At 38.6% G+C, this 67,729-nt stretch overlaps 1 protein-coding gene across 3 annotated transcripts; it reads right to left on the bottom strand.

Moving 5' to 3' along the window:
* Nucleotides 1-22,780: 22,780 nt before the first annotated feature.
* On the bottom strand, nucleotides 22,781-58,669 carry LOC147417856 (uncharacterized). Of its 3 annotated transcripts, XM_086507411.1 has the most exons (5): nucleotides 58,278-58,669; nucleotides 57,646-58,006; nucleotides 57,370-57,531; nucleotides 56,177-56,306; nucleotides 22,781-23,933 (listed from the first exon to the last, which is right to left on the bottom strand). In XM_086507411.1, the coding sequence occupies exons 3-5, from the start codon at nucleotides 57,467-57,469 to the stop codon at nucleotides 22,943-22,945; spliced, it is 1,221 nt and encodes a 406-aa protein (XP_086363537.1). In that variant the 5' UTR covers nucleotides 57,470-57,531; nucleotides 57,646-58,006; nucleotides 58,278-58,669; the 3' UTR covers nucleotides 22,781-22,942. The 3 variants fall into 3 exon arrangements, with proteins under 3 accessions (XP_086363537.1, XP_086363538.1, XP_086363536.1); XM_086507412.1 differs by lacking the exon at nucleotides 57,646-58,006 and having other exon boundaries at nucleotides 57,370-57,488; XM_086507410.1 differs by lacking the exon at nucleotides 57,646-58,006.
* Between the last annotated feature and the right edge of the window lie 9,060 nt (nucleotides 58,670-67,729).

Here is a 67,729-nt window from a genome sequence, read left to right on the forward strand (position 1 = left end):
TTAAGTATTATAAAGGGAGTTTACTAGTGTGATGAGCCTGGGGAGGGTAACAGTGTTATATGACCCCCCAAAGTTACAAAATTTAAATGCTGAAAATGAACAAGCAAAAAATCAAAGTGCCACAATGTAAAATTTTGAGCTGGAAGAGAAATCTCAGCTTGATTTGGTACTTCACTCACATGTATCGCCTATGGTACTAGAGCCCTAGAGGTTCCCAGTGTGGGCGCTTTTCCTTGAAAAGCAAAAAACCCAAGGCATACAAGATAAGCACACACATCATAATTGAATCAATGTGAAAAGACCTTGGGGGGTCAAAGAAAAAGTAATCAATCAGGCGATGATTTCATGAGAAATTCCTTTTATGGTATCTTAACTACAAGGTTTTCTAGATATAGCCTCTAGTCAGCCCTCGAACATGAATACTTGGCTCTCGCGATTAAACAACTTAATTGACCACAGATAATTAAGAAGCTTACCCATGGTATTAATATTCGATCGCTAATGCCTTTCGACCGTCAAATTAGCGACCCCAGACTTGTTTTATTTTTTACCTTTACATCTGTTTATGCATTTGATTACATTGCAATTTAATGTTCATTGCTAACAAATTGTTTGAAATTCTTTTACCAATCAATTTGTCTACCTAAAACTGCATATGCTTTTTAAGAGAATGCAATTACTGTGCCAGTGTTGTTTGATTTTGCAGTGACTGAAGAAGGCTAAGGACATTCATCTCAAATGCTCTTCCACCTCGACAAACCAGCTTCAACTCCATAGCTTCCGAGGACGGAATCTACATCAGGAAGGGGGGCATGTTAACCCTCATGGCTCACGGACACCCCATCACCTACGACGGACGTGTATTATGTATTCGGTAGAGTCAGGTACCGGGCTTGTCGGACCAATAGGGAAAGGTAGAGTGATCGCCGATGAGAGGCGGAATCTAACTGGGACATTCAAGGGATTAGTTGGCTAAGCATGGGCGCCCAAGTGTGAATGGGGTGAGCTCCTATAAAAGCCAACTAAACCTAATTTTTACTCATTCTCTCATTTGTGCAATAGAAGAGTGCTCTTGCTCCATCTCCATCTTCTTCTTCTTCACCTCCTTGTGTGTGTGTGTGTGAGAGAGAGAGAGAGAGAGGGAGAGTGTGTGTGCGATCGAGCATTACGAAGGCATGATGGCGACGAAGCGGTTGAGCGCGGCACGACTGCAGCTTCTTCTTCATCGCGGCGAGGAATCCACCATGAAGGCGAGCGTAGAGCGGTGAGTGACACACCCTTTGCTTTCTTGAGCTTGCTAGTTTAGGCTTGTTGTGTGCTTGGAGCCGTTTGTGGCTCGCACACGGTGTATTGGCAAGTCCCTTGCTTCGACAGTGCGGCAAGGAGCGCACAACATGATATACACAATATTATACATAGTGATCCCCCCGAGCTAAAAATGTACTCTGTTGTCTTAGAGTTCCAACCCTTTTGTAAATACTTGCACATAAGCTCTCATAGAGGCCACCCCATATGGCATGCTATTTCCGGCCATCACCATCACTCGTTCCGGCTTCGTGATCGTGTGATCCACCATAGCGAGTTCTCTTGGGTGCCATACCCACTACTAGATACTTAACTTAACTTGAGAAGTTGTAAGCTAAAGTATAAGAATCCAATGGAAGTGGGTAAATGATTATAAGTGTTTTAATTCCAAAACAGATATTGTTATTCCACACATCAAAACAAAAACCTATGCCTGCTTAATCCTACCATAATCTTATGATAAACATGCGTTATAACCCATACAATTATCTTATGATTAATCACCTATATCTACTCGCAAGAACAATCCATCATTTTAGTTGGACAAAATTCTTGAATATGATTAGCTAATTCAGGCAAGCATCTAGGTTACATTTTAAATGAAGAATTATGCACGCAATCACCACAATTGATTATACAAGCATCTATGTTACATTGATGAAGAATTGTACATGCAATCACCACAATTGATTATACAAGCATTTATGTTACATTGATGAAGAATTGTGCATGCAATCACCACAACTGATTATGCAAGTGAGCAATGAGACCTTCATTACTTTGCAATGTAGAGAAATTAACATAAAATAGGTCTAATGATTGTTGATTTCCAATTGAGGATAGGTAAATAAGAGTATAGCATTTGATAATAGAGTAGCAATTGGAAAGGATTCTAATTGAATGGTAATATGATAGCAATTGGAAAGGATTCCAATTGAATAATAATATGGAAACAATTGAAAATGATTCCAATTGAGAGAAGAGAATGATAAGAACTTGATTAATTAAGAGATTTAAACTACCCAAATGTGCTTTGGAGTTATTGATCTCTCAATGCTTTGATCTAGAAGCCACCAAGTTAACTGCCACAACAACAGAGCTCTCTTCTCCCAAGTGTGCTCAAGTGTGTGTAAAATTGGGTGGGAATGCCCCTTCTATAGACTTCTAGGCTTGCTTGATGGACAAGGCTTGCCCAAATCAGCCCCACACCTCCCTAGCTTGCCCCCTCTTGCTAAAATAATGAGTATAGGTGTCACAAGCTCCTACTTAGCCATTAGATGTGTCCCTGTTTACCCTTTTGGGTGATACACCTCATGTAGTGCCCCCATGCTCATAGTCAATTATTCTATAAGAGATGGGTCCATGGATATGGGTCATTTAAGGGCATAAATGGACATACATACACATGCACATACATGTCCATGCACATACATACATATGCATACCTTAGACTTATGAATTAATTTATGAACACTTGGATGAAAATTAATTGTCTAAAGTGAGCTTGGCTTATTAGAATAAAATTATGAAAGTTGCTATTAAAAGAAGAGGTTGAGGACTATAGACTAAGGTAATAGATGCACACACCTGCTATATTTAGTAGTCTTCAAGACAGACAATTATTTTTATGGAAATTCAGGACAGGCTAGATTTTGACGAGACGGTCGTGTTTAGGTGGGTGTAAGTTCCTCCAAACTTTCTATTTTTGGATGAAAATGACAAAAAAGAAAAAAGTTAATTTTAAAAATCTTATAACAAGATATTTATCATTAGCTCATCAAAGGTGGAAAAACTACCAAAAATAGTAACTCTTTGTATATGGCTAGAATGGCCTGATATGTATTCCTTTACATGGGAATCCCCTCTCCAAGGGTGACAGAGACCTTACATTCTCCCCAACTTGAAGAATTGAGATGGCCTCATCTCAAAGGTAAGTCTGGATGATCTTTAAGGAGAGTTATTTCCTCTTCCCACGTTGCAACTTCTTCAGGGAAATCTTTCCATTTGACGAGGTATTTGATGATGCTTCTGATCCTTAGAATCTTCCTTTCTTAAGCTTCAAGGGTGCAAAATTATTGATCTCTCATTAGCTAGGTCTCCTACTGTTGGCTCTTCCATAATAATGGCATGAGTTTGAGCCATCGCTCCTCTTCCACATCCTCTTCCTCCGTTCCTTCCTCCACGGTGAACAGGCTAGCATCTACCATTTGGTGCTACAGGAATTGAATTTGCAGTAGTTGCTACACTTTTTCTGTGACACCTATTCCTATAATGTCCTATCTCATTACACTCATAACAACGAACATCTGGATATTCAAGTTGAGTTGTTGTAGTTGCGGCTGCTACAGGGTGAGGTTGATAAGTTTGATTAGTAGGTCTAGGGCTCCAATTATTGGGCTTGCTTCTTTGATTTCTAAAGTCTTCTCTCCCCTAATTTGTGGTCATTTCTTTAGTCAGAGGTGTTTCCCTTAATAGAGCATCCTGAAGTGATGTGGGTCTCATTGCTTCAAAACGGGTATCCAAGGGATGATTCAATCCTTGAAAAAATTGTGCTAGCTGTTGCTCAATAGACATTCTTGGGGCATATCTTTGCAAAATTACAATTTTGGCGTAGTACTCTCCCACCAATAAGCATAGCTGTTTTAGGGCAAAGAACTCATTTATTTTGGCGTCACGATGAGCGGGTGGAAGACATCGTGTTGTAATCGCTTCTTTTATATCCTCCCAAGACTAAGAAGATCCTAAAACACCCAAGTCCTTGCAATGTTGTTTCCACCATATTTTTGCATCGCCAATTATACGAAACATTGCAAGCATAGTTTGGTTTACATGTTGGGTCCCTGCAGCTTCAAAATAGTCTTCCATTGCCTCAATCAAGGCTTTAGCATTGCGCTCAACATGGGTTCCATTGCTTTGAATGTGGGTGGTTGGGCTTGTTTCAGGAGATGTTTTTTTTCTCCTGTACGGCCGTGTATAGATCATTTGACAGTACCTATGCAATAGTACACTTGTCGATGGTTTGATTTAAGACTTAATGCAATATCAAGTGCTTTAAACTTCCATAACTCAAGACAAAATTTGAAAAGAAACTATCTTTATTAAATTCAAGATGTCATAAATTTTTTTATATCAAGGTATGTACAAAGTTGAGATCTCATCAAGAAGCTAGGTGAGCATATTTTTATTCTATTACGATGTATACAAAAGTTAGATCTACTAAAAAGCTATATGATTCTTAGAGCTGGATTACTAGTACATAGTGGTACAACCGATAGGTATTTGTGGAAATTTTTTTACAATATACTATTTCATATGTGTAGTAGCTTTTATACACATCTTTGCAGGATTCATTGAATACAAGAATATTATTTTGAGGAAAGATATTTAGGACAGAAATGGATTTGATCCTATAAATAGGGATCACTTTTACCACTTGATTGAAAACCCATTTATTTAAGGTCATGTCAAGGCCATCTCCAGAGATAACAGTGTAGTCATCCCTAGTAGTACCAACAAAGTAGTAAAGTTGGATAACTCGCAACTCTTCCCCCCACCAAAGCTTCTTTAGATCAGAGGAGAGGCATCCGAGCTTCCTCACATTGATGTAGAAGATGCCACCTTAATCCCACGCAAGTTCCCATCCCCATTGGATTCTGGTTGATGGAGGAGAGAAGGCCTTCATCAAAATCTTTATCATGTTGCATCAAAAAGAAAAATTTGAAGAACGACAAGCGTCATAATACATTATCTCAAAGGTCTTGAACTTACGATACTCAGCGTTGGCATCTTCCTGAAACATCGATGCTGGTAAGTTCTTGAACTTAGTTCTTCAATTTATTTTTCCAAATTTCAAATAATAACGATTTTTCCAGTTTCCTAACCTAGGCTCTGATACCACGTGTGAGGTTCCCACCTTGTTACCATATCCATTTGGCACAAGGAGGGTACCTGACAGGTCGCTAGGCCCTAATCAATTCAGAAAAGCATAGTCAAAAAGACAAGATTTCTAATGGAAAGACTCTCGTCACCAAGTAATTGAGTTCGAGCCGTTGAAAAAGGGGTCCTAGCCCTCTCTCGCAAGGAAAGCATGAACTAACACAATATTGTGACGTTCTTTATTCTCACCTTCCAAAAGAGAGAAACCCCAAATACCTTTTTCCCCATAATTTTTAGAGGCACGTACAATTGGGACTTCTCGACTCTTGGCACAATGAGTCTCTAGTTTGGCTTCTTCTATCAATGAGGAGTGGAGATTTTCTCGACTAATTGAGACCACCCATCTTTGACTGAAAACCTGAGCCAGTCCCCACTTTCCACCCCATGCCACTCACACATTTTATCTTGTTTTCTAATTACTACAACATGATTTTTCATACACAAAGTTCCTTTTTATGGTTTCCATCACAAGTTCGTTAAGACAGTCCTTCAAACATTGTCAAATCAACACCAAGGCAATCTCTTTTAGAAGAAAAACAACATACGATCCTTCTTCATTAAAATATCCCAACCCCGAGAGTTCACTCCTCTTGGCGAGAGTCTATAGCTCCCGGTGTCTTTAGTTGCCCATACAACTAAATTGTCCTACATTCTGGGCACAAACCCACATTCACTAACTTGCAACCTGGGCACAAACGCACAAGTAATATCTTGCATTCTCGGCACAAACCCGCAAGATGTGTGCACCCATATGCACTGCTTTAGCATTCACTCCGCTAAGCCCTCCTCCTTGAATATCAAAGGGAATTTTGACTATATCGATATAGGATTTTGAATGAAGAAGGTTCGAGAGTTTTCCTATTAGGCAAACATTTCTTTCCTACTTCAGACAGTATATCCTAAAACAATCCTTCCATTTAGATATACAACTTAAAGAAAATTAACAAGTTTAATTGACATGGTTTCAAATTGGGATTGATCTAATGTTTAGGTAGTTTTCTCTACATTGATGAAGAACTGTGTATGCAATCCCCACAATTGATTATGCAAGCGAACAATGAGACCTTCCTTACTTTTCAATGTGGAGAAATTACCATAAAATAGGTCTAATTAATGATCATTGATTTCCAATTGAGGATAGGTAAATAAGAGTATAGCATTTGATAATAGAGTAGCAATTGGAAAGGATTCCAATTGAATAATAATATGGAAAAAAATGGAAAGGATTCCAATTGAGAGAAGAGAATGATAATAACTTGATCATTTAAGAGATTTAAATTACTCATATGTGCTTTGGAGTTATTGATCTCTCAAAGCTTTGATGTAGAAGCCACAAAGTTAATCACGATAGCAGCAGAGCTCTCTTCTCCCAAGTGTGCTCAAGTGTGTGTAAAATTGGGTGCGAATGCCCCTTATATAGACTTCTAGGCTTGCTTGATGGCCAAGGCTCACCCAAATGAGCCCCATACCTCCCTAGATCGCCCCCTCTTGCTAAAATAATGAGTAGAGGTGTCACAAGCTCCTACTTAGCCATTAGAGGTGTCATGTAGTGCCCCCATGCTCATAGTCAATTATTCTATAAGAGATGGGTCCATGGATATGGGTCATTTAAGGGCATAAATGGACATACATACACATGCACATACATGCCCATGCACATGCATACATATGCATACCTTAGACTTAGGAATTAATTTATTAACACTCGGATGAAAATTAATTGTCTAGAGTGAGCTTGGTTTATCAGAATTTAATTCTAAAAGTTTCTATTAAAGAAGAGCTTGAGGACTACAGACTAAGGTGATAGATGCACACACCTGCTATATTTAGTAGTCTTCAGGATAGACAATTTTTTTTATGGAAATTCAGGACAGGCTAGATTTTGACTAGACGGTCACGTCTAGGTGGGTGTAAGCACCTCAAAACTTTCTATTTTTGGATGAAAATGACGAAAAAGAAAAAAAAAGTAATTTTGAAATTCTTTCAACAATATATTTTTCATTAGCTCATCAGAGGTGAAAAAATTGCCAAAAATAGTAACTTTTTGTATAAGGCTAGAATGGCCTGATATGTATTCCTTTACATGGGAATCCCCTCTCCAAGGGTGACAGAGACCTTACACCAAGAACTTGAAATTATAGATCAATTGCCACTAGTTGAGTCACAACTTGACCTCTTGCACAAGTCAAAGCATGCAATCAGGCCAATGGAAGGACCCTCATTAGCTCAAGCACCAAAGAAAAAATCAAGATAGAGCTCTTGAAGAAAGAAATCTGATAGGAAAGAAAAAAAATCAAATATCAACCTCAATGGATAAATCAAACCAAAAAACAAAGACATGCCTTCAAAATACCATACCTCCAAGGAAGAAGAAGATGAAAAGAATAAGAAGAGTTCACTCTCCGTCAAACAAAAATCAATAGAACATAGAGACAAAATACCGATATCTTAGACACAAAGATACATGGAAGAAGCTCATACACAAAGAGAGCAGCTACAAAATAAGATAGAAGAGGAGAAGAAGACAATGGGAGGAAATGTAGATGATGAAGGTGATGATAATCTAGATAAACCACCGAAACAGCGAAAGGTAGAGGAACTTGGAAAGATAAAGCAATACAAGAGGAGGAATTCCATGACTAATGTGGAGCTTGCCGACACCATATGACAATGCATCCACAATGAGCTTAAGCATAAATCTACACAAAGAGCACAATAGGATTCAAAAAGATAGAAAATCCATGATCTTGAATCATCGGCGAAAAACTCCTCTCAATCTTCAAACAAGGACAATGGAGAAAAAGAACAACCAAGGGAGAAGAGTGGTGTAAAAAATTTAGAAATTCACATTGATAATGTGCCACCCCTCTCCACCCAACTAACCACCCCTCCTCTTTCTCAGGAATCTACTGACCAAGCAGAAAAGCAGGAGACAAAATATGAGTAATTTCCAAGGGTTCCACCAAAAGCCAAAGATATGGAGGAGAGGAAAGAACAAAAACATATGAAGCCAACCCCACCAACATTTCAAGAGCAAGATTAAGAGAAGACTGGGGAAGAGCCAAAAACTTAATCAAGAAGCGGGCACCTCCAACAAACCACATACATCCAAAAAAGAAGACCAGTGTTTCCTTGCACAAAGGCAATTATCGAGGATGAAAATAAGCTCATCCATTCTTTTGACATTCATGAGCATCTAGAACATATCAAACTACAATTCCAATGTCAAAGGGCTCTCAATAACATCCAAGAATTGGACTTGGAAGAGACCAGAGCTGAAGCTTCAAAAGCAAAGGAAAATAATAAAGGGCTACAATGCCAAGTTGAAGAGATTCAAGACATGAAATTAAGGCTACAGGCTGAACTAGAAAGAGCAAATATAAATGCTTCCTACTATTACAAAGAGTCTCAAGATTTAAATGAGGCAATCACCCAGCTATAAGTTGATCAACAACGGTTGGAAGAGGAACTTGACAAAGAATGCCAGAAAAATGTAAATCTTGGGGAGTCATATGGTGTAATCAAAAGCACCTTAGCACAACTTTTGGCAATGCAGGAGACACCACCCATTGTCTCTATTTCACCAACTCCAACATCATAATGCAAAATCTCAAAACTGTCAAGGAAGCTCTGGTCCATTCCGAGCCAAAAAAAACAAAGAGGTCAAACAACTTAAAGAGAAATTGTCCATAGTAAGAAGAATTGGCAGTTGAGAGCGTGGCACATGCCAATGAGTGATGAAAGAAGGATGTGGCCATTAGTGTCATCAAGGCTCAAACATTAGTAGTGTAGATTCCACCACTTGTATCTAGCAAAGAACACATGAGCATGGACCTTCCCCCAATAGATATGTCAAGCACTTCTATGGAGGGAGGGCTACATGATTTTGAAGACTCAGAAGACAAAACAAAAGCAAGGGATGAAATATATACAAAGGTGGATTTTAGAAGTGTGGGACCCATCACACAGAGAGTATCTGCAATATGAACTTAAAGGGCTAGAATCAGTGGCATTTCTTATGATAACATCAGATAAGGTAGTTAAAAATCATGGGCATGAAATGATTTCTCTTCCACTAATGAAGCAAGAAGCCCTCCTGTCAAAGTGTATGATGTTTCCAACTCTCAAGCCAAACCACCAGAGGGATTACAGAGGTGTTTCTATAAAAAATGCACCCACATGATGAAACATCTTACAAAAATGCACCACAACAGCTCAAGATTAATCCGACTTTCTATCCTATGATCAATAGAAGGTGATTTTGGGATAGTTTCTACACCTTGCAAAGCAAACATCCATCAGTGCTGAATTATCCGGTCCTCACCAAGACACCAAATAACTTTCCCCCCTTAGAACACTATATGGTGAGCAACTTAAAGGGGGTCATCACCCAAATGAAGGATGTCTTGGATCTGACATGTCAAATGTTGGTGAAGATTGTAAAAATGATCATAACCTGTATCACCGCATTTGAAGACATTGAGTCAACAAAACATCCTTGGCAAGTGTTCTTGGAAGGAACCATAGGATTATGTTTGATCCTTGCAATAGAGATTCCAAGCTCATGGGGATGTATGCATGAATCATGTTTCTGCCCTCTCACTACATACGAACATTTGAGGAGGCATTCATGATAGGTTCTTCAAATTGATTCTTCAATTTTTAACCCCATGACAAAAAACTTGTTGCCCACCATATAGCCTACAAAAGTACATTATGTAATAATCTCTTCAAAGAACTAGCAACAAAGGTGGAAATTGAAGCAAGGGTTGAGAAGTTCAACTTACTCACCCGCACACTAGAGAAGTGCACACTGGATTATTAAAGACTCCGAAATCAGATAACTCAAGTAGCTGCCAAAGCAGAAGCAAAAACATCATGAAGGTAATTCAGATGAAGATCATAACAGTTTACACGAGGACATGTAAAAACTAGGAAGGGGGAATGTTAGTACGTAGTTAAACCACACGGGAACCCTTCGAGTCAAACTCTTCATTTTGAGACCCAATTTTTTATGTCCATTATTTTATGGAAAGCTTTTGTAATTACATGAGGATCTCTGATTTTCTTCAAATCACCTTGAATATGTCTATGCTACATATGCGTTGTATAATTATAAATGAGTCTTAACCTTGCAAAGTCGGCCTCTGGCTAAGTGAGCCCTAGGTATAAAACTCATTTTTGTAAAATGGAAAAATGACATCATTATCAAAGTTCTAAGTTTTGGAGCGTACGACTAAGAGCAAATACTCTCATACACCTTGTAATCATCATATCTTGAGCTCTGGTAATGACATTTTGATTTTGAAACTTGAAATGTGTTCCTTGTCTAGGGATTTAATATTTACGTAATTACCACAAATTTTGTGTGATCACAAGGTCTTATTGACGTATTTACATAATCACACTTAACATGATCACAAAGAATCCGGTTAAGGGTAGCCTAGAAACTCACTAAAAAATCGTCGGGCTTTTAAGTTTTCCCTGCGGGCTTGTCAGGCTTCTACGTTTTCCATGCGGGCCCGTCGGGAAAACCAAGAATCCCGGCAGGGCTACAAAATATTATATATAGGGCCCCGATTGGGCCTGCTGGGTCTTTTTTCTTGGTCCAAAGAGAGAGAGAGAGAGAGAGAGAGAGAGAGAGAGAGAGAGAGAGAGAGAGAGAGAGAGAGAGAGAGAGAGAGAGAGAGACGATCTCCTTTGCAGGTACGTCAAGAGGAGAGAGGGAGAGGGGGTCATGTGGGAGCGTGCTTTGTGTCGTAGTGCATGGTAGTAGCAGAGGACTTAATTACAAGACCCATGTATGTGTTGTGTGTGTGTATGCGGTGTGTGTTAGCGTGCGTTTTGTCATATCGTGCGGTAGTCATAAGGTACCTTACCACACAATGGGAGTGTGTGTGTAAGCTATTCTACAAAATAGTGCTTACCACAGGGGCATCACCTCGGTGACGCAGGGAAGATGGTGTCCTTGTGGTAATTATTGGCTTACTGTCTGGGTACTACGTTGGTAATGTGGTGAATCTAGTATCCTTATGGTGAGTCACCTTCCCTTTCCCTTTCCAAAAAACATATGGGCATCGGTCGGTAACCGGCTATATGATGCTCATAAGCAAGCCATTATTTCTCCTTATATTCGGGGGGCACTCGGTTGGTAATGCAGCTAATTGAGTGTCGTTTGTTAGAAGCATCTATTTTTGCATAAATGCGGCATTCAGGTCATTAACCGATTCAAATGAACGCCATATAATTTGTATGTGCATGTGCAATTTATTTTTAAGTATATGAAATACTTGGTCCGGTAACGCGGCCGTAAAGAGTATTTCATATACAAATGTTTGAATTGTTTGATATCGTTGTTATTAAGTGTTCTTATGAAAATATATACTAGCTAATCATAATCAAAATAATGCTTTATTCATCAATCATCATCACTATTTTAAATACTACATTTACATAAATTCTATGTAAGAAAGTACATGCACACAAGTTGCATGGTAAATATTCATTTTTATCTTTTTAAAGAGGAAGACGTTCTTTGTAATTTCCTAGCCCGGTTTGTCAATGTTTTAAATGAGCTAAAATAAAATTGACATTATGTACACCACAATGCATGTATCTTCCAAGAGGCTTTATTTTTGAAGCAAATCGTGATAACGTGCAAAATATAAACTCAGGTATTTGGTTCTATTGGAAAAGTTTGAATTGTTTTGGATTTTCAACATGTTCTACTAGATCTGGAAAATTTTATTAGGAGTGACTTATTCTTATTGCATTTTACACGAGTAAAAATACCATTTTAAATTCAAAATGATTATCAACCTGAATGAATAAATCTTGCACAATTTTTTGAAGTCTTTACGTCAATGTATGCTCGTTTGAGCTAGTGTGAGAGTGCACGATGAAAACTATGGTTAAGAATTCATAATATGTTGAAATGTTTTAGATTTTTAACATGTATTGGTTGATCTAGATGAAATACTTATAAACTACTTCTTTGCTCTATATTTTACACATATAAGCGCTAGCATTGCATTTTAAAGTGAAAATTGTTTTCAATGTTTATCAATAAATTTGTGCACATTTCTTAAAGTCTTCAAGTCATGGTTATGGTTTGTCTGAACTAGTGTGACAGTGTTAGTGCAATATGTAGCCATGAATTTGTATTTGATATGCTCTTTTTTATTGCTTACTGCTAAAATAATGTCAGATCAAAAGAAAATTATTATTCGTGCCAATATCATCATGTGCAAATGGTCACATACAACAGATTAGTGAAAGCGACGTCTTCGTCAAAGACCTCACTAGCGCTATATGGGAGAACATAGAGCGTAGGCTGTGAGGTGAAGGCCAATATGACTTGTTGATTCTAGCAGGGATTCGAGAATTTGACCCCCACCACAAGGTTAGGACAATGTTGGGCAATATGAAAGTCTATTGCAAAGACTTAAAGGAAGATATCCCTCTTGCTTGCGATATGACAAAATTAGAGCTCTGGGACAAATTATGGGAGGAACAGAAGGTCAAGATGAAGCGTGTCAAAGCTAAGGACCAAGCCTCCTTACCCAAGATATTGAAGATGGCCCAAGATTCGCAAACAGTTATGGGTGGCCGATCAGATGTCAACGGCACAAACATAATCATGCACACAACTTTGAATGCCAAGTGCACTCATCTAATTGGCATTCCCCAGGAGGCCTTGGTAGAAGGTACAAGGGTTGGAGCAGGCTCTTTTGGTGTGTGCACATTGTAAACCATCAAAGGCAACTCCTTCTTTGTATACCACATTACATATGTGGGAAAATGCTACAAGGGAGGAAGTGAGGCAAAATTTGACAACTTCCAGACAGAGTAAGGAAAGCAAACGCTTCACCCCTCCAGTTTATTTTCTATAAGAAGTATTTTACCACCCCGACCAAGATGTTATGAGGGCTATTCAAATTAAAGTACACTGTTGGATGAAGTTAACAGAGCAAGAAAATAGAAGAAATACATTTGATCTTTTGATATTTTACAAAGAACATTTAAAGACATACCCTAATCATGTCCAACGATTGCTTGTTGAAATTGCGCCATATTTTTACCTAACCTAAAATTTTTTGTGATATACATTGGTCTTGTTTGAGGTATTTCATTTGTATTGATGTGTATTATCTTGTTTTGGGTGCTTCACCTCATTGATTCATGTCTTGTATTTCAATCGGATCAATTCTCTTCTATTTTAATCAGATCAATTATCTTTAGTCATTTCAAATTTATCGTGTTAACTGGGGTGTTTCAAATTTTTCTTGTGGTTCAATTGGGTCCGTCCATTGTGATTTTGTTTCATCGCATCAGTTGTGATTTGATTTAGTCGGCTTACGACGTCGTTTTTAGTGGACGAGACTGATCAGCTTTGTGTATCTATGAGACTACTAAATCGTGAGAATATATTTTTGTCAATGATATAGAATATTTGTTATTTGTCTGTTGTAGCTCTAAGATAAAATGGCCGATGAAGAACAAGTTTGTGAAACCCAATCAGTGCTTGATTATCAATATCAAGCGGCTGTTAATATATTTCAGTGCATGAAGTCTCTAGCGCATAGTATATGTTGGACCAGCAAGCGACGTGCACTGCTCGACGACTTTCGAAATGGGAAAATCCAAACCACATGAAATGGAAAGAGATCAATAAAGAAGTGACCAAGGACATGATCAAAAAAATATGGCCATGTGAGGATGCGGAGATAAATAAAAGAAGGTGGAAGGTATCAAAGTTCCTCCACAAAGTGATCAAAGAAAGTGTTGAGAGGATCTACTCGGAAGTTTATCGTCATCCACTACACAATGCAGATTGTGTGTTATATTTTAGAAAAATGTTATATGTTCATTTTGTGCAACACAGACCAGTAGACTTTTGTCGAAGGAGACAACTATTGCCACCCATGATATCAAGGAGAGTTGTGTCACTTTCACTCGAGAGGATCTCGCATTGATAGTTGAAGGCGACACAGCTGGTAGAGAAAGATGTAGAAATAACACGACTTTCTTAGCCATCTAACCACCCCAACCCTCACAGGTCCGGATGGAGAAAAGTATTCACCGCTCAAGCCAAGACGGTCAGAATGTGACACAATGAGTGAATCCTCCACATGTACACAAGGGACACACATCAGTTACCTTGTCCTGCGTCTAGATTTGGTCCCCTTGTCTACTTCATGCATATTCATCTTCCCAATGTCCAGTTTCCTACAAGAATTTTGATGGATAGAGTGGATACTATACATTGACATATGGTCATTATTATCACTTCGTCTCTCTTATTCGTTTGATGCAAAATAGTAGCCAATGTGCAATCTGTTCACAAGATATTCCACAAGGAATATATGTTATGTTTGGCATGGCAAATGAGTATATAATCAAGCAAGCCCACCAAGATACCCCTAGCATAATTAGAAACCTGTTTGGTGATCAAGATACTAGTTTTGAGCATAGCAATTGAGATCGACAAACTATGTATTATCTTAATATGAAGTATTTTATATGATCAAAACACATTCAATACAAGCTCTTTCATAATGGTTTTTGACACAATATTCCTTCTACTCTCAAGCTATATTGAACCTGTGAAGTTGTTATCTGGTTCTAAGTCTGAGTGTTGTGGGTCTCCTTGTAATTCAACTTCTACATCTATTACCATGCAGATTCTCTTTTATTTTGTCTATAGTGCATTGAGATAGATCGACATTGAACTCTTCTTCGTCTTCCAATTGACAATCATACAACCAGGTTGGCATTTCCTCCTCGTAGCCAACACTTTCGATGTGATGCAATATCTTTTTGTTGCAAAACATAGACACTAATTTTTTTGCTCTGTCTGCTAATAGATTGTTGTGAATAGTGCTACAAACATACTTATTCACATTGCACTTATTGTGGAGAAGTGATTCCAATGTATAAAAATGCATGCAAAATCAAGTTTTAGCAGGAAGTTTCAACATCATTGACATGTGCATTCTGTACAAATCGAGCATTCTTTGTCGTTTCAAGATAAATTTCACAACCTGACGCGCTGTGTCAATTATTTTGGCGAACCATGTGGTTTCTTCACTAGTGTACCAATCCTTCAACACCAAGTTTAAGTTGTGCGCATTACAACCATTGGCAAAAATGTATGGAAAGAACTTCTTTATTAATTTACTAGCATTTTTATAAATCTTTACGTTGTTCATGACTACTTGAACCACATGTTCTACACCATTAGTTACATTAATTAAGATCTCAAAAAAATGTTTGCCACTTTTAATTGCACCAAAACTGTCAATCGCCTTAATGAACGTTTCTTCCCTTGGACAAACCAACATTACATTGATCAATGGTTTTCTTTGAACATTTGACCAACCATCACTCAGAATTGTGCATCCTAAAAGCGAAATGTTCCCAAGTATTATTTTTCCAACACTCTTTGACTTTGATGTAACATTTGTCAAAGATAAAATTTCGTATTGTGGAGTTGAAAATCTTGGGCCAAACTCACCGATTTTCTTCCAAATGGCCTTCCAATGATTGCTGTCTACCATGACCAGAGCACTTCCAGTGAAGAATATTGCTTTGGTGAGTGGAGTTTGTTCTTCTTCAAGAGACTGCATCTGAAAGCTTTGATGCAATGATTTTTGACGCATTTGACTAAGTCCACCTTCATTTTGACACTTAAAAGGAACGTTGATCGATATTTCGTCTCCCTGCAAGGCTGTTCTCCAAGGTTAGTTGGTGTCACCACAGGATCAGTAGAGTTAATATTTGGATCTGACTGCTCTTGACTTGTATCCATAAAAGAGCTATATATCTACTATCTCTTGCCACCTTTGTTGGCGAGCTCATCTCTCAAATGATTTGTAATTGCAGGTGCCTGAGGATGTTCACATTTCTTACAACAACGATACCCAAAAAATGGTCCCTAATATGCGGTTCACCGCCTGATTTTGTCGTGAAGCAAAATTTACATTGCCACTCCATATATTGACCGCAAGTGTTGTGAGCATAATCCCACTCTTTTCTAGGAGCCTTTTTATTCTTTGTCTTCTTTGTACCACTTGTGCCAACATTTTTCTCCATTGCTTTTAAATTGAAGATAAAAGAACAAGATGTTCAGTTTTCAAAACACTTTTCTTCTTTTCAATATATATTAAAAAACCATTCACTAGGAAAGTAATCAATTCTGTGCGGTATGAGATTTGCAATGCACACTAGTCAATCCACATATCGATCACCTATGTTGTGAGCAAACATACACATTGCAATGCACTCTCTGCACGGCATAATAAATACAACAATGCTATGAATTTCTCAATGCAATTATTATTATGATGATTATTTATATGTCCTCTTTGATTTGCAAACAATAAGATACATCTAATTTCAAATGCTACATGCAAAGAATAATCAAATTCTATACAAAACGATGTCAACTGTTCGCAAAAAAAACACACGAAAGCAATAAAATCTATGATTGGTCATGTCATACAGTGATAATCTTTCATAATAATACATAATGCAATATTTGTATTGGGCAATGCATGAAATAACGCAAATAAATTTTCAATATGATCACACATTTGAGGACTATTTGTACCCAGTCAAGGATTGTAGCCCCCTTATGCAATTAACTCAATATATAGAAGCTATTTTCACCCAATTAAGGATTATATCTTTTATATTGTGCAATGACAATGTATATCAACTCAAATCTATGATGGTGAAAAATGCAAGAGTTTAATGATCTTTATATGCCCAGTACACTAGTACAGGACATCCAACCCTTGACTATTGACTCGTCATTTACATATGCTCATCTTTTAAAACCAATTACAACCATCATTTGGACCAATGTCTTCGTTGCAATGAGCATGACTCTCCAAATTTTCAATTGTTTTGGTTTTGTACCTCTATGTTTGATAAAGGAATTAAATATTTTTAGAAGCGGTTACCGAATTAAGAATGACGTTCAACCCAAAAAAAAAGGATCTATGACTTTGTAACCTTAGGTCAATTCACAATGAGATGACAATGCATGGCACTCGGATACACTCCCCAGGGATTTTCATAGTCAAAGCACCACAGTAAGCACACTATTTACTTTATATAGTTACGCCCTCCGAGTTTTTTTATTTTTCTAGCGGGCCCGCTGGGAAAATAAAAAATCCCGGTGAGATCCGCAGGGAATATACCTTTATCCAACAGGCTAACCGTCTCTATGTTTTTTAGCACGTCATCCTCAAAGTCACGTAAAAAATTAACACGATCACAGTAGAGTTATTAATGTAATCACACGATCGTCATCACGTCAACAAAATCCCTGTCCTTGTCTATTGCTCTTTCATTCAAGTATAGTCATTGTTGATTCTACTGTAGTTTATGACTTTGCATTACCAGGACAAATCTACTACTTTTCCGACAATAAGACAATGTTCATAGACCCTAGGGTGACCTTTTTCGTATGTTCTGTTGCAGTTTCTTGGACCTTGATCATGATGGATCGTGATTTTGGTGCCCCATAGTATTTTGACGAAACTTGGTAGGTCAGTGCCCCTAAGTGTCTTACACCTCCTTCAAAAGTTTCATAACATTTGGACTTCATTCGAGTGCCCAAATGCGCTGATGACCGTGTGCGGCGACATAGGACATAGACAAGTTGCAAGATTCAAGAGTGATAGATTTGCTAGTGTTAGAGATATCGTTGTTTTGTAGGTTCACTTCTTGAGGTTGACACCCTCAAAGAGTCTCCCTGACCCATTTGAGTTGCTTCCCTAAGTATTGACATTATGTGAGTGCCAGATAGCTATGCTACAACGGCGACCAGGGATTTCATTAATGTGATCACAAATATGTGAGCACCTTAATAACATTGAGTGATCATATTTCAAAATATGTGATCACGTTACATATTCACGTGACCTAACTTTAACCTATAGAAATCATCCAATTTGGTAAGCCCGCTTAGAATTTTTCATTTCTTGGTAGGCTCGGTCTAGGGTTCACATACCTTCCTGGTAAGCCTATAAAGAAAAATGCATATTCCAGTGGGGTTTTGGTGGGTTGCCATGTCACCACTTACCGGATTTTTTGTTATCACATTAAATGTGATTATGTGAATGTGATAATAAGAAATTATGATCACAAGAAATCTCACGTGATCACGTGAATATTAAATCCCCGACGGTGACCCGCTTACATTGGGCAAGTAAAACAACATCTTATTTTTTTTCCTAGGAATATGATTCAATTGCACTTCTTTAGGTTGTTTAGGAAAACATACAGATGGCATGAACTTTTGGCCTTAAGATCTAATTCTTGCACGCCCAAATTCCTAAATCTCCTTCACAATGAGAAGTGCATCCCCTGTTACATGAGACATTGTGTCCCTTGACTACTGCAACACATCTTCAAACTGTGGATTAGTATGTCATACTCTACTTCATTGTTGCTTGTAGAACTTAGAAAATTAAATTTTTCTTTCATGAGAATTTCTCCATTTGGGTCAAGCAACACAAGACATTGCCCTATTTTATATATGGCTCATTGAAAAGCCCCATCAAAGAGCAACATAAAGTAATGAGGGATACTTTTAGGTGCTCACAATGGTAGGGTCTTTGATTCATGATTTTTAATCTCCTTCTCATGCACTCTATAAGTGAGAATCCCTACCAATTATGCACGAGCACTATCTTCTACCTTGAAAAAGGATTGAAACTCTTGCAATTCCATAGCCCACTTTGAGATCCTAGTACTAAGATTCATTTGAAATGTCACCCAAGGAAACAAATTTTCTACAATGAAAATTACAAAAGGTTTTAGTAGCACAAGTAGGATCTAAATTATTGCACAAGTAGGACATTTTTCAAGATTGAGTTGACCTCCCATGTCGTAGAATTTCTTCAAACTTTATTCTATCTTCTGTAGGTGCAATAATTTAGAGCTATAAAAAAAAAAAAAATCAATGATCACTCTAATGGACTTCCTAAAGAATTCTTGAAACACCATGTTCATGAAGCATTGAAAAGTTGCTGGAGCATTTGTCAACCCATATGGCATGACTATAAAAGCAAAGCAAACCCAAGGAGAGAGAAATGCTTTTTAAAATGATCCTCCAATGCAATCCCTATTTGAGTATACTTTGAATAGCCATCATACATATTGTACTTTTCATGGCCAACTACCTCATTTAGTATCTCATCCTAAAATTAAATGGAAGGGGAAAGTGAGTTTTTTTTTTGCCTCATTGAGCGGCCAATAGTCAATCCATACTCTTCACTTTTCATTCCTTTTAGGAGTGACCACAACTAGAGAGACCCACTCTGAATTTTCCATCGGATAGAAAAACCTTCCAACTAGAAGCTCTCACCTCATTGAGTAGAGCCTGCTCCTTGATGACTAGGCTAGCTTTTGTAGCTTTTGTGTCTTAAGTGTGACCTCAGTTTTTAAATTGATCTTGTGTTGAGTAGCATCTACTCCATGCACGTCTGTGTAGTCTTTAGGAAAAAGCCTAGGAAACTTCCTTGGCACACATTTGACGTCCTCTATTTCTTCCCTTATATTTTTTGACAACATACCTTCTAGCATCCCTTCATCCTACATACTTATTTCTCTTGGGGACCTATCTCCTCCAAGCCCTGACAAGACATCTCTTGGTTATTTAGCCAAAACCTTACGTACCCCCATAACTTCAATGGAGGATTCCTCTTAGTAATGCTCCCGTTACTTTCTTCTTCGAAGGGGTTATTGGTCCAGTCTTCCTCTGTCTCACTTTGAGATGATTCTTCATGGATCTCCTCTTGATGTTGCTGTTTCATGTCAAAGACAACCTTCTTATGATTGTCATTTCTACAAATGAACTTTTGCTTTTCCAATCGTGAAAATCTTGTATTTTCATTAGACATGGTCTTCTTAGGAAAAAAATGGATAGGCAATCCCCTCCCCTTGGTGGAAAAAGCATAAAAATCAATTGTCTTCTTAATGCCAAAGGCCTCCACAAAAACCTTTTTACAAATTCCTAAGCATTTATCTTTGCTATTGTTTACCATTTTGACTTTGGTTTTAGGCATCTGATGGATATGCATGAATAGTCTTTGCATGAGGCTCTTTGTCATGATGCCAATTTGTGCACCCCCATCCACTGGACCCTTCCTAACCAACTTTCCTTTCATGTAACAATCTAGCATATGTGTAATGTCTTCATTCATTCTAGCTTGAGCAATATTTATAGGAGGCACATTCTGTTTAATCTTTCTCCTAGTGCTTATAACCGCCTTTTTTAACTCCCTCTTAACTTGTGGACACAATGCAAAAAATTGAGGCAATGAGATATCAAGACCCTTACCTCTCATGTCTTCCATTGTGTAGAGACATACCATGTCCAAGAGGAAGTCTTCAAGGTTGATATGGTGTTCAATTCTCTTGGCTTCCTTGGTCTTCTTCACCTTCTGCTTCCAACTCTTCCACCCCAAACGATAGAGAAAATCCACTCACCAACCTCTCCTTTATAGCCTTTGCCAAACAACCGAGACTAGCATGGAGACTTTTTTTGTAGCTCAATTGAGCCTTTTGACTTCTACAAATGCTAATAACACGTCTTCATAGTATAAAGATGACCAAATTTGCAAATGTAAACCTCTTTATTTCCAAGAGAATCTCAAAGTTAATGAATCTATCATGAAAAATATATACATTGCATTAAATTTTTTTGCTTGTGCCATCATCTTATCAATCTAGGCTTGTAGAACTCTTAAATTCGACACCCTCTTTTGTGAATGTTTTGCTATTAGTTATTTATTTACTAATTATTATGGCATTTTAGTAAACCTTTGAGATGTATTAGTTTTTATAAGTGATTTTAATTGTTGATATTTAAATATATAGCTTTTGAAGGGTTCTTTGTTTCACATAGTTAATTAGTTGAAAGCTTGGGCATAATCCTTGTCTACCTAACTAGGACTAATTGCAACACTAGTTATTTATTTTTCTTTGTCTTAAGATAGTCATCATGAATCATCTCTTAGAGTAGAAGCTTGTATTGAATCCAGTACTCTGATCTTTTATAAGTTATTATTTTTGTAGATAAAGATAAGTGGACTAGCTCAAGTAGTTTGAGCCAAAGAAGAATACCATTTGACACTTTTGCATCTAATAAGACGTTTCTATTTCTATCTTTTCTTAACATACCTTTTCTTATGGGTGTCGCTACCAAGATAGCTGATGTAATTATGGTCCCTGGATGATGTCATGGCTCAGCACGAGCATGGCAAGACCTTGTAATTTTTTGGGATGATCAATATAATTCACTCACAATTGTGAGTTTTGCTATTAAAAAAAACATACCTTTTCTTATGGTTGTGAATCATGATTTGATTATGTTCAAACATCATGCAATGGTGGCTTTGGATTCTTCCTAACTTAATTATCTTTTGAAATGTTAAGTTATTAGTATATTTGTTGATATTTGTTCTTTATGTTGCAGGAAACCATGCCTTACACTTATGTATGCCATCTTTTAGATGGTGGAATATACTTTGGCTCATAAGACATATGACTTTATATTTGATAACAATGTTCACCTTAGACACTTTGTCCATCAAGATCTGATAAAGAAAAAGGTATTTGAAGAGACTTTCTATAGGGTAGATGGGGAGATTAAGCTAGCACGAGTCCTTGGATAACATGTCAAAATTGTAAAGAATGTAAAATTTGTGTGTGTGTGTGTGTGTGTGTGTGTGTGTGTGTGTGTGTGTGTGTGTGAGAGAGAGAGAGAGAGAGAGAGAGAGAGAGAGAGAGAGAGAGAGAGAGAGTGTGTGTGTGTGTGTGTGTGTGTGAGAGAGAGAGAGAGAGAGAGAGAGCAAGTTTGTTGAATTCGTAATTTCTAGCATCTTCTATTCAAATTGTTTCCATAGAAGGTTTTCTTCATATTGCTAGTTAAATTTTTATTAGCAGAGAGATCGACTCAAATGAGACTTATTGAAAATAAAAAATCCAATAACAAAAATTATTATTTTGAAAGACGCAATTATTTACATGAATATTTCAGAGAATTAATCAAAGCACAACAGAAGATTTTCATGTCAATGGCATAAGATCAAATGTATAGAAGCCTCAAAAAAGGCTGATGCAATGAAACATTTCTTTACGTGAATGACGCTTGCTTGCTTATAGTTTTTTTGTAAATTTTCCCAATTCTTATCTTTTTTTCTTGTGATTTATAGCTTATATATATTTATCTACTGAACAATGTCGCAAGAAGTTTTAGACAAATTCTCACAGTGATTCCCACATTGTGACTTTCCTCAACATCATGAGATTCTGTGAGGGAGGCATCGCATACCAAGCTAGGTACGATTGGGGGCAAGGGACCGCCGGCCCGGTTGGGGGGCCGGGGGTCCCCTGCCCCCAATCGTACCTAGGTAGGTATGCGATGCCTCTCGACCAAAAGCTCATGATGTTATTTATTGTATGAAAAACACCGGAAAAGACTCCATTTTCCTACATGAGAAAATTTCTAAATCTTCTTGTGTGTTAATGGCACGTCCATTGTATGAGGATGTCCTTATTTTTTTGGAAATGAATAATACAAAAGCTATAATGGTCACAATTACAGAGACTAATAGTATTTATATGGTCCACCAATTACAAGGTCCAAGTCAAGAGCTCAACTAAATAACATGGCTTGTCTTTCTCATGATTCCAAACCTAGAAAGCTTTCTTGCCCGCGAAGATTGATGGTCATGTTGTGCATGTTGGTTGCTAATTTCACATGAGGTGACGATGCCAACAATGGTTCTTCAAGGTCAAGTTTTGTAGGTCGATTCACACAACTCCACACTACCAAGTCAAGCCCTTCAAGGGGAGGAGGATGAGGTTCATGTGCATTTGATGATGTCGATAAGCTTTGATACATAAGCATCTCTAAAGTTGCAATATCAGTAGGTCTCTGTACAGACTGCATGTTGCCATCATTACAAGTATTGCAATCACTTGTTGTCGTTGATACCTTTTCACGCACCTTGCTATCAAACCATGTATTTGCATGCTGACAATGAGATCCAATGAGCTCAAAATTTGGTCTAAGTAGGTCTTCTTGGCTTTGTTCATCCTCTTCTTTGTCTTTTGTTACATATAGGGGAGCCTCCTCCTCAATTATGGGTGGTGGTACGTTTGAGCTTAGCTTTTTATTGATAGTATGTGAGGAGTAGTCTTCTTGCTTTGTGCTTACTCCCTTATTAGGAGTGTTGATAGGTTGTAGAATATTGCTACTAGAAAAGGTGATGGCTTGTGTTGGGATATGAGAATAGCTAGAGACATCTATGGTGGAAGTAGGGGCACCGGCTTTCATAATGGGAATAGAAAGGCTTTTAGGCATGGAATCTTTAGGTGGGTTGAACAGAGGGTGTTGATGAAGGTAAGAGGAGGAGGAGGACGAGGATGTGGAAGTGTTGAGGAATGCCATGTATGTGGTAGAGGAAGCTTGGTGGATGCTATTTATAAGATCCAAATGAGAAGGGTTTGAAGGATGAAGGGTGGAGCTTAGTGTTGGAAGAAAACTATGAAGAGATGATGTAGTACTAGTCATGAGCTGTTGTGGCCGCTTTTTGCGAAAATGTGAATGCCAAAAGTTCTTGATATCACTGTCGGTCCTCCCTGGTAGATGGGCTGCTATCTTGGACCAACTGTATTCAATAGCACCTCAAAGAGGTACAATTAGTGAAGGGAGGAGGAGGTAATCCCATAATCCTTCTAAACCACCCTATTCATGATGCACACATAATTATGCATAAAATAATGGTTAAAAAAAACCCAATGTAATCATTTAATGAAGTTACCCATTCTCTCACTAAACCAAAATAAGTTTTTGTAATACCAAAGAAGGACCTATATATCTACAGACCAGACCAGGGGGGAAAAAAAGATTCAATTCTTCAAAAATCAACGCATGCAAAAATGAAACGTCTGCCTATTTTACGTTCTTCACTATGGTTTGTTTTACAAAGCCAAAAAGACACAAAATGTTATCTTCTGTCAACTTCTACTTCATTATTGTCAATTAACTAGATTTCTCTTTCATTTCACATGTTCATATCTGCATACACGGGCCATCTCATTTAACTTTTAATGGAGGTATCCCTCTTTAATTTTTCACCCTTGCTTGCTAATTCCTTCTTGATTTTTGGCTCAAAACTAGAGTGTACATGTGTGTGTGTGTGTGTGTGTGTGTGCGCACGCATGCGTGCGTGCGCGAGAGAGAGAGAGAGAGAGAGATGATGCATGAGAGAAAAGGTTGAACCAACCAACCAAGGCAATGAATAAAATGATTATACAATAAGCATAGGTTGCTATTTATATGCTCTTTTTGAGGGACCTTAAGAAACCCTCAAAGGAATTACTCAACCATACTCATGTCAAATACAAAAATGAAATACCTGAAATAACAATATAAATAATAGGCGCATTTACTTGAGAGGCATAAACTTTAACACTCTCTCTATAGCTCATAGTGGACTTATGTCGGAAAAGCAAGTCAATGAAGAAGCTACCATGGACATACTAGTAGTGGCCTTCTACTGGATACACTTGATTTACAGCTAGCAACTTGTCACGCAAAAAAAATGACAACTTGAGTATCGGTTGCCTTATAGAAGGTTGATCTATAGCTAGACCGTACTACATCCAAGAATCGGCATTTGTGAGTTTTGAACACATCGCGTCTAATGTTTTCAAGACAATGGACTCTGGAACACACCCTCTCCTTAATCCCGCCAACAAAAATGAATGGTCTCTAGTACATTAATAATGTTTTAAATACGTCATGTTTTCTTTGATGCACACAATGTCCTTTGAACTTCAACCATGAGTTCGAACACCAATGACTTGAACTAGAACGTAACACATGGGTCCAAATCAAGTATTTGGAGCACCATTTGTCCCTCTCGAGGGGTTCATTATATGTAAAACCTATTTATTGTGTGCATTCAAGCACTATTTAACCCATTAATTGTGAATATCTTACCAATAAAAAGAGGCCCTTTTTCTATTCAACTCGCAAATTTTCTTTCAAAAACATTTTTTCAACACCCTTGAATTGTATGCAAAAATGTTATAAAATATACAATAAAATGATCCCTAATATTGAACCCATGTTATATGCATTTTTTTAATTGTAGTTATCCCCCTTGAGTTGCCTCTCCATACCACTGAGGTCCTGCCTCTCTCTAGCTGAAATATGTTGTGAAAACCACCAACGAGTTGGAAAGCTAGAACTTTTACCATTGTACTCTATGCTACATCAAAAAACTCTACTGAGTCCCAGGTAGAATCACTCACTCCTTTCCTCATCATGCTTTCCTTTTCCTTAGTCCTTTTGTGAGATCTTGCCTTTGACTTTGGATGATCTGTCTCTCTCTCTCTCTCTCTGCCCCTCTCTCTCTCTCTCTCAAGAAACTCGCATGCGGGCAGAGCCACTTGGATGTGGGAGAGAAGCCAGTGTGACCTACGTGAAGTCATCTGTGATTGGGCTCGTTGAGAACGTGCTAGAAAGGGGATGCTTTTACATTTCTTCCATCTCTAACATTGACAATTAAAGTTATAGAGGTATTTTTATGTGTTTCAAAGCATTTAGAGAGTTTGAAAATTGGGGCTAACACCTAGATTATCTGTAACATATTGTGACCCTTTTGAAATACTCAAGGAGTTGGAGTTATGGTTTACAAACTTTGATTACTTGCACACTCTTGTATTCCGCCCTAGCATTGAAAAGGAAATTCTGCCAACACCAACCTCAACACGAAAAAAAAATGCTACCATTCTTTTCTCACACCTATAGCTCACCCATGGTTAACAAGTACTATGCTCTATTACGATGTCAAAGTTCATGATGTGGAAGCATAGATATATAGAGAGAGAATGTACCCGCGGGAGTCCACCTTAAAATATGCGAATGTATACTATATATGAATGAGAGAAGAATTCAAGCGGTCACGTGGATGAAAATGGTTTCATCTGGCATACTCGCTTGAGTAGCTGGCGAGACAGCGAGCACTACACACACACACACACACGATGCACACACAGTGAGCGCTAGTGGTGACTGAACGCGACATGCAATGAATGCTTCAAGAGAGACAGCCTGATGAGGAGATTTGCAGGTCCGGTCCAGCTCAGCATCGAGCAGAGAGAGAGAGAGAGAGAGAGAGAGAGAGAGAGAGAGAGAGAGATCCGTCATGCAGAGCTTGAGTGTTGCAAGTTCAGGAACGGAGGTGTTCCTTTGACGAGACCAGATTTTTGTTTTGTTCCAGTAAGCACGTACAGGTGGAGTCAAATTAAAGGTTGCTCACAGGCTATAGTTGATTTGCAAAACGAGTGAAGCCTTTTGGTGGGGAACCGGGGTACGTTCAAGATTGGCTGTGTGTTTTAGTACTTCGGCTCGCTCTCCGACTCTCTCTCTTTCTCTCTCTCACACAGACACACACACACACTTTTTGCTCAGACGGGGAATTCTCTCTCTCTCTCTCTCTCTCTCTCTCTCTCTCTCTCTCTCTTTTTTTGGTGATGGTCGTGGGAAACTTCACGATTGAGGCCGAAATGATAACATATATATTCACTTAAAGATGGAGGCCAAAATAATATAGCAAAAATTACCAAAATATCCATCTACTTTGTGGAAATTCCCAAAATACCCCTCAAATTTCATAAATTCCAAAATACCCCCACTATTTTGTCATAAATTCCCAAAATGACTTTCAAATTTTCCAAATTTCCAAAAAACCCTTGGTTGTGAGATTAAATTTCTCCAAAGATATATTTTTGTAGCTTTTCATAAGAAGATTGATTATCTATCGATACAAGATGCTATAACAAAAATTTGAGTTGGTTATGTAGGCTTTGGAGATGAATTGCTTCATTATATATTTTCGAACACAATTGCCTTTTTTGTAAGATAATTTGTGACAAATTACATGCTACGCACTGAAAAAGGAATCTCGATTGTGAAAAAAGTATCTACACTATATATGAATGAGAGAGGAATTCACGCGGCCAGATGGTTGAATAGAAGAAGATTTGCGAGCTACATAACAATCTAGAGAGAGAGAGAGAGAGAGAGAGAGAGAGAGGCGCTCAAGAGGAGCAGCGTGCGAAATGCAATGTATGTATGTCGCGAGAGTTTTGGAGGCAAGAACGAGCAAGAATTGCAAGTTTAAACAAGGGAAGAAGAAAGGGACCTAATTCTGTACAAAGAATATATACTTGGGACCTAATTCTGTACAGAGAAGATATACTTCGGTTGGAGAAGAGAGGAGGCTATAGTAGGGCGGAGATTGGTAGGTAGGAAGCGACAAGAAAACGACTGATGAGTATATATTCTTTGTACAGAATTAGGTCGAGGCTATAGCGGGGCGGAGATCGGCAAAGGAAGCGACAAGAGAACGATTAATTGATGAGTAGAAAGAAGGAAATGGAAAGCTTCAGAATGGCATGCGAGAGAGAGAGAGAGAGAGAGAGAGAGAGAGAGAGAGAGAGATGCCATTGACCCACGTGGATAAAATAATCTGCTAACGGGGTGACCTAGGCTTGCAGCCAATAAAACATAGAACAAGCTCAAGTTTAAAAACTAGAACAGAGGCATTGTTTCGCAGCTCCATCGTCAATAGAGCAATAGGTGAATAAAGGGGGAAAGAGAACCTTAGATGCAGAGTTTTGAGTGGATACGGGGCTCTACCAATGGTGAGACCAAAGTTTGAGGTTTGATGTAATCCCACCAAGAAATTTTGAGGTTTATCTCTAAGTTTTAAATTTGAAGGTGAGAAAACCTACAACATCTACAACACGGAGAGAAATGTAGTTAAAAAACCTTGAGCCCTTATGTATATCAATCTATACTATCTATTAGGCAGGCAAGGATTCCGAAAGACCAGAGGTGCAAGGGGAGGCCAACAAGCCATCACACAAAAATTGTGGGGAGTGGTTGCAAGACGACCACAGATACAGATGAAAGTCGAACAGTCGAGACTCGAGGCCTGAGAGAGAGAGAGAGAGAGAGAGAGAGAGAGAGAGAGAGAGAGATTACGTTAAACACTAGCTTGGCAGCAATCCTTCATATGCCGTATTAGATGGGAGTCCAGTCGCCATTAGCTACCAAACGCTCAAGATGGGGGATTGAACCTTGGATCAAGGGGACAACGAGCTTTGGGTTGTTTTCAGTGGATGCGAATCGAGGGTGTCTTATCCACACTTGGGTTGTTTTCAACGGATGAAAATTGAGGGTGTTACTCCAGATGCAATGTTGTCTCATTGAGTGCATTGATTGCAGGATATGTCCAACAAGGTCAGGGAGGGAGATTGTTTGTTGCTTTGTGGGTGCCTTGGTTGTCATGTATGCCGAATGTGATGCACTTCATAAAGCACACAAAGTGTTTGAGGAGCTTCCTCTCAGGATGTCATCTCTTGCAATGCACCTATTGCGGGGATTATATGCACAACTTGGGGAGGTCTATGGAATGGAGGCAGGGGTGGCAAGCATGGGGTTTCCCCTATTCCTTGGAGATGCAACCACTTTTGCTTGCATACCGACAACATGGCAGATACCCAAAAAGTTATCTGCAAAGTGGTAAGAGAGAGCGAGACCCGCCGGTAGGCGGGTCGCACGAGCTAGTGTAGTACATGAGTTCATCGAGAGGACTTTTTAATTTCAAGAAATTTAGAGGTTTACATTGCTAGAAAGGGGTTTTAACCAAGCGAGAGAGATATATGTACTCAGGTAAGATAGATAAAGCTGGAGTAATCTATGATTTCCTTTTTCATTGAGAAGAGGAAGTGAGAAAATAAAGCAAGCAGTTGGATTCCCTCGCTTCATTGCATGCAAGTCCCCTCCCCCTGATAATTGATAATTGGGGCGGGGCGGGGAAGGGGGGGGGGGGGGGGGGGGGGGGGGGGGGGGGGGGGGGTTTTAAATGGGCTATAAGCTCAGTGGTAGAATGCACCCCTGAAAATTGTTTCAGTGGTGTGGACTGGACGGTGAACTTTTTCTACACAAGGTTAGTCTTATGTGATCATCACCTCCTAGCACAAATGTTCGTATCATCCACAAAGGATGTTAGCATGACAGACTCCCCCCAACACATACACACAAACACACACAAAATGCAATAGTTTTGATTTACGACCAAGGTCCCATACGTGCAAAGACACATACAGATACACATGCAATAGCTATGAGAGAAAACCAAGAAGTGCATGCATCCCCCCGCGTGCGCGCACACACACACACACACACACACGCACAATTTTTTTTAGCAAATATATACATGTCTTTGTATGTGTGAATGTACATGTGTGTCTATATTGCCACACACATGTATACACACAAATGTATGTATGTGTGTGTGTGCACATACTAACGTTTATGCATCTCAAGTGAGTGCCCAATGTGATCCTTTTAACTATTCTATCTTGTTAGGTAATTATTATACTTAGTTGACATGAGTATGCGTTAGGCAATCCCTTCAAGGGGCACTCTCGTGGTACTTAAGGTCCCCCAAAAGAGTATATATCAGTAGCACTCTTTCCCCATTGTATTATAATCCAAGCACAATGGAAGAATTATCAGGGGTGCACTCTACCACTGAGCTAATAGCCCATTATGAAACACACACACCCCCCCCCCCCCCCCCTTCTTATCAGGGACTTGCATGCAATGAAGCGAGGGAATCCAACCGCTTGCTTGATTTTCTCACTTCCTCTATAGGTAAGATTTCAATTCTCAAGATCGATAGGAACTAGATGGGAGCGATGACAAGGCACTGAAGGTCTGGCATCTAACAATGAGAAAATTCAGGTTCTTAAATTAGATATTATGGTGAAATTGTGCTTGAAATGGGGTGGTAAGAAGCATCAGGTGACTCAAGTACCAGAATGGTTTTTGCTGAATTCAATAATCGTCATGAAAACAAGATGTTTTCACTTTGACATCTATTAAAGTGTGTGTGCGCGCGCACACGCTTGCGCACGTACCTACATGCCTGCCTACTCTCCTACTCTCTCTCTCTCGTCATTTCCCTCTTGAATAACAGGTCTTCAGTTCAACTCTAGTCGGATAGATCTTTGAGGTCTCTTGGGATAGCTTCCTACGATATTAAAATTCTCTTCTTCTTCTTCTTCTTCTTCTCTCTCTCTCCACAACTTTTAAAAACCACCAAGTTAAATTTCTATGAATAGCGGATAGGTTACAAGCTGCCTATCTTCTTAACTATTTTATACCAACGTACAGGAGCGTGGTAAAATCCAAATACGCATCCCCCCTTCATTTCTGATGAAAATTTCGATTTCGAGATAATGTATTTGTTCTTTGCCATTATTAAAATAACGCCACAATGCACTTGATCATTTGATCTTGGTGGATTTATGGCACTTAACCACAAAGAATTCTATGCATTTTCTTTCTATTATATCGTAGATAATTCATAGTAATAACTTCAAAGGAGAAAAATGGTTTGAGATATTATTCCGAATACTATTTAACATGACAATTAACAAATGTGGATACAATTTTTAAAGAAATAGAGGAATTCACAAAGGAGGGATTCTATTCTATGCCTATGGTCAGTAAACCAATAAATTTGTGATGCATCCCCCCCCCCCCCTCTCTCTCTCTCTCTCTCTCTCTCTCTCTCTCTCTCTACACACACACACACACACACACACACACACATGAGCTTGCGTGACCCATCTATGATGGGTCTCACTTGCTCTTATGAATAAGACGTGATGTTGCTCATTGATGCCGCTACACGGCCATCTACATAGCCATCTACAATGGGCATGGTGGGATTATCAACCTCATCGCAATGTGGTGGCAACATGAAGATATGATTACACTCACTTCTCTCTCTCTCTCTCTCTCTCTCTCTCTCTCTCTGGCCCCCCCCCCCCCCACACACACACACACACATAGAAAAACAAAGGTTGGTAATTAGAAATTTTGGCTCCTTTAAATCCTTACAACTAAGCAAATGTCTAATATATGTTTACTAATATTCAAAGAATTGGCTTATACTGACAAGCTAAAAAACGCTTCGCATTTTTTATTTCGGTTACAAAAACCAGCTTTGACAACTGTCTCAACCTGCAGTATTGTGTCAAAAAATATGTTGTTTTTAGGCTTGCACGTTGTTTAGCTGTTTAGGCTTGCACGTTGACTCCTAAATCAATCTCAAATCTTTTTGTGCTAATGTTAATGATAAGGTTGATAATGAGAAATTCAGTTGGATTAATGAAGAAACGGGTAGACTAATGAAAGAAGCTTCATTAGTGAAAATATCAGCACAAGTTTATTTTGTGTCTTTAGGACTTTAATTCAGTGCACTACTTCACAAAAAATTTGACTTTTTCCAAATTTTATTGTTTTAATTTCTTAATCTTTTAGGTCCACTTATATACTGTTGCTTAATATTTCGTGACAATTTTGACAAATTTTGTTGAACATAAAGAAAATTTCTTTGGTTTTGCTAAAGTTTTGTACTAATTGTAGCCTACCATGCATCAATGATGGATGGGGATTTTTGGATGATGGATAAATGCACTCATCTTTTCCAACCCCTTTATATAGACTAGTAAGGCCGGCGGGCTTCGTCCGCCTCTCTCTCTTTGCATCACTGTGCTCCCGGGGTTGCAGGCCACACCGTCGCTTGAAGGAGCTTCTGACACGTGGCAATGGGAGGGAACCAGAATTCCCTCCCCCATTATCCTTAGTATAGATAAAACCTGCATATAGAGCTTCCATGCATGCCATCTTTGAGCCTTGCTCCACTATGGACCCCTGCTCCCTAGGGCTCATGTCTTGACATCCCCCCCCCCCAAAAACAAAACAAAAAAAACTTATTGCGTTAGAAAAAGGTCCAAAACGCCTCTTAAGAAGGCCAATGTTTTTTAGAAGTGACCTCTTCTTAAGATCTTTCTTTCCACAATGCTCCTCCTCCAGGAACCCTAGCAGCAAGGGGCTCCCCGTCTGCTCTACGAGCTATGCATGCGTGTGGGGGCGTTCCGGGTGGCCTGCGCAAGGGCTTGGGTGTGTCTTAACGATGCGAGGAAGCTTGGCATGGAAGCTACGCCACCCAGGGAGGAGGAGGCTGCTTTGCAGAGGTTCGGAGGCTATCCTCGAAGGGAGGACCTTGGCCGACCTTTCCCACTCTTTCTTGGCTGGCTTCTTCACCCTTAATATTTTTTGCCTTAGGGTTTGGCAGCAACCCCGCACTTCCTCTGGTGGTGCATAAAGCTTTCCATGTTTAGGTATGGCTATTTGATATGTTGTCTTGGTGTTTCGGATACGGATACGGATACGGATGATTCGTCTCTTCTTTTGCTTGTCGCCCTTTGTGGCTCGATGATGGAGGCTTTCAGACTCCGCCGATCTTTCAGACTTATGCTCTATGGTTCGGCGACCTTTGTGGTGGGCTAGAAGCTGAGGTGGCTTTAACTTGTTTCTTCTTCGGCTTTATGGCTTCATACTGGCGATTATCTTTTTCTTATATGGTATAGTATTGTGGTTTGTGGGTGGCTCTCCTGATCAGTTGATGTACTCATGGTTGTGGGTATGGTGGGATGGTTGGATGTCTTGGCTAGGCCTGAACAAGACTACCTTTGTTAAGAAAATTGGATTATTTTATCTCTCACATTTAATTTTGTGAGTTTTGCAAAACAAAAAAAAAAACTATCCACTTGACTAGTACTTGACAACAAACGTAATATATATTGTTCTTAACTCGTGAGAATCCATAATGTGTTTGGGTCCATGCCGTTCAATGACATGAGGAGTCAACCTTTTAAAAATCACCTAGAGCATGTGTGCTCAAGAGATATTTTAAAAGCTCTATTTACACACTTCACCATGATTTAAATAATCCCTTTTCTTTCATAAACCTATAAATCTTTTAAATATTTGCTTTTTAATATTTTGAGTATGTCCTCACGATTCTAAAAAAACATCAAAATTTAAGAATCTTAGGAGATGCCTTCGGAGACGAGCTGGAGAATGGTTGTGACCTGCAGCAAAGGGAGCAGCGTGGCTTGCAGTAGACAAACCAAGCAAGAGAATTTCGTGCAAGCAGCGTTGGACAGCAATGGACGCATAGACTGCTGACAAGGGGGAACATGACATGGATTAGCTCTTTCTATAGCAAAGGGGCACCCGAGGCTGCAAGGAAGCAGTGATAGCATGGTGGTTTAGCGCAACGACTTTTTGCCATAGGTTATGCATCCGGTTCGATGCTTGCAGGCGTGTCCATTTTGGCCTCTGACACCACAGTGCACAAACGTTGGGATGTGATCTACTGAGTTTTTGTCCAATAAATTGAGATATGAACCAATATTGTAACTTTAAAATATAATGCACTTTCTCATCTCGCTCGCAGTCAGGGCCTCCCAACCCTAACCCAGGCATGCACCGAGTAGCTCTAGATGCTTCTCGCTAGGTGGGCATCCCTGTAGGAGGACGGTTTGGGGAAGGTGATTATTTAGTGTTTTTTGTGTCTCTAGAGGGGATATCATGTTACAGTGGAAATTTGGATGGTATCAATAACACCTCGTGTAATTTTTGGGATTGTACTATGGATCGTGTGATGTTGTATGTATCTCTATGGTCATATGGATGCCCTGGCTGTGAGCAGGACTTGTCTTGTAATTAATAGCATACTTTCATGCTTAGCCCCATGCTACACCACATAGAGAGTTTTGCACGTGACCTCTGGGGTGTCCACTAGGAGATATGTAAGATAGAACGTGCGAACAAAATAAAGGATTAATAATCAGGTACATTTATTGAAAAATGTACTTACATAAAGGTTTTTTAATTGAGAAAGTGAAATTTTTCATACATAAGGGCTAGGTTTTTTACAAAATTGTATACATAAGGGGAACATATAATACTTGAAAATATACAAGTAAGAGATTATTTAAATACCTCTTGTTTACACGTGCTATATGCAAGTATTACATAGTGGACTCCCCGAGACGTGAACACTCTATTTTTTTCCCCTAACTACAATGGGTTCCTAATGTAAGTATGAGGTTTCTATAAGACTCTCTTTAAAAAAAATAAAAATGAATACAGTTTAGTACAAAAAAAGTTGCATATTTTGTATTTAGTAGACATATCGGTGTTTGCATGACTACAACCATATTTACCTGTATATATGCTTTATATCAATACACGTACCTTGGTAATTCACCTTTATATTAACACCCATAAAGCATTAAAAGCATCCTAACATGATTTCTTATGATAAATCTAGAAACAACTACAAAGCACAAGAACTTGATGAACAAAAACGAACTGGATTTCAGATTGTGGCCACCTCAATCTTTTTGAAAAGTACGTAATTGTAGCTGAATTGGTATTTTATATTAGGTTTAGACCTAAGCTACAAATTGGCCGTGTTCATTCAATACCCTCTTTGAAAAGAGGGTCAATAAATTCCACTAATATTTTTTCATGAATTAATTGGGACTCTTATCACAAATTCTTATAGACAAAGGTTTCATACCTTCCAAGCTAGACCACACACTTTTAGACATGCTTTTGGTGAACTTGATATGAAATAGCTTGGGTGAGGGTTCAAACATTATTTTCAAATATTTCGACGGAAATACTTAAAACTATGGATCAATAAGAGCAAGAAGGTATGTGTTTTGATCAAGGTACAATGAAAATGGTTTAAGCATTTGTTATGTCTATTCAAAAACAAGAAGATGCATAAAGAAGGGAGGTGTCAATAACCAAAGTAGTTCAATCTATTGTGAACAAAATGGACTAGTTTGTAGAAAAAGATATTACAAAGTATCTTCGTGGTTATATGAAGGAGATGGAGCTACAAGGGGTACCAAAGGTGTACATGATTCATAGCCTTGAGGTTGTGGTGGTCCCTGAGATTAGAGACCATGTAAGTAGAATCAGGGAGGAGCATGAAAGATATTGGAAGAAATTCAAATTATCCCTAAAGTAGAAATAAGTCATGGAGGACTTTGAAAGGTTTACAAAAAGAAATTTCTTAGAATGGGTTGCGAAGCCAAAAGAAGGACTTTCCATCACTGAACTATTGATGGAGTTTGAGAGACGTTGTGTTCAACTATCAAGAACATGGTGAGGTACTTTGGATAGCAAAAAGAGTGAATTGCTCCTTCAAGATGCAGGTCCTAAACTCCAAGAAAAATTAGACATCAAAGTCTTGAACTCCAAGAAAAGTTAGAGCTACTTATTGAAGACAATGATCGATATAGAACACGGTCTAAAGGATGAGTGGAAAGAGGTCGAGGATGCGGTCTTATTTCTTTCTAAGCGGCAACACCGTAGAGACAAGATGGTGGTGAATGGTGTTACTTGTACCTCTAGAAAGTCAGAGATTCTCACAAAGACTGCTATTGTAAGTTTAGAGGTGATAATTATGTGCTTGATTAGTTTGTCAAGGGTATACGTGAAATGAAGTTCAAGATGATGAGACTTGAAGAGAAAGGGCAACCTTTTGGACAAAAATACCAAAGTAAGGAAGGGTTTGTGCACAACTGTATATGGTGTGATAGCACAGATCATGGCAAAAGGAATTTTGATAGCATATCTTTTGTTTTTTAAATTTGAGAAAATCCTTTTGCAGGAGACAAGTACACCATTAGGAACAAACTTTGGAAAAATGGATATGCAAAAGCTAGTGGTGGATATGAATACTAGTCATTCTATCTCTACAATCCTATGGGGTGAAGATATAGCTAATTTCAAAGAAAGGGTCAAAGAATACTTAGGATGTTTTTGAGGAGGTCAATAGCTAGTGGCCACTTGTAGTGGCATCATCCAGAAAAGGGAAGGTAACTAATCAGGTATTACTCAAAGACAACGATTTCATATGCCATACAATAGGTTGTGATGATCCTAGGCAGTCTATATCAATGCATGCCTATCTTGAGAAATGTCGTGATAACAATGAATAAATTGTGGAAGAGAATTATAGATGTGGCGATGGGGATGTATCCTCTACTTCAAAGAGTGTTACCAGTGTTTTGGAAGAGATATGCATGCTCGATGTGTGGATGATGATGATGAAGGGGAAGCCTCACATAAAAGCCAGTACTCTTAAACTCATTGGGAAAGAGCGACAGCTGAAACTTTGGTCAACGTGGGTGATCTTGAGGAGCCTTATGTTCCATGAAAGATCATTACTCCAAAATCAATCTTATGTCCAAAAGTCTTTACATTAAGGGAAAGCGATCGATAGAAATAGGCCATGGTTGGATGAATAGAGCTACAAACAACTAATTAAGAAATATATATGGATTATTTCCAAATGTTCAAGTGACCATTTGTAATGTTTGAGGCGAAAAAAACTTCTTCGTACGTAGGAGATGTCTTCCTATCCTCTTATCCTTGGGCCAGGATAAAGAGTAGAAATGGAAAGAAAGCTATGTAAATTTTGATTGTGTGTGTGAATCATGAGTGGAGCCATGATTTCCTTCATGAGTATCCTCTACCAAAGGCAAACAAAGAGTTCAAAGACTATAGGGAGATAAGGGGTTTTGACCATGTACCATTGTAAATTGGGATTGCAATGGTACAAGAAAAAAAAGGTTCTCACTTAACCCAAAGTGTGAAGGAGCTTTTTCTACAAGTTTGCAAGGTTAATAGAGCATGGGTCAATATGAATTATAAAGCTTAAGAGGATATGAAAATAAGTGCATGATAGTATTTATATAGTTTACAAAAACACATGAAGGAAAATGGTTTCATAGAGGATAGTGAATGCATAAATTAGGTTTCTTTGAACAAGTTTGTCATGTAGATACCATGTTTGAGCTTGAGGCTATAATGGATTCTAGCATGCATGATGGGATCCAAGTTGTGAAAGTATGCTCTATGGAAATGTATGAAGTGATTGAGCCTTTTGAAGATCATAAATATGTCAATGTCAATGAAGGAACAAAAGTGTGGGGAGACACCAAGTATAAAACCAAGGCAAATAATGTGAGACTATCCGCCTTACCTCCTATGGAATATTTAAAATAACTAAAGATTGATTGTGAGGATTTTTTAATAGAAGAAGAGAAGAGGTGTTCTAAAAATGAAATTCTTTCAAGACATCGTAAGACTTTGTTCTTCAATCACATGGGATAGGGTGTGTTGATCCTTCGCTGGCACCTATGGTAACTCTCACTATCCTCCATGTACCTTGGAATCTACATCCAATCCTAGTTCCAAAAGTGAATTTGCCAAAGCTAATAGAGATTCTTAATGAGAAGATTGGCATGGGTATTTTGGATCCTGAGTTTCATACAAGACATGTAGCCTATAAACAAGGTTACCATCAAGAGTATGGGTACAAGACAAATTGTGGATGAATTGAATAAGGCATTTGTAGGCAGGTCAAATTACTCAACGAGAGATCTCTACATAGGGTACTATCAATTTGAGCTAGATGTAAATAGAAATTTAACAATCATGAAAATGCCTTTGGGACTGGTAAGGATGTGTATCTTACCTCAAGGAGCACCAAATTAAATTGCGCATATGATGAATGGGATAAGCAAGGTTCTATGTGACTTCATACCTCAAATCACAATGCCACTTCTTGATGATGTGCCCATCAAAAGATGTGAAAACAAAGACAAAGATTAAGCTATGGATTTGAGAAAGTGCATACGTTTGTTGCAAACCATATCAAAGATTGTAAGAAGATTTTTCCAATGTTGGAGGAAGTTAATATTACCCTATTAGGACAATAATCTATATTTGCAGTTAATAAAGTGTTGACTATGGGGCATATGTGTAATCCTTATGGTAGAATTCCTTGTCCAAAAAAGATGGATGTAAACCAAAACATGAAAGAAACATTTACAACTGTAATTGAAGTTCAAAGATTTCTCGATGCTTGTGTTTTCCATCTTATTATGATACCACATTATGCACATGTAGCAGATCCTCTTTATAGGTTTTTGAGAAAGATTAGAAGCTTCAATGGAGGAAGATCACACAAAAGCCATGAGGAAGCTAAAGAAGTTACATCTTTCATATTCACCAATCTTGAGAACGATGGACTATGAAGACCTTTCATTGTGACATTCATCATGAGTCCAATAGGGACAGAATGGTCAAAAGGGCAATATGACGACAAAGAAAAAAGGTATATGGTGAGGTTCGGGACCAACGATCTGAGTTCTCACCAAAGATATTATGCGCAGATAAAATGAAATCATGGGGAGTGGTCATTGCAATCAGGTGTGACAAGGGGTACTTGATAGGGACACCAATGGTTTTTAAAAATGATTGTTTGCCTCTTCTTGGAATGATTAAAATTCTTCAACTCTCTAGCATTGCTATGCTGTGATGAATAGATTGCATAAAGTCCTTGAATCTCAAGTTCAAACATACTGCGGGGAACATCAATGCGCTGGCTATCTAGAACAAAGTATGAAGATGAACATGACATGATTGTTAAGGAAGATGATGTAGGTACAAAGCTTTACACTATTGCTCATACAAAGAGTAATTATGCATGTTTTTTTTATATTCACTTGTGTCCTTTTTCTGGAGGAGTTATATGAGGGTGAATAGATCTTGATAGGTAATTACTACTTAAGTACCTTGAATAAGTTGGGGATGATTGGACTAAGCAAGAATTTAATAGGATAAGAAGAAAAGAATATGGATATGTCTTGAGAGATGGCTACTTATGAAAAGAATATAGATATTTCTTGAGGGATGGCTACTTATGAAAACATCCTAAATGAAGAGATGGAACATTGTTCATGGGTAGTGTGTGAAAGGTTACTCAACAAGAGATTATCAAGGACTTTCATAAAATTTTATGGGCAAGGCATCGAGATGTATGGGAAGCAACATTTGCCAAAGTAAACGGAAGATATTGGTGGAAAGAAATGTGTAAGAATGTGACTGAGTTTGCGGAGTCTTGTGTGACATGCCAAATGTATTCAAATGCATGGCATCGTGATGGACTATGGCTTGCTTATCGATTGGGTTGTGTACTTGATCACAATGCTTTTGGAATTTGGAAAATGAGGTATTTGGTGCTTGCAAGAGAATATTTTTCTAATCAGGTTGAAGGGCGTGCATTGAGGACAAAGAATAGAGAAGTTGTGTGTAGTTTCCTCTTGATTTTGTGATCCATTGCTATGGATATGTGGGAAAGATAGCTACAAACAAAGGAGGTTTGGATGTTAATGAAAGGGAATTCTTCTCTAGGATGGGCATCAAGCTAGCTTTTAACTTGTGCTTGTAACTCAAAGGGCAATGTCAAGAGTAAAAGGGGACATCTTTCAATAATTAAAGCTTTGGCTAAGGCTTGTGAAGGCAAGCTTGGAGAGTGACCAAGGCTACTACCATTTGCATTATGGGGTTGACCGTACAACACATAGTTTATATGCCTTTTGAATTGATGTATGTTCAAAAACCTATGATGCCAATTGAATAGGTAGTACTTTCATGGAATGTGCTGCCATGCAAAGATGGAATGAGTAGAGAAGACCTTATTGCATTGCACATACAAAAATAGGAATGAATGCATGAAGACATTGAGCTTGCAAAACCTTGACTAAAGGATGCAAGGTAGAAAAACAAAGATAGATTTGACAAGAGACATAGGCTCAAACCAAAAGCTATTGAAGAAGGTGATTGGGTGTTGGTGTATGATAGTAGCCTTGCAAACTAGTACTCTACAATAATAAATCTTGCAAAGAGTTTTTTTGCAGGCTTATGTTATTATGTTCATGGAATTGCAACTTACACCTTGCGTGAGCTAGATGGGATAGAAATGAAAATTCCCATTATAGGAAGAAGCTAGGGCTGCGTTTGTCAAAGATGAGAGGATGGTGATCCATTTGATGCACAGCTAAGTGGAGAGAATGGTGGATCCAACTATACGCAAACTAAGGATGAAAGTGAAGATACGGTGTTTGACCATGAGTTTTGATTCTTAACAAAGACTATTGTGGCACATACCGGAGGATGTTCAGGTTTAGAGGGGGTGAATTTCATGTTGTGGCATATACACAATGTGAAATAAAAAAATTCACCTTTCATTTTGACACTTTTTGATAGAAGGAAATAAAAATAATAATGTACATATTCCACTACATGCTAAAGCGGCTAGTATGGTTTTTTGGTCATCTATTACCTATCTAGGGAGTAATGGCGCTTGATGTGGAACCGCTGCATGTTTCCTAGCTTGGATGTCATTTCTTATTTGGCTTGATAATGTACATATTCCAAGGAATTCATGGTGGCACATGCATCTCATCTACAAAGGTTGATGCACACAAAAATTGTTAATAATAGCAATTGATAAAAATTGATGCATATCTATCCTTGTTATGATTATGCAAGTGACCCCACAAATTTAGGGATTTTTGCGACTCTGGTTTGGGTTTTTTTACATCAAATATGGTCTTTTTCGGGTTAAAAAATGTCATTTCTTGCCAAAATTCGCATCAAAGGCCCAAAACTTGGCACGTCATCACTTTGGACATGGGAAAAAATATATTTTCCTCTTATGGTAGCCCTCTTATGGATGAAAAAACCTGTAGTGTTCTCCTTCTATGTATTTCACTTCATGGCTACTATATGAATGTGTAGTGCAATCTTGCCTCTCCGCTGTCTTGTGTCTAAGCTTGCAAGAAGTGAGTTACCGTTTCCCTTCATAAAAATGGTGTGTGGGATTCAATATGGAAGATTAAATCCTTGTAAAAATGATCATGATAAAGGTGGAAGCTCATGATTTCCTTTGAACAGTTTGAAGTTACGACTATGTAACTAGAAGTGAGGCTAAAAAATTCCATGAAAGATGTTTAAGTTGTGGATGGGATTTGTGCTTTTATGGAAGTTGAGGTTTGATGGCTAAAACTTAAGTGTTTTGAATTGTTGTTTTATTTGTTGTGAATTTGTGATCTTTCTTCACGAACTTGCTTACAAAAGAAAGTGTACTCCAAGCACAACAATAAAGAGTGTTTCTAACTTCTCTATCATGAATGCTCTTAGAATTTTATACCTCTTTGGGAAGAGGGTTGCAATTGGTGAAATCCATAGACACTTTTTCACAAAGTGTTTGTGACTCTTGTCATGAACTTTCACAACCAAAGGTTTTGCACCTTCATATATAGCTACACCGAACACTTTTTGATAAGGTAACAATAACAATTGAGAATTATTGGACATTAGGGGCACAATGAATTGTGATCTCGGGGGGATCCACTATATGTAAAACTATCATATTCTATGAGAGTTCAAGACATGTTTGTAAAACCCCTTATCTGTGAATAATTTTCTAGAATATAATGTACCCTTCTCTTTTAAAAACTATGAGTTTTTTTAAGATTTGAAAAAATTATATATGTATATATATATTAGGCTCAAAATGAGTCTACCTCCTGCATCCGAGAGCAGATCCTTATATTAAGTATAGAGAGAGTACATGCCAAGAATGGCTTCTACCAAGATCTACCACGAGTCCTCCCACACTAGGTGGTCGGACTCTACTTACACGACCACACACCACACCTCCCCCCTTAGGGAGAACAAGATGGACATCTTTTTAGAGTTTTGGGCTGGGTAGGGACTCGACATGACTGAAAGGACTGCATCAACTCCAACGCCTCATTCGGGGGGAGTGAGCTTACAACGGCTTAGTGGCTAGGTTCTGAGAGGACTCGACTTGACAAAGACAACATCCCGACATAGGCAAAGCATCAGGTCGCTATCCCGATGCTAATGGCTACACGAGGAATGACTACAAGACTGCATTGGTTAAGATGGGATCTTTTTGTGACATACATTGAATCTCATCAAAGGGGTTTGGTGCAATGGTTCTTTATTGAAGAACTAGAGAAACTTTTGCTTGGGGGATAAACTAAAAAACCTTGATGCAAATAACAAAATGTGAAAACGCCATCACTTATTACAATTCATGAGGCAGCTCCTGTCGGCAAAAAAGGCACCTCTGCAATGTTGTTGCAGTAACTCCTTTTTGGCTCTCTTTCTTTGTTCTACTCCTGAGATCCTCGTGAATATGTGGACTTGAGTCTCCATGTGGTAGAGGAGTAAGCCCTTCATGGATTTGATTCCTGACGAGGAACAGCTTGAAGGGTCTTTTGACTGTTCGCTACAATACAAGCTGGAGGTGCATGGCAAGCTTCTGCTCTATCTTTTGGTAGCATTTCAAAGTTCATGGCAAGACTTTCTTGCAGCACTGTCTTCATGCGTGTTGTTGAGGGTGATAAGGCGAGCACAGTAGTGGGCCAAAGATGCGTTAGAATCTGAGCAGTGGTGAGCAGGTTCAGGTTTTCTCCTTGCTGTGGCAAACTTGGCCTTCTCCGATACATCCTTCTTCATCTTCTTCGCTGCAAGAGGAGGAGATGCTGGGGCAACCTTTACAGCAGCGATGATGACGGCACCGAAAAGCGAAGAACTATTCTCGAAGGAAGCAAGCTCGCAGAGCTCCGCCTTTAGCAGAAGAGGGACTCGAAGACTAGGTATAGCTTTCAAGAACAAAAGGAAGAGAGGCTGGGATAGCGAGGCGAGGGAAGGAAGGGCTCTAGTATGGCTCTAAGGTGAATGCCATCGCCTATGCAGTGCGTAGCAAGAAATGAAAGAAATAACGATCAAGAAATGGTGCCCGCTGCCTCCACCAATGTGGCAGTGTACACAGGATTAGGCTCAAACTGAGTCTGCCTCCTGCATCCGAGAGCAGCTCCTTATATTAAGTATAGAGAGAGTACATGCCAAGAATGGCTTCTACCAAGATCTACCACGAGTCCTCCCACACTAGGTGGTTGGACTCTACTTACACGACCACACACCACAATATATATATATATATATATATATATATATATATATATATATATATATATATTAGTGACTTTAAATACCCTTCTTTTGAACTCACTTGATAGGATACAATTCTATTAGGTGACCTCCCTAAGATTGTGATTGTCATGCTATCATTACTTTTCTGCTTATCAATGCTATTTCTTACAATTAATTCTATTTTAAATGAATGATTAGTTCATGTCATGGCTTGAATCATCTCTTTTGATGATGACTTTATGTCCTGCATGCTTTAAGAAAAATTGGTTGTGAAGGACACATCTCTAGCAACAACTGATATAATTTAGTTGAGGTTATTATTCCACATGATGATGTTTTTTCTTGTTCCAATATGAAAATTTTTGGTTGTTCTAGTTGATGAGGTTGTGATCATTTTAATTGCAATCACCTAATTAGTGATTTTTTGTATTCTAGAGATGACTTTCAATTTCCTTATAGCTACTTATGTTAACTCAACAAAATTACCATTCATTTTAATTGACGTGTGATAATAAGTTGGTTTTAATCAACGTGAATCTTCGTTATTATATGCCAGCTATAGATATTGATAAGCACATATATATAGTATCATTAGTGATATACATGCAATGCATATACTTGACATGTCTTTCTCATGTTTGTAAAAAAATTATAAGGTTTTATGTTTAGGTTGCCTAAAGAGTGGCCTTTGAAGCCATTTCTTCTTAAAAATCAAGAATGTCAATAACTAGTTTACTTTATCATCACATACTATTCGAGCTTTTATTGATTTTATGATTTTTCAATAATGCATAAATGTAGATGTAGGGACAAACAAGGAATGATTGTCACTCCATCCCTTATGAAAAATCCTCAAGGAAAGGAGGAGGGGGGAACTCGACAATGGGGAAGCTTAGAGCAATGCGGAGAATATACACACACACACACACACACACACACACACACACACACACACACACACACATATATATAGATAGATAGATAGATAGATAGAGAGAGAGAGAGAGAGAGAGAGAGAGAGAGAGAGAGAGAGAGAGAGAGAGAGATTGTTGAACCAACCAACTTAGCAATGAATTATTTATTATATAAAGATGATGCTTGTATAAGAACTAGTATGGGGGACTTCAGTACCCCCCTTGGGAAATTTCCCTACCCACAACTTTGACAAATAAGTAAAATAAATGCCTAAAGCCAAAATAGATATTGGGACATTCACTTGAGATGCTATAACTTTAACACCCTCTCTGCAGTTCATAGTGGACATATGTAGGAAGACCAAGTCGATGTAGAAGCTACCATGGACACTTGAGCAATTGTACACATCACCTCAGTTGTGCTACCACCAACTTTTTGCCTTAGAAAAATATCATCTTGAGCATCAATTACCTCACAAAAATTGAACTGTAAACCACACTATGTCCAAGAATCCCCACTCGTGAACTATGAGCACATCAGCTCGAGCACATCATGTCCATCACATTCTAGACAATGAGCTTCTAGAACACATCGTGTCCATAATACGGGCAACAAAACTGGATTGATGGACACATCCATAGTTTTTGGTATACGTCGCATTGGCTTCTTGCTAGATGCATATGCCTTGAACTTTGACCCATGGGGTCAAGCACCATTAACTTCAACTCCGACACATGGATCAAAATCATTTGTAGGGAGCATTGTTTGCCCCTCTCTACCACTGACAAGCCTCTCCCTTGTTGAAGCTAATTGTGGCAACGACCACCTGAATAGAAATTTGGTGTCTTGACCGATGTGGACATTGCCACATGTACCACACCGATATTTGAGTTGTATTTTTATCATCGGTCTCTCTGTCAAGTTTACCTTTTCCTTTGTCCTTTTGTGAGATCTTGCATTTGTTTTTGGCTTCACACTCCCAAGCCAAACAAAGCATCTTCATCTCCCTTATATTGGGATCAATTGCTAGGAGTTTATTATCTCCAAGCTCTTTGGACCTTAGGTACCCAACAGAATATTGGTTACACCTTTCACTCTCTAAGCCATGTCTCATCCTGGTCTAGGCTGGACAAATTGTACACTATTAATCAAACAGGTTGCTTGAAGGAGATGTTATGCATGTTGGTGTGCACATTTCAATCTCAAACCACTTTCCCTTGATTTTACATCTTAGCAACAATGTTGCCATGTCAAACATGTCTGATATAGAGCTAAAAAGACGTTTAATGGTGAATAACAATTTACTGAAGCACCCTATGTTTAAATCATCAGTTCATAATATGATTGACAGAGTTAAAAGGGAGCAAGACTCCCCCCTAAATGTACGGAACTCCTCTTGTGCTAGGATGCAGGATTGTATCAGGAATGTGGGGAAGTATATAGCCGAGGAGAAGAAATGCAAGGAAACGACTACAATCCGATGTATTCATGTTGTGGTTAACGGGGATGTTAGACACCTTACAGATGCCCAAATGTAGGAACTACTTGAATTAAGACATGTACTACAAGATTATGAGGCAGATTTGGCAAGAAGGGCAAGATTTCTATGCAGAGCTTGAGAGCTCAAAGACACTCATTGTACCTCTAAGGCCTTCTTTGCTAGGCTAAAATAGAAGCACACTAGGGAATGTATGAATAATCTTGTGGACAAGGATGGAATAGTTATAACAGATCCCCAAAATATTTTGAACAATACAACTAGTTATTGTGAGGCTCTTTTAAATAAACTCACGATACCTCTTCTGCCAGGAAACAAGCCATGGCCCTTATGCTTGAGGCTGTGGATTCATGTATTGAGCTCCAATGCCCAAAGTCTTGAACAACCCTTTCAAGTGGAAGAATTGAAATGGGCATTAGAGAAACTGCCTAATGATAAGACACAGGCTTGTGTGGTCTTTCCAAATAATTTGTGTTGGAGTACTGGCATAACCTCAAAGACATCATTTTGAGTCTTATTAATTCCATCCCGTACTCTCAATACATGCACCCTAGCCTTAAGCAAGGCACCAAACTATTTTCGAAGCAAAACTTTTGTACCCTCTTATCTTAGAAGAGACCAGGGTGAAAGCATGTTAACCTGTCGCGCTTTTTGTGCTAGTTAGCATTTTCAAGTTAGCACATCTTAGAAAAGTTGGGCGACCGGTAAAATTTTTACAAATAATATCAAAATTTGTCGGAAGTTGTACATTTGGATTCCTTGTTTCAAGAGCTTTCTACTGATATATCATACGTCATAGATCTTGGAGATGTAGCTCATGTTACTGTACTAGTTAGCATATGTCAAAATTATGCTAGTTAGCATTGTCCGGGACATGAAAAAGCATGACACGTTAACATGCTTTCACCCACCAATAACTACGATGGGGATCTTGTATAAGATACTAGCTAAAGTAATTGCAATCAGGATCTCCCCCTTCTTGCAGAAGCATGTACACAATGCTAAATCTAGATTCCTCAATGGATGGTCCATATATGATAACATTCTCATAGTCATGCTCGGTATGGAAGCTGCTCACATAAATAATCAAAAACTTGTCTTGCTTCAACTGGGATTTTTTAAGGCTTTTGATAATGTTAATTGGGAGTTCATATGTTTGGTAATGCTCAAAGCTTGGGTTTGGACCCAAAATGGTTGGATGTATATTCCTCCTGGGGCAAGATGCTATCTCTAGACTTATCTTCTATCGGAGATGTTCCTCTGGCATACGCATTGGGAACTTAGTCAGGCAGGGTTTCCCCCTTAGCCCTTTGCTTTTTGTTGTGTCGACACACCCACTGTATTATTCTTGGCTTTACTAGGCCCAGTCCGAGAACATTCAAGTACTAAGTTGGGGGAGGATCATATTACTGATGTGGGGTTTGCTGATGATACAATCACTTTTTTGCAAGCTGAGAATGTCAACATAGGGAAATGTATGAATTATTTGAAGTTGTACTCTTTAGATGTTGGTCTGGACTTGAACTTGGGGAAATCCCATCTGATTGACATCTCTAAAGAGAGCTTTGAAAAATTAATTTGGGACAAAGAAAGAATCCCTAGAGGACGCTAGACATCTACGGTACCCTGTCGGGGTCGCTATGTCCCAAAAGAATACGACTGAGTGGATACTGGAAAAAGTGCAGAGGAAATGTGCATATTGGCATTGCCAAGAATGGCCACTACATGTGAGGCTTAAAATTATTCATGCCAGTTTCGTTCCCTACACTCTTTACTTTTTTCCACTGCTTGATTGGTCTAAAAAGACTCTTTAAAATTTTGACTCTGTTCTACTGAATGTTTTCTGGGGAAATAAGCTTGCATGGATTTCTTGGTCCATTATCGCTATGCCCTACTCCCACGGGGGGCTTGATGTCCTCAACTTGACCACCCATATGCATGCTACAAGGGCAAGCTTGATCAAGCACAGGATTGCCAAAGATACCATATGGGCCAGGATGATTGTTTGGAAGCTAACAGATTATGCAGTGGTGTATTTTCATGGGCAACGGCAATTGCCTGCATGGGATAAAATATTTTTTGCAGCACCGGCTAAACTTCCTTCTAGTACTGGTCAATTTTTTATTGTCTCATATAAACTTGTATTCTCTTATCTTATTTGGAAGGGTCAGGGAAGATATACATGACACTCACTTGGGAAAGAGAACATTTTCTGGAGATGTGTTTAAAAAGGCACCTGCTCTTTTGATGGGGAAAAATGCCCTTGTTATGTAGAGACGGGGGGTTAGTTCAATTGATCATGCCATGGACACTAACAACAACTATGTTGCTTTTATGGTGGCAAGGAGGCAGTTCATATTGGGGAATGGGCTTAGATACCCATGGAATATGCTTTGTGCACATGTACATAGGATGCCTCTTCCTCTTAACACAAACATTGTGGATCGATTTAGAGACTGGAACTTGCCTGACTCATCAGCTAATTGGTGGACCAGTATGACGAATAGGTTCTATGAACTTATCCTTCCAGAATCTAATATTGTTGTGAGATGTAACAAAGCATGGGACCTTACAAAATTTGACACTTAGTGATGAGGTAGGCTTGTTGCTATTTGGAACCTCCCTTGCTCCTTCAAACATCAGATCCTTTTGTGAAGAGCACTTATACGAGCACTTCCTGTTGGACAACTGTTGCTTAAGAAGAAAATGTCCATGGGGCTTTGTCCCAGGGGAAATAAGCCTGAAACATTTAAATACATGTTTTGGAATTGCAAGTATGTGGATTAGTGGTGGTGAAAATCGTTATGCAGCTTGTGGGTGTATCATTGGTGGACAAGGCTTACTAAGTTTACAGTGATTTTTGGGTTTGCCCAAATACCAGATGATGCTATGAATTTTCATATAACCTCTCTCAGAGTATGGATGATTTCCTTTATTTGGAAAAGAAGGAATGCTGCTACGTTTGATCATTAGGTTGCTTACAAATGCTCATTCCCATTGGAGCTCATTAGAACTAGGATTAGAGAAGACCTCATGGTTACTGGCCACTACCATAATCCTTCCTACAAAAGGATTATGCTAAATATGTAATTTTGTACAAAATGTAATATAAGAGCCGAGATGAAACATCGCTTGAGAGAGAGAGAGAGAGAGAGAGAGAGAGAGAGAGAGAGAGAGAGAGAGAGAGAGAGAGAGAGAGAGAGAGAGAGAGAGAGAGAGAGAGAGAGAGAGAGAGAGAGAGAGAGAGAGAGAGAGAGATGGAATATGAGAAATCAATGTACATTTGATCGGGGCCAGAGTGTCAATCATACAGTTCCCATGTTTGTCATTAGAGATAGGATGATGATGGAAGATGCTCTCTCTTTAACAGATCAAGCCAGAGACAAAGTGGTATGGATCATACAAAAGCTATCAGTGTGACAAAAAATTGTAAATTATTGTAATATAAAGAACAAGTTTTCCCAAAGAGAGAGAGAGAGAGAGAGAGAGAGAGAGAGAGAGAGAGAGAGAGAGAGAGAGAGAGAGAGAGAGAGAGAGAGAGAGAGAGAGAGAGAGAGAGAGAGAGAGAGAGAGAGAGAGAGAGAGAGAGAGAGAGAGAGAGAGAGAGAGAAGAATGTAGTGTCCGAGGATGTATCAAAATTATCTGAGGATTCCATAGAGAGGCTGAGGACAGCTAGACACGTGCTAAGGCAATTTGATACATAGTTGGTATCAACACCTAGATATCTATGTAGACAAAACGACCTGAAAGATGTGCATTGGTCCTGCAAGGTGTCCTTCAGTAAACTGCACTCCAAGCATACTAGACAATGCATCAATAGGGTTATCAAGGAAGATGGGTAGGTTGTACCAGAACCAAATGCAATAATGAAGGAATGTAAGCAATATTATGAGTCAATCTTGAATGGAAGTGGACGAGTCTCCTCAGAGGCAGCAAGCTATTGAGTTAGTGTTATTAATAATGGATCGTTCCATTGAGAAAATCAATGCGAATATACTGGAAGCTCCGTTTGAGGAAACTGTATTACTATGGGCATTGAAGAAACAGGAAAAAGAAAAAACACCAAGTGTATGTGGTCCTCGGGGGGTTCACTATGTGTAAAACTACCATATCACGTGCGTTCAAGACATGTTTGTAAAACCCCTTATGTGTGAATTTTGTTAGGAATTTAATGTACCCTTTTCTTTTAAAATCTGTGAGTTTTTTTCAAATTTGAAAAAATAATGCCCTTCTATATATATGTTTCTGTAATTTTCAAGAACTTTAAATACCCTTTTGTTGAACTCACATGATAGGTTACATTTGTATTAGGTGACCTCCCCGGGATGTGGTCTCACTAAAGAATTTGTGATGGATTACTGGAGGCAATTGAGCCCATTGATCTTGACAGTGATAAATCATATTTGGCAAACTCAATGCATGGATCCTCTGTTGAAACAAGAACTCATCAAGTTGTTGCCCAAGAAGACTTTTTGCCTCCCTTTTAGATTGGAGACCTATAATAATGATGGGTATTCTGTACAAACTATTGGCCAAGTCAGTAGCTATAAGAATCTCACCTTTTCTAAGGAAACACTTGCATGAAGCTCAAGATGGGTTCGTAGGGGAAAGATCCATACTAGATAACATTTTGACTGTGATAATGGGTATTGAGGCATGTAAAAAAAACAAGCCAGAAAGTAATTCTACTGCAGCTAGATTTTTCCAAGGCTTTTGACTCTGTCATATGGGATTTTGTGGTTAGGGTTCTTAGAAAGATGGGCTTTGGAAATAGAATATCTTCATGTATATTGTTGATGTGGTTGGGGGCCTCATCTAACATCATGATTGATGGGAGACTTTTTGACTTTGTGCAGATATGTAGGTCAATAAGATAGGGGTGTCCATTGAGTCCTTCACTATTTGCAGTGTCTACTCACACTCTGTTTCATTTTCTTACTGCCCAAGCTAATCAAGGGAAATTTAAAACGGCTACAAATTGGGCAAGAACATGTGGTGGCCTTGGGGTTTGCCAATGACACCATCACTTTTCTGCAAGCTGATAATGCAAACATTGGGAAATGCATGAACTATCTGATTATTTACTCATTTGAAGTAGGGTTAGAGATAAACTTAGATAAATCAAACCTTATAGATATGTTTGCAGACAATTTTAATAGTTCCATTTGGAGAAGGAAAAGGATATGTAGGGGTACAATTTTTAGGCATTTGCAATAGGTGTGGATGTGACCTCCAAACAAGTGACTAACTGGGTAGAGGTAGTGTATGCTCTAAAATTTTCAGCTAACACTATGATGAGTGGCCTTTTCATGTGAGGGTTAGGATCATGCAATCTATTTTGGTGCCTTATTTGTTGTTTTTTATTGCCTCTACTCGATTGGTCTAATTTGGCTTTGAATAAGTTCAAATCCATGTATTTGATTTTTTTATGGGGATCTATACATGGATTTGAATAAGTTCAAATCCATGTATTTGATTTTTTTATGGGGATCTAATCATGAAGACTGGCTAGCTTGGGATTATGTTGCATTGCCTATTGAACTAGGAGGATTGTGGATTTTGCATCTCAAATTGCATATGCAAGCTAGAGGAGTTACCCTCCTTAAACATATGTTGAACTCTCATAAATGTTGATCGAGGTTGCTCTGGTTTTTGATTGACAAAGAAGTTGTTTATTTCCATGGCTATTGGGATATGGTATCCCCCGATAAACTTTTTTCTGTTGCTCCTTTGAAACTATAACTTGTAATATGCCTGTTAGATTATGGAAAGATGTATGTTCTAAGTTGGTGTGGGATGGAAGGGCTAGGACTCCCTTAAGTGTGGAATCTTGCTTTTGGAGTTTTGTTTTAAAAAAATCTCTTGTCTTGTTATTGGGGAAGAAATCCCAAAAAAGGGGTCAATGTAATTGAACAAGTTGTGGACTCTAACAACAAGGTTGTTTCTTTTTTGGTTTCCAGGAGAATCTTCAGGCTGGGAAAATGGACTCCGGGTGGCCTGGGATTTGCTTTGTGCTTATGTCTTTAACATTAAGATTCTTTGTAATCAAAACTCAACTAGAGATTCAGAGATAGGGAACTACCAAACTCCTCTGCTAATTGGTGGACCTCTACTACCAGAATATTTTATTAGATGTTGTTGCTGCCTGACAGTACTATTCATGTGAGATGCAATAGGATATGGACATTTGCCAAAACTAGTCAATGGTGGTTGTAGAGGATCCAGTTCAATTAGGATGTACATTGTGCCTATAGACATGAATTATTTATGTGGAGAGTTATGATTGGTGCCTTACCAATTGGGGAGTTGCTGGCTAGGAAAAATGTTATGCAAGGACCTTATGTCAGATGTAACGAGCTAGAGTCTATGAAAACTTGTTTTTTAAATAATTGTAATCAATTAAGGATATGGTGGAAAACTCTTCAGGATTATTGTATGATGTGCTGATAGATCAACATTACCAACTTTAGAATGCTTTCTGGGTCATTTTAAATTGATGAAGAGGGTCTTGAATTGTGCTTGTTGTCTATCAGAGTATGGATGCTCTCATTTTTATGGCAAGCTAGGAACTCACTAGTATTTGATAAGCACTCCCATGCATTTCCACTACTATGGGGTCTCCTGAAGACCATGCTTCTAGAGGACTATATGTCTTTGCCTAAGTCTATGCAAAACAAGATGCAAAGTTATATTGATACCTTGTAGGAAAGGATATGTAAATAAGAATGTATACACAATGTAATATAGACAAGGTTTTCCCCAGAGAGAGAGAGAGAGAGAGAGAGAGAGAGAGAGAGAGAGAGTTTTCAACCAACCAGTTACTAGGAAATGTTTTAGTTATTATACAATGGGGGTTGCTTATATACTAGCCTGGACCCTGGGGGACCTTAAGTACCCCCTTAGCAAATTGGCCTTCCCAAAAATCTGACAAATAAGTAAACCAAAGAAAATATTACTTGAGATGCTATAACTTTAACTAGGGGGTTCACCTTTAATATGTGAACACAACAAGTGAATTCAACATAAGGAGATTTTAAACCTTAGATTTGACTCTTATTTAACATACAAAAGGGAACCTAACAAACAATGTCTACACGGATTGAACGGGAAAGGGATCCATTTTATTAATGAAAAGTCTTCATATCATGGATTTTTAAAGTAGACCTTGAGCACATGTGATAGGGAGAGTTTACATATAGTGAACCACCTAAGGAAAATTTGAGTTGAAGGATTCTTGCTCATAGGGTATATGTAAGAGCACCTGGCACCATTTCATTTATTATGAAGTGGATATTGTGCCCCCTCTCGACAAACATTGTATAATATTAATGAACTTTTATTAGGAAGGTATTCATTACTATATGGATCTTTACACTATAAGAGACTCATAACATTTAAGACCAGAATATATACGTCGCTGATTAACTATGATTCTTATTTTCACTGCATTTGTATAATAATAGTACTCATGTATCATTCAAGAGATATAGCTACCAAGCATTTTGTATCATACAATCAAGGAACAATGTTGGGTTACACATTGAGCCAATATATAAGCCATAAACTACAAATAATCACTTTTTGCATATTTTTCTCTTTTATTGACAAGTTTTATTGTATGTCTTTATGAATTGGTAGAGTTTATTGATGACAAGTTTAATTGTATGTCTTTATGAGCTGGTAGCTAGAGTTTAGTGAAAAGTTTTATTGTATGTCTTTATGAACTGGTAGAGTTTTCCTTGTCTTGGCTACATTGAGGCTTAGTTATAACTTAATTTTTTCAATAAGCATTCAACTAAGCCATTAAATTAACCACTACCTTAAAAATTTTGGTGAGAAATATTTGAAAAAAAGGGCCAAGTAATGTTATGTTTGAAAATGTTGAGAATTAATTTTGAACATATAGAATGAACCCAAATTTTGAGAGCATGATTACATTAAAAGAAGTGTGAAAGATCATATAGGGCTTTTAGGAGTAAAAGTGAAAACGATGAATAAAAATTTAAAAGAAAACAAAACTATATAAATATCAAGTAGATAGATACCCCAATCACCACCTAGACTCCCTTGTACCAAAAAATAGTATGGCTTGTTATTTCCTTTTACCGAATGATAGAAGTACGGATTATTAGGAAGCCAAATAAAGAATTAGCAGTAGCTTCATATTTATAACTAGCCATCTTGTGCCAGCATTGCCATAGCTTGGTAGAAAAGTGTGATAGTAAGGCGTAAATCTCCTAATGATAGTAACTGTCCTTTGGAGAACTTGAGGGCGTTGTATATGATAGTCTTTTTTTGTGGGTGTGGCCTAAGCATTACCCATGGGGAAGGGAGCACTAGTAAGGTAGATGGTGCTAATATCGGTAGTGGCGTGTGCCTCTCTACTCAAAGCCCCATCGCTATTGTAAAAGAAAAATATCCCTCAAAAAAGTGGCACAAACCATCAATAAGAGATTCCACCCATTGTGGCAAGTGTTCCATGTCTAGTTCAGTGTGTCTCATCTTGATGACTTCGGAGCTCCAAAGGGGCCCATTAGATCAGCATATATCGAGTTTGAGAAACCACTATGTCAAACTCTTCCAAGGAGTTTCTTTCTTTCCAAATGATAGTAAGGCTTTTGAGCAAGCCCTAATATCATTTTAGGCTTGTTAATTATCAAACCAAAAATAAATACTAACCTTTATATTCAAGAGGAGACATATTGAAAACATGATCATTGTAAGAAATTCTAGCCTTTATATCCAAGAGGAGACCTCGAGCTAATATGGTCATTAGCAAGCAAAAAGTCAATGCTAACCTTCATGTTCAAGAGGAGACCAAGTGCCAACATGGTCATTGCTGAGTGCAAAAAGAGAGTGATTAAGGCTTTTGCATAATGGTAGTAAGTGGAGATCTAGTCATGTCGATTCGGTCATAGCCTATTGCCAATTCATGTCAATATAGAGTACTGTTTGATTTCAATGGGATTTTTTAATATGAATATTGCGAACTCCAAAAATAGAGAAGATCACCTCATTGAACTAGAAAGAATGTTGTTTTTTAGCCTGATTATAAACCATTTGTAGAGAAAACACACACCTTTAGTGTCTCTTTTCGAAAACAAAATCGGAATTTTGTGAAAAATTGCAAGCTTGCCTTGGAGGACATCTTTATTTGTAGAAGAAGCTAAGCCATGTCTAACTAATCCTATGTTACTCAAGAAAATGAGAACCATGAGCTTGTATTGATCATGGTCAAACAAAGGCCTCCTCGCACTTTTGTGCAATGCAATTACTAGTTATGTAGCATGATCTGCAAGGTTACAACTACATAGGATGATGCAAGTGTCATGTGACTTGTTTGTGACATCAAACACCTTAATCTTCATGTATTTTTACTTAATTAACAATAACCTTAGCTTAGTTGGTAGCGAAAATGCTAGCTACCCTTGTTTATTAAGCTACAATCCTACAAGTTTAGTTTTCTCTTGTTCCTCTTAATCCTACCAAAGATCATATTTTTTTAACCCCAAAAAGTTCACATTACAACAAAAAGATATTTTTAATTCTAGAAATTGTCACATTTCTACTTATAGAGGAGTATCCTTTAAGCAGCTTCACAAAATTTACAATTGAATGGTAAAAAGGTATATATATTACAATCAAGGCAAATTTTGAGATAAAATATTGATACTGTTTCTTGAATGCATGTTACATAGTAGATTTACATAGAGGGAATGTTCTAAGATATATCTACCCTAGTAATAGTAAACATATACTTATCGAAACAGGAGGAAAAACCCATAATCCCATAATCAGAATTCTAAGATAACATTTAGTGAAATCAAGCTTATGAGGTTGTATGAAATCCACCATATAGTATTTATGAGAAGAAGAAATCTTAGATGAGTTAAGGTTGGTTTTAAGCATAAGCCAATAAGTAGAGAGTACTTGCAAAAGACTCATTAAATTCTACCTATTTCTTTAATTGATTATAGTTCGAGCTCAACGGTGTACCTCACAAAATCTTTTGTGTCACGTGCAATCACAACCTAATTAAAAGTCCTGTTTACATATTTTATGGATTAGAATAAAACTACCCCTCTTTCTTCATAAACCTATAATTGATATGAACTATAAATACCCTCGTATCGAGCGCATGTGATACATCGACGACATACAAGGTCCCCCCACCCCCCTCCCTCGAGAGTTCTAAGATTCACTTGTAATGTAATAATTAGAAAACGTCACCTACATGCATCAAATGTAAGGGACCATTATTTGTAGAATGCACCTTTCCTCCCTTGTATAACCTTCTTCCTTACACTCAATATACGTAACCATATAGTAGTAGCTCTCGGTTAATTCTCCAAGATTATTGTACCTCTTGGACATAAACGCAACATAATCAACCGCAATTCTATTACAAATTGGATAATTGCTTCTAATTTTTGGTGTTGCGACAATGTTAATGCTAAAGGTAGTTTACAATACGATGAGGATGAATATAACAACAAATTAGAGTAGAAGCTGAAGTATGTTTGATCAACTTATCAAGAATCTAGCCACATTAGACTATATGCAATGAAAGTATTATCAGGCAATTCTCTGATCCATTGAAGGAGGATAGCCATATAAAAGTGGAAATATGTTTGAATAATTAGGAAACTAGTACCTGTTTCCAAAGACCTTTTGAAGGTTGACAATGATGAGCTTCTCTTCAGGTGAGAACTTGCCTCGCTTCAAGTCCGGCCGCAAGTAATTGATCCATCTGAGCCTGCAACTTTTCCCACAACGTTGAAGACCTATAATTGACAAAAGACCACCATTATAATTCTGTTTTCTTTCTTGAGAAAGCTTGTGTATGCGCTATATATACATAACTACGCGCACATGCGATTCATCATATAGCAAAAGCTTCTGCAAGTATCCCACTCGAGCTCCTATGGAGCATTCAGTCCATGTTTAAAAAAACAATTAATCTTTACAATATATCTTAGCCACCATTACTTGTATCTGTGTACAAATAAAAAAATACTTTGTATCTACATACACATACATACAAACATATCTCTGTATGCCCCCTTTTGTCAATATATAAAATCATCTATACATAAATATTTGGCCCTTCATGTAGTCGTAACGATCAAGCTGATTGTTCAACTGTTTGAAGCACCACTCAATTGTCGATGCATGGCAATGTAGTGGATCAGAGAAGGCAAAGAATACGGACAAGGCATTTATAACATCAGTGCTTTAGCATTCAAACAAAAGGAATTATCTGCAATGAACTAGGGGTGAGCTAGATATGATTCAGCTTTGAATTAGAGCTTGCGGTGGTGGATATTTGTCTTGTTGAGGCGCCGCTCATAATCTTGTTGTAGTAATTCCTTGGGACGTAGAAGATGATCCGCGCCGCTTTCCATCCTGATCTCAAGTGTAACACTACAAATTGAGAATAGTAGCCAGGACGTTTAGCAACTGCTACTTGCGGTATTCGGACATAAATTCTTGTGTAAGTAGGATTATTTACTAAGAGCCATGGACACGCCTGGACTATTCATTCTCTGTGAGTCCTCTTTCTGACTTCCATATGCAGCTTGACGGAAGTAGGCAAAGAGACAAGAACCATGGATATTAAGAAAATTACTTGAAAAAGAAAAGTGATTTGAGTGGATTACAGAAAAAAGCAGAAAACCCTCAGTAATGATATAAGTAGCCAGACAAAAAAACCTAACCAATATAGGATCAGAAATGCTCAAATACAGATTTACTAGGGTTGCTAACATTGTGCTTCGGATGTACAACCTGTTTCAAGTACAGATTTAGGGTTGCTACAATGGTGCTTCAGATGTAGTAAAGTATCACCTGTTTTCTTTGCCACTTCACTCCAATTGCCAAATCCATGCTGAGACACATACTTTTGTAGCTTCTCATCCTCGTCGGGTGACCAAAGTCGCTTCCTCATTGTCTTTAATACGTGGGCCCTTTGAAACGTATGAGACAGGAGACAAAATTATGAGCTTGATGCTGCAAAAAAGCAAAAAAAATACTTAAGCTACTGTTAAGTACATGTGGGTGCGAAGCTACTGTTAATTCATGTGGGCACACTTAGTTATTGACATAGCAAAATAGAGCTCATACAATCTTCTGAGTCCTGACGATGGTATAGCTATGATGAGGAATAGCGATGATGAGAATTACGACTCTGAGGGCAATGATGATGCTGAAAATGGGGCGAAACACTTGATTATGGCAGTGATTAGGACGTGATTAGTGATGAAAATTATATGATGCAGAGGTTGTTAAGTAAATGATTGGAGATGATATGCACTTGTGTTGCAAATCCAGGGAGCCAAGCCCGGTTGCTGCTTCTTCTTTTGCTACAATAAGCAATTCTGTGAAGGACCCGTCACTTGATATGATATGATATATACTGCACGAGGTCGCTCGCGCTCCCGCGAGAGAGAGAGAGAGAGAGAGTGTGGTCCGCGCAAGCACCTACCTGCGAAAAGGGAGGAATGAAGCTCATGTGTGCGCGTGTGTGTGTGTGTGAGAGAGAGAGAGAGAGAGAGAGAGAGAGAGAGAGAGAAGAGGAGCCGTCTTTTATCCACTGGACCGCTCACAGCCCTATTGTAGAGAGGGAAAGCGAGCGCTGCGCCACTCTAATCGGCTCAATAAAACAAAGCTATGTGTGTGTGTGTGTGTGTGAGAGAGAGAGAGAGAGAGAGTGAGAGAGCGCTAGCTGTGCATAATCATGAGAAACAGTAACCCACCTCCAAACGGTGTGTATCTTCGATTAAAAGAGCTCAAGCTTCACGGGAAGTAGCGCACAGCTGGTTCAAAGCAACCCATTAGGGCTTGGGCCCTCGCTCTCCCCTCAGTAGATGCACGTGTGGTAGAAGTCTCGTACTTGTACCATGACCATCTTGCATGCACGCAGTTGACGCACTCTCTTCAGCCCATTACGTGCCCTTACTGCCCTAGATCGCCTCGTCGACGTCAATTATTTCTCCAAAACCCGTACTGGAGCATTTGCTCTGATGGGCTCACACTCTCTCTCTCTCTCTCGTCACAATCCCTTGTGGGTGCAAATCATAACCTTGCGATTGTTCCTCTCTCTCTCTCTCTCTCTCTCTCTCTCTCTCTCTTCCCTCCTTGCCACAAAGGTTAGGTCTACTAGTTCAAATTTGTTATAATGATCCCGTCTTGTCCACCTTAGAAGAAGAAGAAGGAAAAAAGTAAGGTCGGTTGCCTTTCTTTCAATCCGTAAATTTTTGACCACCAACAAGTCTTCTCTCCTTTCTTCTCCAAACTTTCCATGAATTAACTTCCCCTTATCTACCCCCCATTCCCACTTAATCTCACCCTCTTGTATTCAACTTAGTATCAGCCCCCTCACACAACCCCAAGATTATGGCCCTCATCATTCTTTTTAGACACTTGCTTGCCTTTTTCCTTTTCAAATTTCATAGCATGCTTGCAATATATAATCCAAGAATACCAAGATGTTACCTACAACAATGTGTTGTATAGCTTTCATGTGTGCGAAGATAGTGTGCTCAAACATTTGCAGCATCAACAACAACTGGCAACAGCATAAGATTGCACATTATAATTATGTTAATGTACCACCGGAGCTCAATATGAGGAACATTTTAATATAAAATTCTTAGATACACTAACAAAACTATATCAAACACCTTAATTTAAGAAAAACTTGATTAAAAATAACGTTTAAACTAAATTGTACTAATCGCGTGATATGTTTCTACCAAGTAACAAAAATCTATGCACATGGTCCTTTTTTTTTGGACTAGAAAATTCTAGAATTGGTACAATTGGGCATGATACAAGCAAACTCGCTCTTCGTTTCCCTATGCGAAAACTCATCATTTGCTTGTCCTATCATTGCCTTTTTAATTTTTTTAATAGTTATTTCATCATCAAAGTCACCATGATATTTCAACGATCATTATAGCCATGAAAGTCTTTTCTAGTTGGTCTTGTATCTTAAATATATTGTAATTATTTTAATTTATAGACTTTCATTGGCTTTTGGTTCATTATATCGGTAAAGCTTAATTACCAGGTCAACATGATCTCCAAAACTTCTTGAAGATCTATAACTTCAAGTTAAAGGCCTAATTGACATCCTAATGGCATATATAAACAAGTTAGATTGGATTCAGGCTAGTGAATTTTTTGGGAGTTTTTTTTGGAAATATATCCAATTTTCATTAAGATTTTTAAAGAGATAATTCTAGGAAGATTTCTAATTTATCAGTAGAAATCAATTCTAACAAAGTCCCACCTAGAGAAGTTGTAGCAATGGGTATATAAAAAACACAATTTTTTTTGGATTATTCAATGTTCATTCAATCTCATGAGATCTTATGAGAGGCAAAGAAATATTTTTAGGATGTTTTATTATGTACTATTCAATTTATACTTCGAGAGAAAATAGACCTTAAGAAATCTCATTTCTCACATGTAATTCCCACTTAATTATTGTGATGGATGATCACTATAGCTACCAACTACTTTTGATGGGGTTAAAGTGTGATTTGTATGTTTTGCTTAAAGAATTAGGTTCCTTGCAAAATACAATCCCTTCAATTCATAAGATCAAAATTTTATTAGGTACATATGAAGGTCGGGGAAGAAAACGTTCTGAAGATTATTGTATTGTATCATGTTGTAGGTGTCCCAATATTACATGGCTAATTTTTCAATCTTGCTTATGGTGTCTAGTTTCTTTGACTCAAAAGAGAGCTTCAATATAGCATATTTATATCAATGTACTAGAGAATGCCTTGCTCTTTAAGAATGATTATTAGCATTGAAAGGACTTTTCATTTGCACAAGTAATAAGAAGTCAGTTTAATACTCCCTAATAAGGCCTATGGTTTGGGGGCATTTATAGGTTATTAAATTATTGTGATCATATTCCTTGAGAATGTGTGGGGGCATGGGGGCAATGGCATTTTACTTTCGTGGTATATATGATTCTTGATATATATTGTTTCATACCTATTTCAATGTAGTTTTTTGAAATTTTAAATGCTCATTTGAGAGTGGTTACATTGTCAATTTTGTTATTATGAAGTGTAATTACTACCTTGATCCATGAAGATACAAGGAATTTATTCTTGTGTAGATAACTTGCTTACAAGTGTCATAAAGTACTGACATCAAGCATTAAATGTGCATTCTTTTAAAATTAAACAAGCCCAAACAAAGAAATGTTAAAAAAAGAGGGTAACTTTTCCAAGGGAATTGTCTTCTTTCCAAGGAAAGTACTTGGAGTGCTCTTTTATAATTAATTCTAGTTCATTCAGCTCTTTTGTATAAAACTAGCTATCAACAAAAAAAAGTCACTCATAACTCTTTAGGTTAATTAAGTGTTTTGATATTATAACTCACTAACTATGCATAAGAAGGATTCAATGATTTGAGTTTTTCCATTTTTAAAGATGTATATTAGTTCACTTCCTTCTTAGTCACTTCAAAAATGAAAATAGATGCAGTGAGGACACTTGCATACAATTCTAGGATTTTGATCAGCAAGTTGGATATATTATGAAATCTAGAAGAGACGCATCCATATGGAGATATGTGAAACTCTTCTTAGATATTTAAATCTATCACATTGAGCTGGTTTATAAATAACCCTTGTAAATTAGGTAAAACTTAATGGATTACACCCTACTTTTAGTCACAAAATAATTCAAACCGCACTTGAGAAAGGAACACTATGAAAATTTGCAAACATTTATCGCGGATCTTTACCCCATTATAGTAAAAACATAAACAATCATGTTTTGCAAATGGAACCCTTTGTCTTCTATGTACACCCTCCAAGATTCGTGATGGCGTGCTTTTGTGATGGACCAGAAAGCCATCCATTCAACAAAGCATCCTTGCCTTGAGAGTAAAATATCTAGTGTCTGATCAAGTACCCTTTGGAGCCCACATTTTTCATAATGATAGAGTAGTGAAGTGTGCCCACATTTTACCAGATGGTAGTACCTATGTTAGTTTCTTCAAGCTCTATCTTGCCCTTCAACAGAGCTTTGCATTTCTGTCAATGGACTTGTAAGTCTCTACCAGTTGGGCTTAACATTGACCGCCTTAAGACAGATTATCTTTGCAAGCTCTTTGACTTTGTATTTGCACACCCTCAAGAGCTGCTATGAGAGGTATTGAGCAAGGAGCACAATAGAGAAGCTCCTCCTCAAAGCAATTTTTTAGTAGTTCATTCTATTCTCTTAAAAAACACAAAGCATTTGTTTTTTTCCTAAATAATTTTACAAAAAATGATAGATATTTTGTTATTAAATTAATCACACCCACTTGATTAACATAAAAATTAATACAAAGCATTTGTTGTTTTCCTAAATAATTTTACAAAAAATGATAGATATTTTGTTATTAAATTAATCACACCCACTTGATTAACATATAAATTAACATGCTTGTCAAATTAAGAAGAGAGACAGAGGGGGAGAGACAAAATGAATGAACGACATGAAAAACCCGTTTCGTAGAATAAAATATACAAAATGTTTAAAAATCATCCTCCAAACGATCTCTACAAGTAGCTTGATCTAAATTTAAACCCATGGCTCTTAAATCAATAAAGAGGAAAATTGAATTGTTGTTTTTGGATACCGATTATGAGATGGAAGATCTAAATAACGAGTTCAAAGATGATGAAGCCATGGCAATCACGCTTGCTGAGATTGGCGACGCTGGGAAATGAATCATCACTCTCTCTGTCCCCCCCCCCCCCATCCAAAGCAGTAGGTGGTAGAGGGTCGAAGATCATGGTCTCCACTTTATTAGTGACAAAAATGTTCCTTCCCTGAGGTGTTACGGGAACTACGAACTAAAGCTTTGGTTGATGCAATGTTGAGATATAACTAACCTGCGAAAGACAAGTTCAAAGTGAGTGACATTGGTATTATGTTACAAGCAAATAAGGATAAAGAAGGTATTATGCTCACCTGCTCACAATTGCATCGTGAAAGTTAGTTATCATACCTCTCCATGTGATACACACTAGAGTCCACCATGTAGAGCCCATTCTCATGGTGTATTGACACATTTGCAAACCACTTGCACTCAAAGATGAAGGTATGAAATGTTCTAAAATTCACCTTTAGTATCCTTTCAATAGTCCCACGTTACCTGGCCTCATCACTATTTTTGTCAATGTTTCCCATGATGCCACAATCCATGGTGGTTTGACGCTCGTCCATGTGGCGTGTATGAAAGTATCGACCCTTTGACAACATAGAGTTAAACGAAAGACACTACAAAATGAAAATTTTATACAATCAATGCGAGAGCTAAAATGAAGAAAGAACTAAATGCAATATGGTTTGAGTGTATGAGTACTATACCTTTGGCATGCAACCTCGTGCATACATTCTTTGTCGGTGATGTCCTCTTCGCGTGCGGAAGCTTTGGTCATTCTTTCATGGATCCACTTGGCACTAATGAGATATGGGAAGCATGCAAGATGTCGAGGAATTGGGGGTGCCCTTCTGCCTCCATGGGCTTGCTTCCAAGCTTCCTTTCCTGCATACGCAATGCCTTTGCCATTGTCCGATGACTCGGCGTAGATCCACATCCAGATTAATTATTTTCCCCTCCCACTTTGTAAGTGTGAATCCATCCTTGCATCCTCCTCATCTAACCACATGCCAGGCATTGAAGCATCAACTTGTGCCAAATACTTTAAAATGTAAACAAATTCCTCTTGCACGATCCATTCTTCAGACAAGCATGCCTATGGTTGGGTCCGTTGTCATACAAAATATTTGAGAGTCCTTAGAAACCTCTCTAGAAAAAATAACATCAATCATGCATGCACTACTCCACATATAGCGATCTCCTCAACCACATGACCCAAGAGATGGACTGGACTAAGAAGAACAAATCGAGGAAATGCATCCTCAATGGCACACACTGTTTCCATGGCAAGCGTTTGAGCAGCAAGGATGGCATCTATTTCAATTTCTTTGGAGCTCACAAATCTACAAGATAACACACAAGAGTACACTAATAGAACACACGCGAAGATATAGTTTATGTAGAGAATTTTATTTGAATAGAAATATGAGATACCTTGCTAACTTCCCGAGTTTTAAGATAGCTTTCCTCACTTTCTTGTCAGGGCATATGCACATACTCACCAGCAAAATAAACTACGATATCAAAAGATTAGAATACCACATGATAGTAGGCATGCCCAAAATTCAATATCTAAAAAATGAGGGAGATGAATAAAATTGAATGAAAGAACTACCTGTAGCATCTTGTGCAGTCATGGGACTTCAAGCCATACAATTGAACACTTCCACCTTTCTTTGTTTTCGTGAAAGATCCCTTTACTGACCTCATGTACCCCATTGGTGTGAAAATAGATACAATGGAGCTCTTCACTCGATCTAGATCACCTTTGGCTAGAATCCATGGTTCTTTAGGAAGCACAATATTCCCATTGGGTGATGTATGTGGAGTGGTGGAGGAGAGGAGATGCCTCAAGGACCTCAAATCCTCCCTAGCCCCCAAAGAGTCTCTTTTGCCCATAGTGTGTGAGCAACATTTTTGAATATGTGCATGGGATCCAAGAGTTTTTATATCTTTAAGTCCTTCCAATATCACTACAAGAGGTCACTTAAATTCTGGCGTCAAATTACTGGCGCCAATGGGCGGGCGTTGGTATATGTGTAGGTAAGTATGGAAGGAGATGCAATTTTAAAAAAAGTTCATTTGTAAATTTTCGACGGCTGTTCCAATGTTTTTTTCGATGCCTATTCTGACGCATGTACCGATACCTGTGACGCTTGTACCGGTTATTGTATCGTCGAACCCTGCAGAAAACGAACCCGCGGGCTTTCCCTGCATAATTTGATTATTCTTGCACCTTTTCTCTTGCTCTCTTCCTCCTCACCTCTTGCAGATCTGGTGCGAAACAAGTTGTCGGAGGTGTTAATCTTGCTCTTGGACTACTCCATAGCACTAAGGTGAGATTGTTTTCAAGTTTACTTGTAGGTTTAGGGTCTAGGGTTTAACATGGTGTGTGTGTGTGTGTGTTTTTTGCAGGTTCAAGGACGTTTACAACCACTACAAGAGGTTATGTGCACCTGTGACGCTGTTAGCGACGGAAATACATTGGGTTTTTATACTCCCTGGCGTTGCTAAGACCGTCACTAACAGCGTCGATACGGGGACGTTGCTAGTCGCTATAACCATCGCTATATGCGTCGCTATAGTCGTCGCTATATAGAGACCCCTATAGCGACGATCATAGCGACGATTACAGGCCACCTATAGCGACGTTTATAGCGACGTTGTAGAGCCTAATATAGCGACGCTCATAGCAACGCTTGAGAGAAATTTTTTTTGGTGGCAAGGCATTCACCCATCAACCATATTGAATGTTTCAGTAATTGAGTAAACCTAAATGAATCCAAGATAAGCCCAGATTCACCTTTGAAAGAAAGTGCAAGCTTAGATATAGACCCAAAGTAGTCACCCATAAGACAATATAACCATTAACTCCATCATCCATAGTATTGTTTTCATAATAAAGATACAAAACTGACAAAAGTAAATTGATGAAAGTAAATCAATGACAATTGTATACATCCTAGGCAAATGTAATAGTTACAACACCATTGTCATTATTGTTAAACTTTGCAAATGTAATAGTTACAACACCATTGTCATTATTGAAAAAATATACATGATTTTCCAATAGTTACAAAAAGACGTATAAACGTCATCTCATGATATATATGCTATGACAAAAGGAAACTAATGCTATCTAGCTACGGCTAGATTGACATCGTCTAATCAGATGTCTCATCGTGTCCAAGTGGCGTATCTGTCGGATTCTGTAGAAAAAAAACAATAAGACAGCTTTTCCTAAGTATAAACATATAATTTATAAAACAATACAACAAATAGAAAAGAGTCAACCCTAATACTAAGCTGCCGCCGCGAGAACTCAGAATGTCCAACAGGGCGTTTAAGCCCTTCCTGTCTGCGTACTCGCGCTCGTACAGTGTGGGGTCACGTCCTGTCATCCACCACTGTCAAAACATACAAAGAATCCATTATGTTAGAATTTAAAAACCCCTAAACCCTAAACTATCAAACATAAAGAGCAATGCAAAAACACTTACAAAATCGCCCTCAAATGATGCCCACCCGCCGCTCCCCAATTGGTGCGAGCTCTGTGCCTCTACTCGCGCTTTGGCTGCCTCCTTTGTTGCTTCCACTTGTCGGGATTCTCGCGCACTACTTTCTTCGCATTCTTCCAATCTTCTTTGGCCAGCCAATCTGGTCTGTTCCACCCATGCTTAGTTACTTTTTGCACTTCGAAACGCTTGTGCTTGTAGTATTTGCGCATTCGAATCTTCATCAGGTCTTCATTGAAGCGGTCACCCTGTGTTGAAACGGGAAACTCGTCATGCAGCATGCTGATGACTCTGTCTTTTAAATCACTTGGTACTTCAGTCCACGTGTTTAGTATGTAGTGTCTAAACACCTAAGAGCAAAGACCGTGCATGCGCCAGATCACCTTCTTGCCTTCATCATCCAAGATGATGCTGTTGTTGAAGTCGACGGAGTAAGGCAAGCCCTCTCGCCACTGACACGTGAACCTGGGTGTCCCGGGAGGGGTCTATAGCGGCGTGTATATGGGGGTACGGAGGTGAGATGTCTCCACTGGAGTCTGGGCCCCGAAGCAAAGATTGTCGACTGGAGTGACTCCTGGAGGAGTAGCTAGTAGTGTGTGGCTGCTAGGAACGGTTGTCAGCCGCGCCAAACGTGGTGTAGATGGCGATTCCGTGGCTGGTGTGGGGGCGGGCAAAGAAGGGGAGGGTAAAGAGCCTCATTGAACACGAGGCGATGTCGAGGCATCGACGGCGGCATCCCCACAACAACCGCCGCCGCCACCACTAGAGCGCCGGTGCCTAGACGAGTGTGAAGATCGTCTCATTGACACCGAAGCTTCGCAGCGTGCTAAATGCTCTGAAACAGAGGGAGACGCTAAAGGAGTAGGAACATGTGATGGTGCTCCAGAGCGATGACGCTCCACGTACCACTGTCTCTGCTGGGGTGACAAAGAAGAAAGAAACTCATCATCATCCATACCTGCATTAAACACACGAACATTTAATCTTAAGATTGAATGAATGGAGAAGAAAACATGGACAAGTAGAGAGAGAGAGAGAGAGAGAGGACTCATCAAGGGGGAGGGATTCCTGTGTAGAGAGATTTTGTTGAATTTCTGTGAAATTGTAAAAGCACTGCGCTTCGGGTGTGATGGAGACTGAAGCTGCATCGCGAAGGTCACCCATAGAGAGTTTCTTGCCCCACCACTAAATGTAATTGATTAGGTGAAAGAGACACTGAGAAGCAGTAGTAGTGCTTCTTAGTGTCTCTTTCACTTGATCAACCTGATCTAGTGGTGGGACGAGCAACATCTATATTGAACACACCTTCGTGATTGCATCTTCAATCTCCAACGCACTCGGAGCACAGTGCTCGTCGTCCCTGCTTGTGAGAACATACCTAGAGCATACGTACTTGGAGTGGACACAAATACCATTAAATACAATGATGCATATAGATAGAAATGGACAAAAAGCCACGTGAATACAATATATATTATAAAACAGAGCAAAATTGTTCAAATACAATATTTATGGCTTTAAGAGGTCTCTCTCTCATCCTCACAAAGCTCATCATAACTTCCTATATCTATATAGAGCTAACCATTTAAACAGATGTCCTCCGTTGCATTTTGTAGATCCTCTGCATGCACCCCATAGAGAGTAGCAGCTTGATGCTCGTCTGGCACCACCTCAACGGCTTCTGACTGAGCATCTCATTCGATCTGATCCTCCATTGATGCCACTATGATTGGCACATGGTAGCCTTCATACTTCCGTGCACTACGAGGGGCTACGTCCTCTATGACGTACCACCAGTTCACAATGCTCGGGTAGTACGAAAGTGTCTCTTAGGTCAGTCCATTTCTTAGTTGAATCCACCTCAAGAAAACCATGCTCTCCTCTATGCACAGTAGCATTGCAACCCTCCATGATTATCTTGAACCATTGCATGTCCCTGGCAAAATCCAACCATGTTTCATCTATATGTTTCTAGGCTGCGCAATTTGCACGGATCCGTAGCACACCATCTA

The sequence above is a fragment of the Adiantum capillus-veneris genome, chromosome 30 (genome assembly GCF_014529385.1).
Source record: "Adiantum capillus-veneris isolate H3 chromosome 30, ASM1452938v2, whole genome shotgun sequence".
NCBI lineage: Eukaryota > Viridiplantae > Streptophyta > Polypodiopsida > Polypodiales > Pteridaceae > Adiantum > Adiantum capillus-veneris.

Excerpts from the sequence above, each read along its gene's own strand:
- LOC147417856 (XM_086507412.1), bottom strand. The coding sequence starts at position 57,469 with ATGAGGAAGCGACTTTGGTCACCCGACGAGGATGAGAAGCTACAAAAG. Across the intron at positions 56,307-57,369 it reads TGAAGTGGCAAAGAAAACAG|GTCTTCAACGTTGTGGGAAA; the intron begins GTGATACTTTAC and ends TGTCAATTATAG. Across the intron at positions 23,934-56,176 it reads CAAAAGGTCTTTGGAAACAG|TTGGTCCAAGATAGCAGCCC; the intron begins GTACTAGTTTCC and ends TATTGAATACAG.